The 68,617-nt window shown below is 45.0% G+C and overlaps 7 protein-coding genes across 18 annotated transcripts; 2 read left to right on the top strand and 5 right to left on the bottom strand.

Moving 5' to 3' along the window:
• Positions 1-15,439: 15,439 nt before the first annotated feature.
• On the bottom strand, positions 15,440-26,335 carry sdc2 (syndecan 2). Its single transcript, XM_038277945.1, has 5 exons — positions 25,892-26,335; positions 17,414-17,528; positions 16,601-16,746; positions 16,172-16,295; positions 15,440-16,090 (listed from the first exon to the last, which is right to left on the bottom strand). Exons 1-5 carry the CDS (start codon positions 26,165-26,167, stop codon positions 15,927-15,929), a joined length of 825 nt encoding a protein of 274 aa, XP_038133873.1. The 5' UTR covers positions 26,168-26,335; the 3' UTR covers positions 15,440-15,926.
• Positions 20,118-21,015, bottom strand: LOC119778623. The gene is made up of 2 exons (XM_038277957.1): positions 20,893-21,015; positions 20,118-20,826 (listed from the first exon to the last, which is right to left on the bottom strand). Exon 2 carries the CDS (start codon positions 20,800-20,802, stop codon positions 20,149-20,151), a length of 654 nt encoding a protein of 217 aa, XP_038133885.1. The 5' UTR covers positions 20,803-20,826; positions 20,893-21,015; the 3' UTR covers positions 20,118-20,148.
• Positions 21,066-23,723, bottom strand: LOC119778574. 7 transcript variants are annotated; one of them, XM_038277924.1, is made up of 4 exons: positions 22,411-23,723; positions 22,216-22,304; positions 21,750-21,799; positions 21,505-21,644 (listed from the first exon to the last, which is right to left on the bottom strand). In XM_038277924.1, exons 1-3 carry the CDS (start codon positions 23,196-23,198, stop codon positions 21,777-21,779), a joined length of 900 nt encoding a protein of 299 aa, XP_038133852.1. In that variant the 5' UTR covers positions 23,199-23,723; the 3' UTR covers positions 21,505-21,644; positions 21,750-21,776. The 7 variants fall into 7 exon arrangements, with proteins under 7 accessions (XP_038133838.1, XP_038133852.1, XP_038133824.1 ...); XM_038277910.1 differs by lacking the exons at positions 21,750-21,799; positions 22,216-22,304 and adding an exon at positions 21,066-21,176 and having other exon boundaries at positions 21,439-21,644; positions 22,489-23,685; XM_038277933.1 differs by lacking the exons at positions 21,505-21,644; positions 21,750-21,799 and adding an exon at positions 21,909-21,993 and having other exon boundaries at positions 22,099-22,265; positions 22,489-23,723.
• A 5,449-nt stretch (positions 26,336-31,784) lies between the features above and the next one.
• On the bottom strand, positions 31,785-43,582 carry LOC119778630 (probable thiopurine S-methyltransferase). 5 transcript variants are annotated; one of them, XM_038277979.1, is made up of 9 exons: positions 43,424-43,582; positions 41,976-42,098; positions 41,763-41,855; positions 41,543-41,675; positions 34,439-34,491; positions 34,302-34,376; positions 34,135-34,220; positions 33,313-33,357; positions 31,785-31,941 (listed from the first exon to the last, which is right to left on the bottom strand). In XM_038277979.1, exons 2-9 carry the CDS (start codon positions 42,071-42,073, stop codon positions 31,820-31,822), a joined length of 705 nt encoding a protein of 234 aa, XP_038133907.1. In that variant the 5' UTR covers positions 42,074-42,098; positions 43,424-43,582; the 3' UTR covers positions 31,785-31,819. The 5 variants fall into 5 exon arrangements, with proteins under 5 accessions (XP_038133907.1, XP_038133894.1, XP_038133924.1 ...); XM_038277966.1 differs by having other exon boundaries at positions 43,353-43,571; XM_038277996.1 differs by lacking the exon at positions 41,763-41,855 and having other exon boundaries at positions 41,543-41,726.
• Positions 43,583-46,768: 3,186 nt separating this feature from the next.
• On the top strand, positions 46,769-48,953 carry LOC119778667 (claudin-4). The gene is given in 2 exon segments (XM_038278017.1): positions 46,769-47,937; positions 47,939-48,953. Coding segments are annotated over 2 exon segments (684 nt in total). The 5' UTR covers positions 46,769-47,856; the 3' UTR covers positions 48,542-48,953.
• Positions 48,055-52,579, bottom strand: c19h1orf109 (c19h1orf109 homolog (H. sapiens)). Of its 2 annotated transcripts, XM_038278028.1 has the most exons (5): positions 52,261-52,579; positions 51,926-52,176; positions 50,345-50,524; positions 50,155-50,273; positions 48,055-48,876 (listed from the first exon to the last, which is right to left on the bottom strand). In XM_038278028.1, the coding sequence occupies exons 2-5, from the start codon at positions 52,174-52,176 to the stop codon at positions 48,836-48,838; spliced, it is 591 nt and encodes a 196-aa protein (XP_038133956.1). In that variant the 5' UTR covers positions 52,261-52,579; the 3' UTR covers positions 48,055-48,835. The 2 variants fall into 2 exon arrangements, with proteins under 2 accessions (XP_038133956.1, XP_038133963.1); XM_038278035.1 differs by lacking the exon at positions 52,261-52,579 and having other exon boundaries at positions 51,926-52,191.
• A 54-nt stretch (positions 52,580-52,633) lies between these two features.
• cdca8 (cell division cycle associated 8) lies at positions 52,634-59,043 on the top strand. Its single transcript, XM_038278004.1, has 11 exons — positions 52,634-52,794; positions 52,931-53,045; positions 54,179-54,307; positions 54,418-54,461; positions 54,539-54,611; positions 54,686-54,753; positions 54,830-54,912; positions 54,986-55,084; positions 55,156-55,285; positions 58,598-58,684; positions 58,765-59,043. The coding sequence occupies exons 2-11, from the start codon at positions 52,955-52,957 to the stop codon at positions 58,798-58,800; spliced, it is 840 nt and encodes a 279-aa protein (XP_038133932.1). The 5' UTR covers positions 52,634-52,794; positions 52,931-52,954; the 3' UTR covers positions 58,801-59,043.
• The last annotated feature ends 9,574 nt before the right edge of the window (positions 59,044-68,617 follow it).

Genomic DNA, 68,617 nt, shown 5'->3' on the forward strand with positions numbered 1-68,617 from the left:
ACACCATCTCTCATTCACAAACACCGCCAGACCATGACACATATAATATGGAATAGGGATTATAAAATAGAATTATAAAAATATCTAAACACTGTGGCTATAAGGCATGCAATATAATAGACCTAAATATACAGTAAGATAAAAATGTAGAATGATAATCCCTATGGTCTAATGTAATAAAAAAGTGATAAAAAAAAATAGAAAAACATTTGGGAATAATAAACTCGGCCCAGAGCGGGGACCGAACTCTCAACCTTCAGAACTGTAGACCAGTCACTCTACCCTCTACGCTAACTGCTCGCAACACGTTCCGCACTTCCCAGTTTGCTTATTGACCTATCTAATCCTGACTCATGGGACGCAGAAATGGACTCAGACTGCCACCTAGTGGCTGTAGTAGTCGCATGTTTTTCACGCAATTTGTGAAACACGGGGAGCGTGAATGAAGTGTCCATTTCCAACCAGCGCCCACTGTATTAGAGAACACAAAGACATTTCAGGTATAACTATTTGCGATACTGAACACAAAGTATGTTTGTATGCGGATGATGTTCTTCTAACACTATCTAACCTGGAAGTCAGTCTAAACCACCTTCTGCCCTTACTTAATACATTTGGCACTTATTCAGGGTACAAGTTAAATATACAGAAGACCCAAATTATTTCATTTAATTATCAGCCATCACAAGATATTAAAAAATATACAAGTTCAACTGGCACAATACGTGTATAAAATATTTAGGAGTTAAAATACCCAAAGATTTATCTACCCTATATGAAGACAATTATGTCTCATTAACATCAGAAATTAAGGCAGATTTACAACGCTGATCATTATTGCCTATGAATATGTACAACCGGATAGATATAATAAAAGTGAATCTTTTAACTAGGTTTCTTTACATATTTCAGGCACTTCCTTTTTATGTACCCACCAAGCAATTCAATGATTGGAACAGGATAATTTCGAAATCAGAATCAGAAATACTTTAATAATCCCAGAGGGAAATTACTTTTGTTACACGCTCCAGTTACAGTTTTATATAATATATGCACACATCCAACTATACAATATAATAAAGATAAAAAATAAGAATAAAAAGAGATAAAATATATACACATATAGCTCTTCTGTATATATATGTATGTATATCTATGCATATGTAAAAAATAAATCCAAATAAAGTGAAAATCCAAGTAAAGTGATATGTGGCATGCAAAAATAGTGCATAAATGGAGGGAGGGCGGCTGAATCACTTGAGGGAGATTGATGACCACAGTTAGGAATGATTTACTGTGGCGCTCTGTGGTGCATCTGGGTAGGAGGAGTCTTCTGCTGAAGGAGCTCGTCTGCTGGACCAGTGTGTTTATATGGGGTAAACAAAAAACGAGAGTACAATTTCAGACATTACAATTAAAATAGGACAAGGGTGGATTGGGTCTGCCATGCTTGGAAGACTATTATCGAACAGCTCAGATGCGAGTTCTGATTGGTTGGTGTGATCCTGCATGTGAGCCTAAATGGAAAGAGATAGATCAGTCCTACTGTGAGACACTCCTTCAGTCACTGCTTGGAGATCTATCTCAAATTAAAAAACTTTTAGATGCAGACCAAATCCCTATGTGGCAAAAAGTACCAATGGACATATGGTATAAATTACTTATATGATAAAATTGAAAGAAGTGCCCGCATTCTGCGGTGGCCAGCATACGACACAAATTTTCTACCTGCAAATATACATAAGAGATTCACACATTGGTCACATAATGGCTTAACGGGTCACTGGAAGATTTCAGACAGGAATGTACTAAAAGATTACCAGCAACTTGTGAAAATTTATAATTTGGAAAAACAGGACTTTTTCAGGTACCTCCAGTTAAGACATCACTATGACAGAAATATTAAATTTGTAGGAGGGGAGGACCTGGGCCTAGTCAATATTCTCTTGAATTTATGTAAAGGAAATGCTCCAAAGAAACAGATATCCAGACTATACTCATGTTTACAAATGGGAAGAAATCATCATACAACATACATTAAGGCTAGATGGGAAAAAGAAGGAAAAATATCAATAACTGATAATGACTGGTTTAATATATGTAATGCGGTCATAGTTACTTCCAGCTCAGGTTTATGGCGTGAATTCTCATGGAAGACCATGGTACGATTTTTTATTACACCTACTATTAAGAGCAAACAATGTAAAGACCCTGACAGGGCTCAGTGCTGGAGGAACTGTGGGAGTATGTCAGCGGGACATTTCCATATCTTCTGGGACTGTACCAAGATCGTACCCTACTGGACAGAAGTCATGAGAGAAATTAACACTGTCATGGGCCTGAACTTAGCGTTTGATTTCACTGTATCCTACCTATGTAATCTACCCCAAGGACTGAGGAAATCGGACAGATACCTCCTACTAATATTATTGGCTGGTGTGAAAAAAAGCCATAACCCGCAAATGGTTATGTGCAGATCCTCCTTTCGATACTGGACTGGAAGGATATCATCAAGGAAATCTGCATTATGGAAAGACTGACTTTCTTATTAAGACTGGCTGTCGACAAGTGCGAGAAATACTGGGCTTAATGGGTTCTTTATCTAAACTAGAAGATATTGTAATTTAACACCTACCAAGTTTTTGCCGCTCTCACTCAGTTTTTTACTGGTCTGTATTTCTTGTAGTTTTCTTATTGATACAGTGTTCTTTTGTTTATACTAGATGCTCTGACTGTTTTGTTTGTTATGGGCTGTAATGTTCTGTTTTTTTTTTTTTTTTTTTTTTGTTCATTGCAAAAGAAAAACAATTAAAAATAAAGTTTAAAAAAAAATACTTTCTGGATCTCAATAATATTAATTATTTGAAGGTTCAAGACAATTTTTTTTTTTATTTAACCTTTATTTAACCAGGAAGTCCATTGAGATTGAAATCTCTTTTTCGAGGGAGACCTGGCCAAGACGGCACACCAGTTAAAATACAAACAGAAATACAACATAGACAAAATCTCACATAGAGAAAAAGACAGGTCACAATATACAAAAAGACATAAAAAGGTGGACCACCTTGCCGCTAGATTTTAGTTCCAGAGTTGAAATTGTAAAAATGAACATCTTACCTAGATTTCTTTTTTTATTTCAAGCTCTACCAGTAGAGGTCAGTCAAACTCAATTTACAACATGGGATAGAATAATATCCAGATGTATTTGGGATGGCAAAAGGCCTAGGGTGAGATATAAAACTCTCCAGCTACCCAAAGAAATGGGAGGAATGGCGTTACCAAAGTTAAAACAACCAGGCCTCACAATTAAAATATATTTATTGTTGGTGTAATCCATATTATTATAGTAAATGGAAAGATATAGAAGTTGGATCAGTACAACAGCCTATTCAAAACTTGCTCAGAGACAAAGATAATAATGAAAAAATAAAATTACTCTAGACCTGATAACATACGTTTAATATCTGGTTTAGAAGACTGCATCTGCATAAAATCCAAAAGCATACAACAAAACTAAAATGGGTAGCGTATGATAGCAAATTTACGCTATTAATTATAGATACTGGACAACTAAGGGAGTTACAGACTGGTGTGTTCTGGAAAACAATGGGAGGCTGGAGAGTTTCCAAACTCTGGCACATAAATACCAATTTGATAAACAGGATTTTTTCAGATATCTCCAAATGAGAGACTATTACAGAAAGGAAATATAAACGAGGCCCTCCATGGAAGAGAGTGAAGTGGTCCAAATTATAATTAGAGCATACAAAGACAGTAATAGTAGAATAATAACTGCAATATACAAAGCCCTAATAAACCTTGATAAACATACAACTAACTATGTAAAGGGAAAATGGGAAAGAGAATTTGACTTAGAAATTGAAGATATTGATTGGCTCAACATGTGGAAACTACACCTTACAACTACTGAGTCTCGGACATGGAGGAAATTTGCCTGGAAAATCTAATAGGATTTTTTATTACGCCCAAGTCCAAAAGTAAACAAATGCATAGGCATCAAGAATGTTGGAGATAGTGCGGAGAGATAGATGTCAACCATTCCCATGTTTTTTGGAAGTGTTCAGAACTTTTGGAGTTCAGGGAAATGGTTTGCAGTGTATTATGTGAAACCTGAAATTCTCTGTTTGTTCAATTTTGGTGATTATATTATCCATGAAAACTATCCATGATAACTATTTCATAAAAGTGATGTTGATAGCTGCAAAGAAATGTATAACAAGGAAATGGGGGAAGTCAAACGTGCCATCAAAGGACCAATGGATCACGACGATTGAAGACATATTTCTCATGGAAAGACTAACACACAGACTGAGACTACAAGAACCACAGATGAAAAAAAATGGGAAAAATGGACATTATATAAACAGAAAAACTGAAAGAAGGTGCTACCCAGACATGTTCATGTTGGTTTACTTTGTTTTTTTTATTTGTATGTTTGTTGTATGATCAAAAATAGTAAAATATAAGTGACAAAAAAAATTAGAATTAAAATTAGAAAAATTATCTTTTTAAAAGAAAAAACTCAGCAGCAACAACCTTTTCCTGTTGGCTTCAGGACTGGAAAACAAAACGTTTATTATCAGGCCTGTGGTTGTTTAAAAACAGGACGGGTCTCGCTTTGTTCATTTCCTGTTGTCACCATGTTCCATAATGTTATGGACGGACCTGGAGATGAAAACTGAGGCAAATCCAGAGAGAGAAAAGGGTCCAAACATGGTCTGACACAGTAGTTGTGAAATGCGCACAGGTTTTAGTCACAAACCAAATTGTCTATTTCCACAGAAGCCACTCGGAGAGATTAGCTTCATCTCTGCAGGATTTGGTGGTATGTTGCTTTGTCCCTGTGCCATGAATGTCTGAGGTTCTGACTAAGACAGAGAAAAGGTGACTGTTGCTCTGACTTATGAAAACTTAAACAAAATAGCACCTTATAGAGGAAAAAGAATGAATAATATTATCCAATAGGATAAAATAAAGTCTAGAGTTATGTGTGATTTTAATCTGAATTAGATTTCACTAAATGAAAACTAAGAGAATTTGATTTCTGTTTCCTCCAAAAAATATTAATACACATGTATATCATTAAAACATATGATCAATGAAATCAGCTATTTTTATCCCTTAAGTATTAGAAATAAATGTTACCCTACAGATTACCAAATATATGGGATGTACTTTGGAAAAATGCAACTAAAATGGCAGATTTGCAAAAAATAAATAATAAATTCCTGAGGATTTGAATGGTACATTTTCCCAAGTGAGTGGAAATAACAATTACAATTTTTGGCACATTTAAAACAAGTAGGTTTAAAAGAGAATGAAACCTATAACCTGCTCAATGGATTTAAATGTAGGATGATAAAAAACAAAAAAAACATCCTAACTTTCAGAATTAGGACTGAAATAGCACTTGACCTAAAGTTAGAAATGGTTGATAATGCTTTCTACTGGGACTGGGACATAAAAGGCGATTAGGAGTTCAACCTGAGAACCCAAAAGACCCCCCCCCCCCCCACAGGCTTCAAAGCTTAACTTTGAGGGACAGCAGCAGAATACGCCATAAGATGTTCTGATTCTTAGGTCAGAGGTGAGGAGGTCTTCAGAGAGATCTCCCAGTTATCCCAGCAGAATAGTAACTGGTTCGCTGTTTATTGACTAGTTAAATGAGCTGCGGATAAATAGACTGAAAAGCGGCCATTTTACCATTGACCCAGTTACAGGAGGTTCGGTAAAGATGGGCGGGAGTTAAAGATGTTAAAACTTAGTGCACAGCTGTTTAAATTGGTAATAAAGGGGATTGATATAAGGTTCAAATGTCACAACATCCATCCATCCATCCATTTTCTTACACGCTTGTCCCAAGTGGGGTCACTAGGGGTGCTGGTGTCTATCTCCAGCAGTCAATGGGCGAGAGGCGGGGTCCACCCTGGACAGGTCGCCAGTCCATCGCAGGGCAATACAGAGACACACAGGACTAACAACCAAAATATCACAACAAATAAAGTTTAATGAAACACATTTAAAAAAATTTAATTAAAGTAACCGATTTTGTTTGCTTAACAATAATTGGGTATTTCTTCAAATAAGCAAGAAACTGTGTCATTATTCAAATGCTAAAGTTTAATTTGTTAACCTTAATTCTTTAAGATTTAGATTAAACTTTAAGGGTAAAAAAAACTATTTGTGTAGAGCAAAATAACTTGTATAAAATAAAGTAACCTGATTGAGTTTGCTTTTCAATTATTTGCAATTCATTATATTATTCATTATATTCATTATATTAAGCTGATCTGAAATAAATATGCAAATTTATTTAACATAAGTATTGGTTAATAATTATACAGTGTTAAAGCTACTCAGTTGGAAATAATGATAATAATATAATTCAAAAAAAATGATAACATTAATAATGATGAAAGTGACAGAGGATATAAATAACAGGATTTAATTCCTACATTAAGATGAATGGTGGAGACTTTAATGATCTATTCTCAATGAATCTATAGCTCAGATATATCTGGAGGTTAAATTGACTGAAACTTTGTGGTTTTTCTTCAACAGAACATTTGTTATTTGTTCTGATGAAGAAAAAGGTGGAAAGAAGATAAAACAAGAGAAAAACAGCAAAGATCTATTTAGGTAATTCTTAGCAGCAGAGGACAGAAACGACTGCTAGACTTCTGGATGAAGTTTGAACACCTCAGCCTGACTGTCTGATGTGCGTTTGGGAAAAAACAGCTTTGTTGATGTTTGTTGATGGTTCAGCTTCTTGCACCCCTGGTTTGGTGTTTCTTCACCTCATGAAATGAATGTTTCTGGTTCTTTGATTTTGCTTCGCCTTGGAAACATCGTTCTTGAAATCAGATAGAAAACCTATTTTCTTCTTCCACACATCATGTCTGGTGGAAGCAGCAGAAGGCTGTGCTGCAGCGTCTCCCCTCGTTTACAGCGCTGCAGGTCCTCCCTCCCTCCACTGCTGAGGAGAAGTTTGGATTTCTGCAATTGCAGAAGTGATAAAGGTACCGAACACTAAGGAAGTAAATTTACTGGGTAAATTGGAAATTATGGAATAATTCAATGATTTGTGACAAAGTCCAAAGTTTAAATTTTAATCTAAAGTTCTTTAAGCTACATGAACTTATTTTATCTACTATTGTTTGTGAAAGGGTAAGACAACATCTGATCTTTCCTTCCCTCAGCTCCTTTAATTCAGACTGTTGGTAACTTTGACTCCACATGAGCTCATGACGGGTCGACCCGTTCCTGGACCACAGAACGGACCTGACCTCTGACCTCTGGCCAGACTGGGACCGAAAGGTGACACATTAAAATGACCCATAAGACCTATTTCCCCTTAGAGACGGCTTTACAGAGGGACCAAGGTGCCTGGAGACCCTGATGGAGGACCTTCTCAGCCATCCTTCCATCCTTCAGCAGGAGGAGGTGTGGCTCAAAGTCATCAAAAGAAAGAGATCAGAGCTCAACTGAGCTCATCTGGAAGGAACCAGGAAGAGCTTCAACCAAGCAAATCAGAATAAAGGGGCAGAATAATCCCCTCTGATTGGTTAATTAACACATCAGTAGTCCACCTGATGTGTTGAGGACCAGCTGCTCTGCAGACCACCCATTGAACCACGTTCAAAATGTCGCCTGTATAAGGGACCAACATCAACAGAAAGATGAAGACGCCCACCTGAAGATGTCTGACATCAGTTTTGGCTTTTTGATTTTTTAATCATACAACATGAATGAGAAGGGAAATGTGTTGTGATGTGTTGCATTTTAATCAAAGATTAACATTTTTAGTGTCTAAGTGTTTGATATTACTTTTCTTGATAATAAAAGAAAGTCCAAGTGTTAGATGACCACCTGATGGCTGATGGTCAGTATTGGCAGAGATTTCTGGATTAGAGAATGAACTCTGATGATCGGGTCTCAGCCACCGTTGGGAAAGAGGAGCGCTGAGATTAAATCCTCCAACTTTTCAATGTTTTCTTTGACTGACCCTGATTCTGAAGAGCTGAACTCGTCATCTGCGTGAAACAACTTTATGATTTTAACATTTTGCACAGATATTGATCTTTTTTTTATGAAGCTCAGATTAATAAGTTGACTTACAGTTTGTAGACATGAAGGGGTCTATTGTTTTGACTGATTTGAACTTTTCTCTTTCCAGGGAAACAAAAAGGGTAACTGATAATGATAAGAACTAAAAATGTAAATTTTAAGCAAATAGATATTTTACCATGAAAATATCATCACGGGGAAAAACAGTTAAATGTTTTTACCAACTAAGGTGTGATTCCAGGGCTCTATTTATTTCAACATATTTTAGCTTCATAATCTTTTCCATGATTTTTCCATCTATTATAATCATTTAACATTCTCCACTGGCTGGATTGCAGGTGTACAGTTTTAATTTACATATGTATTTTATTATTATTATTTGTTGTTTATTTTCTTAGTTTTTAGCTTTCTTTACATATATTCACATTTTTATTTTCTTATTTTTTTAACATTCATAGATTTTCCTTTTTTATAAATCGATTACACAACGATAATATCCTTTTATAATCGAAAGGGTGGACTGTCGTCGGAAAATTTAGATTTCTCTTCTATTATATATTAATTTATTCTATTTACTCACAATAAAAGTTTTCACTCAGTCTGTTTCACCTTGAAGGCCGCAACATTCTCTCCAGGATGGTGTTTGTAGAGCAGACGTTGCTTCTTCCATAACAAACCAGATTCTTTCTCAAGGTTTATTCATAACATGTTACAGTTTAACCAAAGTGTCTGTAATTTATTTTGACTCTGACTGTTTTCCATTATTGTCAGTAAGGAGGAACGAACGCTGCCCAGATCAGAACAGGGCAGAATATTGCCATTAGGACTGTATGATGATCTGTTCTCTCTGCAAAGTTATGAATAAATGTGCCGACTGAGTGAAATCCATCGAACTCTGTTTATTTAACTAGGATGAATAGTTGAAAACTTTTTTCCCACGACACAGGAAATATTGCGAACATAGCAACCCCTTAATAACTAGAGAAAATGTTTTAAAAGATTCTAAAAATGTTTTGCTTTATTCTTGAAGGACAAAGAGATTTTTGGAGAAGCTAAACAATTAATTTTTCTTAACAGACCTGAAAATATTGTGCAGATTTCTGCAGAGTTCTGATTCGGAGATGATTAATTCAGTTGCATTCCACACCTTTCAGAATTTCTTTGGTTAAAAACTAGGAGACCTCTTTTTTCATTGTACAGCAACACTGTGTGTAGGTAGGTTACATAAAATCTATGTATGAATATGGTTTTAATGAAATAAAATATGAATATTTTAGAAATACTATTGCAACAGCGTTTTAACATCTCAACAAAGGTAAAAAAAAAAATGAAGCTTTCTCTATTTAAAGTCACATCAGCATCTAAAAGGAAAAAGCTTTCATTGACTTTCACTGCCGGTCATAATGTGCATGAGCTCCAGTGAACACATTGAGTGCTCCAAAGTGCTTCTCTGCATCATTTCTGTGATGGAAGAACTTTTTGAATCATTCATATCTGTGTGAGGGGGGGAGGGGTGTTTTCTATTTCTGTCAAGCTTTCTGTGCTGCAGGTTTCTGTTTCATGAAGCCATCAGCTTTTAATCGTCTTAGGACCATGAAAAAAATTATCTACGCCTGTAGGAGGAGTAAAGATAACAATTTATTATTAAATAGAAAAAATAATAATAATAATAAATAATTAATTTGTTTCTAATGTTCATTTAAGTAAGAGTGGATTTAAATAATTAAATGATCCCAAACAGGAGAACAAAATGGAAAATTATGTATAGTGTTAAAAAGCCTTCGCTGGACATGATGAATGATAAAATAAATCTTCAGTATTGGTTTTTCTTCCTGCTTCAGGACAAAGCGTTCCAGAATTTAAAACAAGATTATGAAACCCTGATGCTCTTTGTTGCTCCTTCCATGGAAAATCCTTGAATTAATCTAACTAAAACTTTAAATAGCTTCATACAAAACTTCGCTGAAAAGAATGACTTGTAGTTTGCACCAAAAAAGACCCTTTTTCTTTAATTTGTCAAAATGCCATGAATCAAGTCAACAGCTTCTGTCTTCACCAAATCAATTCAACTTAGTTTATTCCCATAGTTCCAATTCACTTCCTCTCAGGTCACTGTATAGATCCAGATCAACCAGATAATCCAGTCAGATTGATTCAAAGTTTTCTATCTAAGGAAAACCAGCTGATTGCATCGACTCATTGACTCTTCAGCAATCCCTCACACTAAGCATGCTTGTAGCAACAGTGGAGAGGAAAAACTCCCTTTGAACAGGAAGAAACCTCCAGCAGAACCAGGCTCAGTGTGAGCGGCCATCTGCTGAGGCCCACTGGGGTTCAAGGAGACAGAAGCAGACATAGAAAAAGAAGCATAGATACAAAGAGCAACTGTCAACCAGCTCCACAGGCGGCCCCGTCCAGGAAACACACAGCCAGGCAGACGAGCTCCGAGCCAGCTCCCATGTCAGAGGATGAAGAGAGCACATCCAGTTAGTCACAGTCAGAGAAACAGGACTACACTGGAAAACAGGCCAAGCTCCAACATCTAGAAACAAAGGTGTTGATGGCAGCAGCACATCTAGATATTTCTCTCCAGGATGGAGTCACAGCCAAACAGGAACAGACCAGATGAAGCTACTATGAGAAAAAGCAGAGAGAGCAGAACGTTAGAGATTGAACTAACAGATTCTGCAGAGTGGGAGAATAGAGATAGAATGAAGCAGAATGATGAAAAAGGGGTCCCTATGTCCTCCAGCAGTCTAAGCCTATAGCAGCAGAACTATAGAGATAGCTCAGGATAACCTGAGCCACTCTAACTAGAAGCTTTATCAAAAAGGAAAGTTTTAAGTTGCCCCTGGTGAGAGGCGCAGAGCAGGGGTGGGCATTCTTGTTGCCCCTCATCTTGGTGCCTGTACGCTGGGGTTCACCCCGGTGAGTGAGAGGGTTGCCTCCCTCTGCATACGTGTGGGGGGATGGGTTCTGACTGTTGTTTGCTCTTATGCACCAAACAGCAGTTCAGATTACCCACACTTTTTGGAGTTTTTAGAGGGGGTACTGGAGAGTGGCCCTCCTGGGGACTCCCTTGTTCTTCTGGGGGACTTCAACGCTCATGTGGGCAATGACAGTGAGACCTGGTGAGGCGTGGTTGGAAGGAATGGCCCACCTGACCTGAACTCGAGCGTTGTTCTGTTGTTGGACTTCTGTGCTCGTCATGGATTGTCCATAATGGACACCATGTTCAAGCATGAGGGTGTCCATATGGGCTCTTGGCACCAGGACTCCCTAGGTCGTAGATCAATGACCAACCTTGTTGTTGTATCATCTGATCTGCGGCCGCATGTGTTGGACACTCGGGTGAAGAGAGGGGCGGAGCTCTCCACCGACCACTACCTGGTGGTGAGTTTGCTCCAATGGTGGGGGAGGACGCTGGTCAGACGTGGTAGGACCAAACGTATTGTGAGGGTTTGCTGGAAATGTCTGCAGAGTCCCCCATGAGAAGGAGCTTTAACTCCCATCTCCGGCAGAGCTTTGAACACGTTCCGAGGGAGGTGGTGGACATTGAGTCTGAGTGGACCATGTTCCGTGCCTCTGTTGTTGAGGCTGCTAGTCGGAGCTGTGGCTGCAAAACAGTTAATACCTACAACTCTTTTGAACATTTAACCCTTAGTTCTGTTCCAAATTTCAAGAAGCAAGAAAACCCCCTTTTTTTTTTTTACTTTGTGTCGTCCACCAGGTCCTTACCTGGAGCAATATTTACTCTGCAGTTTCCTAGCATTTTGCTTCAAAGTACGCAGCTCTGCATTAAACCAAGGAGCCAGCTTTCTATTTTTAACAGTTTTCATTTTCAAAGGAGCTGCGTTGTCTAAGGCAATACGCAGAGAACTAGCAACCCCATCAACAACATCATCAACCTGTGAAGGAGAATAAACTAAGCTTTAGCACTCTGCAGCACTGCTCAGCGACACAGAGGAGAGAGAAAGTGAAGCAGATTCTTTAAAATGTATAACTGCACTATCTGATAAAGATCTACTGAAGTGGAACCTTCTTTTAGGGGAGGAGAACTCTGTTAAAGTAATCCTGAAGGTTATTAGAAAGTGTCTCAGTATCTGAGGTGTCAGTTTAGATTCCTGTTGTGTGGACCAGCCTTTAATGACATAAAAACGGTTTAACTGCCATTATGGGAAATCTGAGACTCTGCTATCAAACAAGTTTTCCTTTTTCACTCCCATAATTCATTGCTGAGATAAATAGAAATCTGTTTAAAATGAAGAGAAAATAAAGGTAATAACAGTCAGATGGTCGCCGACTAACGGCAACTGGAGGCTCTGCTTGGATTGGTCACAAAGTTTAGAGCAAACTTTGTTCCTCTTGGCTTATTGTAAATAAATCCAGGTGCATTTCAAAATCCATCTTCCTTGTTGTGTTTGTAAGACTTTATATCAATAAGTTTGCTTTATAAAATGCAATGTTTCAATATAATTATAAATGCTTGCTATACACCATAAATATCTTGTTATAGCTTCTGTTAATAAAACAAATCTTAAAAAAATAAAATAAATGTACATTTGGTTACTGAGGTGAATAAAGAGGTTCTGCTGATGGAAGAAATTTTCAGATGAAAGTCGGAAACATTCGCTGTAATTCTCTGTGGCGCGTTACTTAAACTCTGAGGGGATTATCACCAAGCAGATGAGTAATCCACAGCGGGTTTATGCTCCGGCATAATCCATAATCCCACCGTTACAGAGCGGCGCATTCATTCTGCTTGGGGGGGGGGGGGGGGGGGGGGGGGGGGGGGGAATGCAGACAGAATGTCTCTGATTTTCCACAAATCACAGTTTTTTAATTGTAGTCATGAAAAACAAGCGGCTAGCGAAACACAGCTAGAAGAAGAAGCAGAGCTGCTTACGCTATACACTGTAAAAAAAATAAAGAAAAACAGAATTTTACTGTTTCCACTTTTTTCTGTATTCTTAAAATAGCATTTAATTAGCAGACTGACTTTATAATAATTATGTTCCGGGGATAAACATACATTTACACCATTTAATTGTTTAAAAAATGTCAAACTATTTTATTAATGGAAAATAACCGTATTTTTATTAGAAACTCATTTTCTGTTATTTCATGGGGTTTCCGCGGCGCCCCAGCTGGCAGAAAATAACCGTTTTCTTTTTACAGTGTAGATGAAAATGAGCAGTTTGATTCTTTAGCAGGAGGTGAAAGACCACAGACTGATGCTTCTGCTTAAATATGTCTATAGATCCTGAATGCAGAAGTTCTTTCTGCAGTCAGCAAATCATCTTGCATATCAAGGTTATGATTCTAATTTATTTTAAGAGGCTCCAACAAAACATATGATGTATGAACAATATTTCCAAAAAATAAAGTTTATATTCAAAATCTTAACAGAGACTTAATGATCCGTCTTTATTAATCTCTTGTTGACAAAACAGGAACACGTTAATATTTAATCAGTCATACAGGGACGGCGGTCAGGATCAGTTTCCATCATCAACCACAGCTGAAGGACTCAGCGGTTGCCTTGGAGACGGTTATCGTCAGATTTTAACGACACCAAACAGTCATTGTGAAAACGTTGATGAAAACAAGAACTTACATCTGATTTCCAGCTTAAATCTTTATCTGTGTAAAAAGAGAAAAACCTGTTTGTGAAGCAGCTTTAATCTGGTTGCTTTAAACTGGAGGAAACTGGAATCACCAACTGATCTGGGATCAGTCAGAACTTTGGTTCTCTGGAAAACACGAATACAGACGACTTGTTCGGATCAGATCCGACATTCAGACAATAAGTCCGATTCTTTCTGTGAGATTTTCTAACAAGAGGATCCATTCGGCGCCCTGAGGCTGCGTCAAACACATGATCAGCCAATCAGAGGTCAGGCTTAATGCCCCATGAGGCTGCATCAAACACATGATCAGCCAATCAGAGGTCAGGCTTAATGATGCTGAAGAGTCTCTGAGTAGAAACTGATCAACCAGTAACCTCCTTGGTCCTGAAACTTCATCTTATTTGAAGAGCTGTGTGGTTAGTTACACAGCGCAGGCCGGGCAGGGATTAGATCCACTGGGTGAAAGTCACTGATCAGTCAGATCTAAGTAGCAACAGGAAGCATCATCAGTCAGAGGTTAACTCTAACCCAGACTGAAAGGTCTGCTGCCCTCTGGGAGGAGGCTTCCCAGCATTCAATGCAGGTTCTGCAGCAGCTTCTTCCCCGCCGCCATCAGACTGATGAGAAAACTCTAAATCATCTCACTGATGACACCAGAACTAGTTACTGCAGATTTGCAGCATAGATCTTAATGCTCTGAACTTCCAGATAACTGCGTTTTCCCCGAGTTCTTTACATTTGATCCCTGCTGCACTTTAAAGAATGGAACTGTTATGGAAGCTGTACAAAACTAAATGTTGTTTTGTAAAAACTCTCATAATGTTTTCTACGCTCCTGAACGCTAGAAGCTTCCTATCCTTCTAGAAATGGATCTCCTAGAAGTCCTTTCCACTGCTAGGAGATGCACTACCACCGTGGCTAAAGTATCCTTCATTATTTGACTTATTCTGATCAAGCCAGAATTCAGCTGCACTGGTTCCTGGAGGGGCGGGGCTTTCAATTCTATTCACTTTATTTCTATAGCTCCAATCCACATCATGTCACTTTACAGATCCAGATCAACCAGATCATCCCATCACATTAAAGGTTCAAAGTTTTCTATCTAATGAAAACCAGCTGATTGCATCGACTCATTGACTCTTCAGCAATCCCTCACACTAAGCATGCTTGTAGCGACAGTGGAGAGGAAAAACTCCCTTTGAACAGGAAGAAACCTCCAGCAGAACCAGGCTCAGTGTGAGCGGCCATCTGCTGAGGCCCACTGGGGTTCAAGGAGACAGAAGCAGACATAGAAAAAGAACTTTCTATGTTAGAAACGCTATTGGTAAACCCTAACCAGACAGGTGGCTCTGTCTAGTTAGGTCCAGTTTTTATGTCAACGAATGAAAGAGAGAAGATCCAGTTAGACCCAGTAGAAGCTGAGCCCAGAGCTATAGGAGAGAAACAGGACTGAACACTGAAAAACACACCTTCCATCAGTGTTATCGGTCGTCTGCATGCCTGAATAGAGCCATGCAACGCTGCAGTTACTGTGGAGCATATCCAAAGACGATGCTAAACGCCTCAGAGATGGTGGTTGGTTTCCATAACCCTCACAGACCCGGCGGACCAAAGCTCACTAGTTGAAGGGAGGATCCAGAGCACATCTTCAGCATCTAGCTGCGAGGATCTACTGAGGTCAGAACCTTGAATTCAAACTATAGTCAGTGGAAGAAAAAGGCAGATTTTAGGCCTCAAAGTTTATTCAGTGTTGGATCCAACGACAATGGTCCAATTGAGAGGATTAACAAACACTCTGAGGGTCTCTGGTTCTGAACAGACATGAAGGCACTTTGAAGGTTTCTCTCATTAGTGAACCTGATTCAGACCTAAAGAGACTAAAGTATATGTGAGGTTCTACCAGGACCAGCAGAGGAGAGCAGAGACCTTTTCTTCACTGAGACCTGGTTGGGTCTCAGTGGAGAATGGGTTCTGCTGCTTCCCATCTGGATCAAAACCTTCAGCCTCTCATCCAGAACTGTGCAAAGATCCACCAACAGAGACTCTGTCTTCAGGCTCTGATCCACATTAATAAAAGAACCAAACCGGGCCTGGCGGGTCAGAACAAACGGCAGGAGGAGCATCATGAGGAACATGAAGCGGACATCTTTACTCTCCAGGAGGAGACGGAAGGTCGCCATGGCAACAGGTTGTCACAGAGACCAGACTTTATGCATAAAACTCCTTGGTGGGAGCTTTCTGATAGGCTGCTCCAGAAGCCTTCCTCTCTCCCAAGTCGTAGCTGCCTTCATCCTTCTTCCGCATTCTGTACACCAGCAGGAGGATGAGGAAGATGGCAAACAGGAAGCCGATCACGCCGCCTGCAATAACAGCTGAGAGGGATGGGTCAAAGTTCAAACTGGTGTCATGAACAGAGACTTCACGTGTGGACGGGTCAGAACTCGGACACCAACCTGCCAACACCTCCGTCCTCTGGAAAAGGGTTTCAGTTCGAACTTCAACGGTTTCCAGAGCAGAACCAGGAGATCTGGTGCTACTGGTCAACTGGTTCTGGTCCTCTGTGGCTGGAAGTGGATCCTGTGGGAGGAAGAAATTGAGATGATGAGAAGCAGGCAGGCGGCTCTCAGTCTGCATGTAGAGCAACAACCCATTAATCCACTTTATGGGGAATGAAGGATTTATTTTAGTCATGAGCTCCAAGTGTTTAAATCAGAGGAAATCAGTTGGATCTATTTATTTCCCTCAGAGACGACGATGATGATGATGATGATGATGATGATGATGATGATGATGACGATGATGACGATGATGATGCTCCATCTGATCATCTGTCTCCAAGTCTACAGACGAAGGTTTAGTTCCACCGTGTTCTAAGCTCTAACCTCCGTCTTCGCGGCCTTTCCCTCCACGCCGGGCTCCACGCTTGGAGTGAAGAACTTGGTGGCGTCCTTGGTGGGTTCTGCTGCTCTGGGATCGATATAAACCCTGCTGACCGTCATCGTCTCCTCCAGCTTCTCTTCTTCTCCACCTAAGAGGAAAGAGCAGAGAAACTTTCACCGCGCTGTTTCCACTGATCTGATCCATCTCTGAACAGCCATTAAGACGACATGGAAACATTTCTGGAAGAGAAAACCGCGTCCTAACGACTCTTCAAAGCCTTTGGGATGGAGCTCCAAATCCTTCCTTCATCAGATGTTTCTACAGCTCAAACTGAGGGAACTTCAGCTGAGCAGACATGATGAGGACAGCTGTCTGTGGAACAGGAACATCTGCAGACCTCAGAGACACGATGGTCCAAAGAACCTAATCTGAGGAAGGATAAAAAACTTCCCAGACACCTTCATGATTCAGGAAAGGAAGAAGTTTGGAACCAGCAGGAGAGCCGGAAATCCAAACTGACTGATCGGGATAAAAAGGCCTTGGAGAAAAACCAAAGAACCCCATGACCTCCGTCGGTTCTGCAGCGTTCCTCTGTGGAGAGAGGAGAACCCTGCAGAAGGACAACCAGCCAATCAGGACTGGAAGGCAGAGCAGAGTCCAGACTGGATCCAGTGGGATCCACCAGATGGAAAATGGTCTAAACCGTCTAAACATGGTGGATAAAGGTGCAGCAGAGGCTGTGGAAACATTCTGGATAAACTCCTTCCAGAAAATACCAAGAAACTGAACAAGAAAAGGAGGAAAGGTGTGTTTACCTGAGCCGGAGGCGGAGCTAAAGTCATCATCGTCTTCTGGGTAGAAACCGCCTGATCCGTCATCATCCAGGAACAAGTCGTCTCTCTGAGAGGAGCTGCTGGCTGCTGCCGCCGACTGGAAAAGGTAGAACGTTAAAACCATCTAAGAAACCCACGCATGAAGATCTACGTTCCTCAGCTCAATCAGACTAAAGTCAGGGTTAGGGTTACCAGAGGAAGAACGTTTTAAATTTAGCATCAAGCTTCAGCTAGAAAACAGCAACCAGGATCTAGATCTGCACCCAGAGCTGAACCTTCAGAGGCTCAAAGAGACAGAAACTCAGCGGACCTTCTAGCACCTCACTAGAACTATAGAAAGTAGATCAGACAGCTGATCCAGACGCTGCTGCCTGCGTCCTCACTAGAACTATAGAAAGTAGATCAGACAGCTGATCCAGATGCTGCTGCCTGCGTCCTCACTAGAACTATAGAAAGTAGATCAGACAGCTGATCCAGATGCTGCTGCCTGCGTCCTCACTAGAACTATAGAAAGTAGATCAGACAGCTGATCCAGACGCTGCTGCCTGCGTCCTCACTAGAACTATAGAAAGTAGATCAGACAGCTGATCCAGATGCTGCTGCCTGCGTCCTCACTAGAACTATAGAAAGTAGATCAGACAGCTGATCCAGACGCTGCTGCCTGCGTCCTCACTAGAACTATAGAAAGTAGATCAGACAGCTGATCCAGACGCTGCTGCCTGCGTCCTCACTAGAACTATAGAAAGTAGATCAGACAGCTGATCCAGACGCTGCTGCCTGCGTCCTCACTAGAACTATAGAAAGTAGATCAGACAGCTGATCCAGACGCTGCTGCCTGCGTCCTCACTAGAACTATAGAAAGTAGATCAGACAGCTGATCCAGACGCTGCTGCCTGCGTCCTCACTAGAACTATAGAAAGTAGATCAGACAGCTGATCCAGACGCTGCTGCCTGCGTCCTCACTAGAACTATAGAAAGTAGATCAGACAGCTGATCCAGACGCTGCTGCCTGCGTCCTCACTAGAACTATAGAAAGTAGATCAGACAGCTGATCCAGACGCTGCTGCCTGCGTCCTCACTAGAACTATAGAAAGTAGATCAGACAGCTGATCCAGACGCTGCTGCCTGCGTCCTCACTAGAACTATAGAAAGTAGATCAGACAGCTGATCCAGACGCTGCTGCCTGCGTCCTCACTAGAACTATAGAAAGTAGATCAGACAGCTGATCCAGACGCTGCTGCCTGCGTCCTCACTAGAACTATAGAAAGTAGATCAGACGGCTGATCCAGACGCTGCTGCCTGCGTCCTCACTAGAACTATAGAAAGTAGATCAGACAGCTGATCCAGACGCTGCTGCCTGCGTCCTCACTAGAACTATAGAAAGTAGATCAGACAGCTGATCCAGACGCTGCTGCCTGCGTCCTCACTAGAACTATAGAAAGTAGATCAGACAGCTGATCCAGACGCTGCTGCCTGCGTCCTCACTAGAACTATAGAAAGTAGATCAGACAGCTGATCCAGACGCTGCTGCCTGCGTCCTCACTAGAACTATAGAAAGTAGATCAGACAGCTGATCCAGACGCTGCTGCCTGCGTCCTCACTAGAACTATAGAAAGTAGATCAGACAGCTGATCCAGACGCTGCTGCCTGCGTCCTCACTAGAACTATAGAAAGTAGATCAGACAGCTGATCCAGACGCTGCTGCCTGCGTCCTCACTAGAACTATAGAAAGTAGATCAGACAGCTGATCCAGACGCTGCTGCCTGCGTCCTCACTAGAACTATAGAAAGTAGATCAGACAGCTGATCCAGACGCTGCTGCCTGCGTCCTCACTAGAACTATAGAAAGTAGATCAGACAGCTGATCCAGACGCTGCTGCCTGCGTCCTCACTAGAACTATAGAAAGTAGATCAGACAGCTGATCCAGACGCTGCTGCCTGCGTCCTCACTAGAACTATAGAAAGTAGATCAGACAGCTGATCCAGACGCTGCTGCCTGCGTCCTCACTAGAACTATAGAAAGTAGATCAGACAGCTGATCCAGACGCTGCTGCCTGCGTCCTCACTAGAACTATAGAAAGTAGATCAGACAGCTGATCCAGACGCTGCTGCCTGCGTCCTCACTAGAACTATAGAAAGTAGCTCCTGATTGGCCGCCTGAAAGAAGGAGCTCCTGATTGGCCGCCTGAAAGAAGGAGCTCCTGATTGGCCGCCTGAAAGAAGGAGCTCCTGATTGGCCGCCTGATAGAAGGAGCTCCTGATTGGCCGCCTGAAAGAAGGAGCTCCTGATTGGCCGCCTGATAGAAGGAGCTGAGGTCCATCTTCCTAATGGTGAAAAGCTTTTCCTGGAAGAACCAGGAAGTCTGAAGCTGCAGTTTATTTGACACCAACAGCATCAAACTGATCCAGATGTTAAACAGTCAGATTTAAATGACCAATCAGCTAGCGGCTGATTTGCTCTCAGCTGCAAGGATCCATTGTTGTAGTTCTTTTCCTGAAGGCTGTAGTCCTAAGAGTCCAGAATAAATCTGGTTGGAGGAGGAGGAGGAGGAGGAGGAGGAGGAGGAGGAGGAGGAGGAGGAGGAGGAGGAGGAGGAGGAAGGGCGCTGAGGCAGCAGGTGGCGATCTCTGATCCCATTACCAGAACTAATCCCTGTGGGTCACTCCGGGTCGCACGGTCCAATCGGACCCAGGAGCTGCTGCTTGTTGTGAAAACCTTCAGGCAGCAGAACCTGAATATGGCTCAGAGTTACCAGAACCGGTCCAGAACCAGCTGGCCGTCCTCCATCCTACAGAACCGTCCAGAACCAGCTCGCCGCCCTCCATCCTACAGAACCGGTCCAGAACCAGCTGGCCGTCCTCCATCCTACAGAACCGGTCCAGAACCAGCTGGCGGCCCTCCATCCTACAGAACCGGTCCAGAACCAGCTGGCCGTCCTCCATCCTACAGAACCGGTCCAGAACCAGCTGGCGGTCCTCCATCCTACAGAACCGGTCCAGAACCAGCTGGCCGTCCTCCATCCTACAGAACCGGTCCAGAACCAGCTGGCGGCCCTCCATCCTACAGAACCGGTCCAGAACCAGCTGGCCGCCCTCCATTCTACAGAACCGGTCCAGAACCAGCTGGCCGTCCTCCATCCTACAGAACCGGTCCAGAACCAGCTGGCCGTCCTCCATCCTACAGAACCGGTCCAGAACCAGCTGGCCGTCCTCCATCCTACAGAACCGGTCCAGAACCAGCTCGCCGTCCTCCATCCTACAGAACCGGTCCAGAACCAGCTGGCCGCCCTCCATTCTACAGAACCGGTCCAGAACCAGCTCGCCGTCCTCCATCCTACAGAACCGGTCCAGAACCAGCTGGCCGTCCTCCATTCTACAGAACCGGTCCAGAACCAGCTGGCCGTCCTCCATTTTACAGAACCAGTCCAGAACCAGCTGGCCGTCCTCCATTTTACAGAACCGTCCAGAACCAGCTGGCCGTCCTCCATTCTACAGAACCGGTCCAGAACCAGCTCGCCGCCCTCCATTCTACAGAACCGGTCCAGAACCAGCTGGCCGTCCTCCATCCTACAGAACCGGTCCAGAACCAGCTGGCCGTCCTCCATCCTACAGAACCGGTCCAGAACCAGCTCGCCGTCCTCCATCCTACAGAACCGGTCCAGAACCAGCTGGCGGCCCTCCATTCTACAGAACCGGTCCAGAACCAGCTGGCCGCCCTCCATTCTACAGAACCGGTCCAGAACCAGCTGGCCGCCCTCCATCCTACAGAACCGGTCCAGAACCAGCTGGCGGCCCTCCATCCTACAGAACCGGTCCAGAACCAGCTCGCTGCCCTCCATCCTACAGAACCGGTCCAGAACCAGCTGGCCGTCCTCCATCCTACAGAACCGGTCCAGAACCAGCTCGCCGTGCTCCATCCTACAGAACCGGTCCAGAACCAGCTGGCCGTCCTCCATCCTACAGAACCGGTCCAGAACCAGCTCGCTGCCCTCCATTCTACAGAACCGGTCCAGAACCAGCTGGCCGTCCTCCATTCTACAGAACCGGTCCAGAACCAGCTGGCCGTGCTCCATCCTACAGAACCGGTCCAGAACCAGCTGGCCGTCCTCCATCCTACAGAACCGGTCCAGAACCAGCTGGCCGCCCTCCATCCTACAGAACCGGTCCAGAACCAGCTGGCCGTCCTCCATTCTACAGAACCGGTCCAGAACCAGCTCGCCGCCCTCCATCCTACAGAACCGGTCCAGAACGAGCTGGCCGTCCTCCATTCTACAGAACCGGTCCAGAACCAGCTCGCCGTCCTCCATTTTACAGAACCGTCCAGAACCAGCTGGCCGTCCTCCATTCTACAGAACCGGTCCAGAACCAGCTGGCCGTCCTCCATTTTACAGAACCAGTCCAGAACCAGCTGGCCGTCCTCCATTTTACAGAACCGTCCAGAACCAGCTCGCCGTCCTCCATTTTACAGAACCGGTCCAGAACCAGCTGAGTGTCCTCCATTCTACAGAACCGGTCCAGAACCAGCTCGCCGCCCTCCATTCTACAGAACCGGTCCAGAACCAGCTGGCCGTCCTCCATCCTACAGAACCGGTCCAGAACCAGCTGGCCGTCCTCCATCCTACAGAACCGGTCCAGAACCAGCTCGCCGTCCTCCATCCTACAGAACCGTCCAGAACCAGCTGGCCGCCCTCCATCCTACAGAACCGGTCCAGAACCAGCTGGCGGCCCTCCATTCTACAGAACCGGTCCAGAACCAGCTGGCCGCCCTCCATCCTACAGAACCGGTCCAGAACCAGCTGGCCGCCCTCCATTCTACAGAACCGGTCCAGAACCAGCTGGCGGCCCTCCATTCTACAGAACCGGTCCAGAACCAGCTGGCCGCCCTCCATCCCACAGAACCGGTCCAGAACCAGCTGGCGGCCCTCCATCCTACAGAACCGGTCCAGAACCAGCTCGCTGCCCTCCATCCTACAGAACCGGTCCAGAACCAGCTGGCCGTCCTCCATCCTACAGAACCGGTCCAGAACCAGCTCGCCGCCCTCCATTCTACAGAACCGGTCCAGAACCAGCTGGCCGTCCTCCATTCTACAGAACCGGTCCAGAACCAGCTGGCCGTCCTCCATCCTACAGAACCGGTCCAGAACCAGCTGGCCGTCCTCCATCCTACAGAACCGGTCCAGAACCAGCTGGCCGCCCTCCATCCTACAGAACCGGTCCAGAACCAGCTCGCCGCCCTCCATCCTACAGAACCGGTCCAGAAACAGCTCGCCGTCCTCCATCCTACAGAACCGGTCCAGCACCAGCTCGCCGTCCTCCATTCTACAGAACCGGTCCAGAACCAGCTGGCCGACCTCCATCCTACAGAACCGGTCCAGAACCAGCTGGCCGCCCTCCATTCTACAGAACCGGACCAGAACCAGCTGGCCACCCTCCATCCTACAGAACCGGTCCAGAACCGGCTCGCTGTCCTGCATCATACAGAACTGGTTCTGTAGAACATTTTTGGACCTGTTCTTCAGACAAAGCTGTCGGGTCGGGTCTGGACCAACTTCAGCTGATGATGAAGAGAGTTCTGTTTGGTCTGGTTGGGTCCAGAACCCCTTGCTGGGACCCGGGCCTCCGGCTGCAGCCTTCAGTCGGGCCTCAGTGTGAATATCAATGAGAAGCTGCTGGTTCTGGTCCAAAGCCACCTCAGCGCCTCCCTGAGGGGCCCACTGCTTTACATGCAGCCTGTCCTCAGCGAGCTGTCTGGATCCCCTCCCCCACATGTTGCTGTGACCTCATCCTTCAGATGGAATAAGCTCTGCTCTTCATCATGACTCTTCCTCTGTGTTCAGCTCTCTGCTCCATCTCAGAGTTTCTCTCTTCTGTGGATAAAGGTGGGAGAAGGTCACATGGTCCCATCACCATTTAGCCCCGCCCCCAACATGCCATGGAGCTGTTTGGTGAGTTTCAGTTCAGAGAAAGAAAATTATTCAAATGTAAAAAGGAAAAGGGTTTTTGATCCAAAATCTAGTTTGATCAGGACTTGATCAGTGAGTCCGCTAAACTCTGGTCTCCATCGCCTCTTCCTCCTCGGTCTGCGGCGGTCTGCGGCGGTCCGCTCCGTCCGTCCGTCCCATTGTTAGACCAGATGTTGAAAAGAATGCAGGAATAGAAACCAATGAGTTCAGAAACTAGAAGTTGAACAACATGAAACGTAACTAACAGAACTATAGAAAACAGCTGCCACCATCAGAGCAACCCTAATCTGACCTAATCTAATCAAACTGGATCTAACCTAATCTAACTGGATCTAATCTAACTGGATCTAACCTAACTGGATCTAGTCTAACTGCATCTAACCTAACTGGATCTAACCTAACTGGATCTAGTCTAACTGCATCTAATCTAATCTGACCTAATCTAACTGGATCTAACCTAACTGGATCTAATCTAACTGGATCTAGTCTAACTGGATCTAACCTAACTGGATCTAATCTAACTGGATCTAACCTAACTGGATCTAACCTAACTGGATCTAACCTAACTGGATCTAACCTAACTGGATCTAGTCTAACTGCATCTAATCTAATCTGACCTAATCTAACTGGATCTAACCTAACTGGATCTAATCTAACTGGATCTAGTCTAACTGCATCTAATCTAATCTGACCTAATCTAACTGGATCTAACCTAACTGGATCTAATCTAACTGGATCTAACCTAACTGGATCTAACCTAACCGGATCTAATCTAACTAGATCTAATCTAACTGGACCTAATCTAACTGGATCTAATCTAACTGGATCTAATCTAACTGGATCTAACCTAACTGGATCTAATCTAACTGGATCTAACCTAACTGGATCTAACCTAACTGGATCTAACCTAACTGGATCTAATCTAACTGGATCTAACCTAACTGGATCTAACCTAACCGGATCTAATCTAACTAGATCTAATCTAACTGGATCTAATCTAACTGGATCTAACCTAACTGGATCTAACCTAACTAGATCTAACCTAACCGGATCTAATCTAACTAGATCTAATCTAACTGGATCTAACCTAACTGGATCTAACTTAACTGGATCTAACCTAACTGGATCTAATCTAACTGGATCTAATCTAACTGGATCTAATCTAACTGGATCTAATATAACTGGATCTAACCTAACTGGATCTAATCTAACTGGATCTAATCTAACTGGATCTAACCTAACTGGATCTAATCTAACTGGATCTAATCTAACTGGATCTAACCTAACTGGATCTAATCTAACTGGATCTAACCTAACTGGATCTAACCTAACTGGATCTAATCTAACTGGATCTAACCTAACTGGATCTAATCTAACTGGATCTAACCTAACTGGATCTAATCTAACTGGATCTAACCTAACTGGATCTAGCCTAACTGGATCTAATCTAACTGGATCTAACCTAACTGGATCTAATCTAACTGGATCTAACCTAACTGGATCTAATCTAACTGGATCTAATCTAACTGGATCTAACCTAACTGGATCTAATCTAACTGGATCTAACCTAACTGGATCTAATCTAACTGGATCTACCCTAACTGGATCTAACCTAACTGGATCTAATCTAACTGGATCTAACCTAACTGGATCTAATCTAACTGGATCTAATCTAACTGGATCTAACCTAACTGGATCTAACCTAACTGGATCTAACCTAACTAGATCTAATGGATTGATGGGGAGTGTTGGCCCCCGTGGTCAGAGCAGTGCTCTCTGCTCTGAGAGGGTTACTAGTACCCGGTTCATCTCCACAGACTGCCACTGGGTCCCTGAGCCAGACCTTTAACTCCACCCTGCTCCCTGAGCACCGCACAATGGCAGCCCACTGCTCCCCCAGGGGAGGGCTTAAATGTAGAGAGGGAATTCCTCCAGTGTGAGATCAATAAAGTCAAATTTTTATTATTAACATTACTGATCTAATTTAACTGGATCTATCCAGGTTAAATCCAGGATCTATCCAAAGACCATAATCTAATCCAATCCTGTGGGATTCTTTAAAAGTCTCCAGTACCAGAATATTGAACAGAAAATAATCCCACTGCTGAAGACGATCTGGGTCAGAACCTGGAAGAAGGTCCGCTCCATGGACTCATGGTGACTTCAGGTTCCCTAACCCTTCTAGGGATGGAGATCAGGGAACCCAGAACCACAAACCATCTGAGCTCCTCTCATCCAGAACCTCTAAAGACTCAGCAGCAAGGAGGTCTCTTCTGGATCAGTTCTGGACCATCAGGCTTCATCTACACCTGAGTCTGATCTGCTGCAGCTCCTCTAAAACCACCACAACCAGAACCACCAGAACCACAGGGTAGCTGGCAGAACCCAGGACCTCCCCAGGTCCACCTGGGTCCACCTGCATCACAGCAGGTTCCACAGCAGGAGCAGAGAGCAGCTCCAGGAGGAGGAGGAGGAGGTCAGACACCCCACCCACTCACCGTGGCTCCGCAGCTCAGAACCAGGATCAGCAGAATCCAGCCGCTCCTCATCCTTGCAGCAACAGTCGCTCCAGCTGCTCCTGGTTTCTCAGGAGGAAGATCTCCGCTGATGACTCCTCCTCCTCCTCCTCCTCCTCCTTTCAGCTCCGGAAACTGGAGCAACTTTAGAGAGAAAGGAGCGCGTGGAACCGCAGCCCGAATTTGTACAGAGACAAGTCGGTCGGCGGGAGCGCGCGCTGGAGGGAACGAGCACACGATGACGAGTACGAGCACCATAAAGCGCGCTCGTGCCGCTTTCCAAAGTACCGCGAGATTCGGGAGATCAAACAGCCGCTGATAGTTTCTGGACAAGATCAGGCTGCCTTCATCATCATCATCATCATCATCATCATCATCATCATGATGTCAGAACACTAACAGCCACCAGCCAACATGGCTGCTGTGATTTCTCCACCAGCGCACCGGGCGGGCGGGGTCTGAGCGCTTCACTGATAGGCTGCTTCCTGCAGCGCGCATGCGCAGAGAAACCACTGGTCAGCTGCGGAGCAGTTTGGCCTCAGAACCAAGAACAGAAATAAATCATGCAGCAGATGATGACTCCTCCTCCTCCTCCTCTTTAAAATTAGACTCTGACGGCAGCTCACTGTGTCCCCCTGCTGGTAGCAACACAGGACCTCCCTCCATGTTCTCCTCCCTGCATGTTCTCCCGCCCCCCATGTTCTCCTGCCTCCATGTTCTCCTGTCCCCATGTTCTCCTGCCTCCATGTTCTCCTGCCTCCATGTTCTCCTGTCCCCATGTTCTCCTGTCCCCATGTTCTCCTGTCCCCATGTTCTCCTGCCTCCATGTTCTCCTGTCCCCATGTTCTCCTGCCTCCATGTTCTCCTGTCCCCATGTTCTCCTGCCTCCATGTTCTCCTGTCCCCATGTTCTCCTGCCTCCATGTTCTCCTGCCCCCATGTTCTCCTGCCCCCATGTTCTCCTGTCTCCATGTTCTCCTGCCCCCCATGTTCTCCTGTCCCCATGTTCTCCTGTCCCCATGTTCTTCTGCCTCCATGTTCTCCTGCCTCCATGTTCTCCTGCCTCCATGTTCTCCTGTCCCCATGTTCTCCTGCCTCCATGTTCTCCTGTCCCCATGTTCTCCTGTCCCCATGTTCTCCTGTCCCCATGTTCTCCTGCCTCCATGTTCTCCTGTCCCCATGTTCTCCTGCCTCCATGTTCTCCTGTCCCCATGTTCTCCTGCCTCCATGTTCTCCTGTCCCCATGTTCTCCTGCCCCCATGTTCTCCTGCCCCCATGTTCTCCTGTCTCCATGTTCTCCTGCCCCCCATGTTCTCCTGTCCCCATGTTCTTCTGCCTCCATGTTCTCCTGCCTCCATGTTCTCCTGTCTCCATGTTCTCCTGCCCCCCATGTTCTCCTGTCCCCATGTTCTCCTGCCTCCATGTTCTCCTGTCCCCATGTTCTCCTGCCTCCATGTTCTCCTGCCTCCATGTTCTCCTGCCCCCCATGTTCTCCTGCCTTCATGTTCTCCTGCCCCCCATGTTCTCCTGTCCCCATGTTCTCCTGCCCCCCATGTTCTCCTGTCCCCATGTTCTCCTGCCCCCCATGTTCTCCTGCCCCCCCATGTTCTCCTGCCCTCCATGTTCTCCTGCCTCCATGTTCTCCTGCCTCCATGTTCTCCTGCCTCCATGTTCTCCTGCCTCCATGTTCTCCTGCCCCCCATGTTCTCCTGCCTCCATGTTCTCCTGCCTCCATGTTCTCCTGCCCCCATGTTCTCCTGCCTCCATGTTCTCCTGCCTCCATGTTCTCCTGCCCCCCATGTTCTCCTGCCCCCCATGTTCTCCTGCCTCCATGTTCTCCTGCCTCCATGTTCTCCTGCCCCCCATGTTCTCCTGCCTCCCCATGTTCTCCTGCCCCCCCATGTTCTCCTGCCCTCCATGTTCTCCTGCCTCCATGTTCTCCTGCCCCCCCTTGTTCTCCTGCCCTCCATGTTCTCCTGCCCTCCATGTTCTCCTGCCCTCCATGTTCTCCTGCCCCCCCATGTTCTCCTGCCTCCATGTTCCCCTGCCTCCATGTTCTCCTGACCCCCCATGTTCTCCTGCCTCCATGTTCTCCTGCCTCCATGTTCTCCTGCCCCCCCATGTTCTCCTGCCTCCATGTTCTCCTGCCTCCATGTTCTCCTGCCTCCATGTTCTCCTGCCCCCCCATGTTCTCCTGCCTCCATGTTCTCCTGCCCCCCCATGTTCTCCTGCCCCCCCATGTTCTCCTGCCTCCATGTTCTCCTGCCCCCCCATGTTCTCCTGCCCTCCATGTTCTCCTGCCCCCCCATGTTCTCCTGCCTCCCCATGTTCTCCTGCCCCCCCATGTTCTCCTGCCCCCCCATGTTCTCCTGCCTCCATGTTCTCCTGCCCCCCCATGTTCTCCTGCCCCCCCATGTTCTCCTGCCCCTCCATGTTCTCCTGCCTCCATGTTCTCCTGCCTCCATGTTCTCCTGCCTCCATGTTCTCCTGCCCCCCATGTTCTCCTGCCCTCCATGTTCTCCTGCCTCCATGTTCTCCTGCCCCCCCTTGTTCTCCTGCCCTCCATGTTCTCCTGCCCTCCATGTTCTCCTGCCTCCATGTTCTCCTGCCTCCATGTTCTCCTGCCCCCCATGTTCTCCTGCCCCCCATGTTCTCCTGCCTCCATGTTCTCCTGCCTCCATGTTCTCCTGCCCCCATGTTCTCCTGCCTCCATGTTCTCCTGCCTCCATGTTCTCCTGCCCCCCATGTTCTCCTGCCCCCCATGTTCTCCTGCCTCCATGTTCTCCTGCCTCCATGTTCTCCTGCCCCCCATGTTCTCCTGCCCCCCCATGTTCTCCTGCCCTCCATGTTCTCCTGCCTCCATGTTCTCCTGCCCCCCCTTGTTCTCCTGCCCTCCATGTTCCCCTGCCCTCCATGTTCTCCTGCCTCCATGTTCCCCTGCCTCCATGTTCTCCTGACCCCCCATGTTCTCCTGCCTCCATGTTCTCCTGCCTCCATGTTCTCCTGCCCCCCCATGTTCTCCTGCCTCCATGTTCTCCTGCCTCCATGTTCTCCTGCCTCCATGTTCTCCTGCCTCCATGTTCTCCTGCCTCCATGTTCTCCTGCCCCCCCATGTTCTCCTGCCTCCATGTTCTCCTGCCCCCCCATGTTCTCCTGCCCCCCCATGTTCTCCTGCCTCCATGTTCTCCTGCCCCCCCATGTTCTCCTGCCCTCCATGTTCTCCTGCCCCCCCATGTTCTCCTGCCTCCCCATGTTCTCCTGCCCCCCCATGTTCTCCTGCCCCCCCATGTTCTCCTGCCTCCATGTTCTCCTGCCTCCATGTTCTCCTGCCCCCCCATGTTCTCCTGCCCCTCCATGTTCTCCTGCCCCCCATGTTCTCCTGCCCCCCATGTTCTCCTGCCTCCATGTTCTCCTGCCCCCCCTTGTTCTCCTGCCCTCCATGTTCTCCTGCCCTCCATGTTCTATTGCCTCCATGTTCTCCTGCCTCCATGTTCTCCTGCCCTCCATGTTCTCCTGCCCCCCCATGTTCTCCTGCCTCCATGTTCCCCTGCCTCCATGTTCTCCTGACCCCCCATGTTCTCCTGCCTCCATGTTCTCCTGCCTCCATGTTCTCCTGCCCCCCCATGTTCTCCTGCCTCCATGTTCTCCTGCCCCCCCATGTTCTCCTGCCCCCCCATGTTCTCCTGCCTCCATGTTCTCCTGCCCCCCCATGTTCTCCTGCCCTCCATGTTCTCCTGCCCCCCCATGTTCTCCTGCCTCCCCATGTTCTCCTGCCCCCCCATGTTCTCCTGCCTCCATGTTCTCCTGCCCCCCCATGTTCTCCTGCCCCCCCATGTTCTCCTGCCTCCATGTTCTCCTGCCTCCATGTTCTCCTGCCCCCCCATGTTCTCCTGCCCCTCCATGTTCTCCTGCCCTCCATGTTCTCCTGCCCTCCATGTTCTCCTGCCCCCCCATGTTCTCCTGCCCTCCATGTTCTCCTGCCTCCATGTTCTCCTGCCCCCCCATGTTCTCCTGCCCCCCATGTTCTCCTGCCCCCCATGTTCTCCTGCCCTCCATGTTCTCCTCCCCCCCCCCATGTTCTCCTGCCTCCATGTTCTCCTGCCCTCCATGTTCTTCCTACAAATGATCTAAGAATTAATTTGTTTGCAGGAACAGTTCTTGCATGAGATTCAATCTTTTTTTCCATCTATGAGCATAAAGCTCCATGTTTGTCTCGTCTGTCCAGAGGACGTTGGTTCATGTCTCCCATTTAGTCCACTTTGGCTCAAACGATGATGGATGCTGCGATCGGACGCTGATGTTCCTTCAGCTTGAAGTTTTTCTGGCTTCTTTAGTTTCCATTCCTAGAATCTGTCACCAGTTTTCCTCCTGCAGCTGCGTCCAGGCAGCTGGTCTACAGATGGACTGTAGACCAGCTGCCTGGACGCAGCTGGTCTACAGTCCATCTGTAGCCAGAGGAACATTAGCTGCATAACATGCTGCTCTCTCATGGTCTTTCCTCTTGTCCATGTTGAGTGTGGTACACACCATGTCACCACACCTGTAGTCCATTTATAGACCCACTGACTGGAGACGCCTCCGCTGCTGATTGGTGGACACACCTGATCCCTTTGGTCAGATTATTTTCCGTCTTTTCTGGGGAACCATCATTTTAGTCTAGGCCTATTTCAGGACTTTTTTTATTAATCCAGTCTAGTGAAGCCTGGTTGAAAATCATTGTCTCACTTTTATTTGTTCATTTTCATAGAATTTGTATTTAAACAAAAATCAGGTTTTGTCAGAAAGAAGTTTTTCTTTGGTTAAATGAGGGGAACCACCAAACGTTTCCACTTGTTTCTGAACGACCTGTCCACCTTAATGCAAAATCTGCTGATGTTAGACTAATTTTAAACTTCTTTTTCTCTCGTTTAGCTGATTTCCTCTATTATTTCCTGAGCTGCCAAAGTTGTGGATGTCTGGGAACTAAACATGTCCTGACTTTCAGAAAGTAGTTTGTGTTTATCAACAAAGTTCTTCTGTTTTTCTCTGAAATCCTGAGTCGAACAAAACAAGTTCATAGTTTTTAAATTGATGTTTTGTTTAATGTTATGCAACTTTACCAGATTCATTCCCCTCGCAGTAAATGTGGTAAATATGTTATTTAATCAGGTATTATTCTATCCTGACTGTTTAATATTGTTTTTGAACAGACGCCCCCTACTGGCCGTAAGTTAGAACTAATTAAAGTGTGAAGGAGCTCAAAGCTGCAGCGTTCAGAACGGCCACTTTAAATTTTTAGGTATATAACACTTAATTCTTACTAGTATAATTTAGTTTTTTTACTTTTTGAAATTCAGTTTCTGCTACAAAAATGTAATTTAGAAAATGTATAATTACTGTTCAGTCTAGGATGGATTTTGATCAGGAAGAATCTAAATATATTTTAGTGATCTACAAATGAAACAACAAAAAGTGCTTTGAATAAATGTAAAAACGGCTTGCCATAGCCCACTGCATTTAAAACTTACAGTAAAATCTTCTCCATTTTCCTTTGCAGCTGTAGAGCTGTTTCTCTTTTAAACAGACTCTCCATATTTTTTATAATTTCTTCATTAAATTTCTAGTTGCAGTCGGGTGAAATAGGCACTTCCTGTTGCCTGTTGTCATGGTAACAAGGCCTCTAAGTGGACCTAATACCTTAGAGTTGACTGAACTAATTCACAGCAACTTTTATGAAACTGAAAACTCAGAGTTTCCAACCTGAGGCTAGATTAATTCAGAGCGGAAGATTAAAATCAGACTTTGTTAAACCTGCTTATTGAACCGGAGCCCAGTTCTGAAACTGCTGGCTCTTAATCTGCGGGTTAATCTACTAATAATCCAGATGCTCTAAGGAACCCGGTTAAAAGCCTTTTATTTCAGACTGCAGCACTTATTTTGGAGCCTTGAGGGTGATGAGGTGAACGTTCTCGATCATGGAGTCCAGACCCCAGTTCCTCCATTTGTCGTTCAGGGCTTCCTCAGACTGCAGCAGCTCCACGGTGCAGCTGCTCCCTGAAACACAAACAACCACTTTGAGCAAAGCTGGACTGCAAAAAACCAAAACCTTCCTCCTGGGAGACCAAGCTGTGATCTGGGCTGCCTTGAATCTCAGAGTCTGCGTCGTCCAGGGACCCGGTCTACCCGGACTGGATCCTCCCAGAACCCGGTCTACCCGACTACCCGGACTGGATCACCCCAGGACCCGGTCTACCTGGACTGGATCCTCCCAGGACCCGGGCTACCTGGACTGGATCCTCCCAGGACCCGGGCTACCCGGACTGGATCCTCCCAGGACCCGGTCTACCCGACTACCCGGACTGGATCCCCCCAGGACCCGGTCTACCTGGACTGGATCCCCCCAGGACCCGGTCTACCTGGACTGGATCCTCCCAGGACCCGGGCTACCCGGACTGGATCCTCCCAGGACCCGGTCTACCCGACTACCCGGACTGGATCCCCCCAGGACCCGGTCTACCTGGACTGGATCCTCCCAGGACCCGGGCTACCCGGACTGGATCCTCCCAGGACCTGGTCTACCCAGACTGGATCAAACATTAGCTCCACATTTCTGACTCAAAAACCATTAAAACACTTTTTTTATTCCTTTCAGACGGAACTGATCACAGACTGGATTATATTAAACTGCACTTCCAGTGTTCACCACTGGTCGGCGCCATTTTTCTCTGAGCACGTAGGATACATCGGACCCGTCCTTCAAATCGGGAAAAAGAAAGACACATTTATTGGCCGTATAACAAGGAGTGCTGGAATCCGATCAGACCTCGGCGCCGCGCTATGATGTCATCGAACCAACAAACATCTGGAGGACCAGCTGATGGATTCTCCTCATCAAATCAAGAATAAAGGCTGTAGAAGATCCAAAAACAACTAAAGCTGAGTTCTTTCAAGTTCTTCATGAGAAAAAAGCTGCATTCAGAAGCTGACAGAACCTCCAGAGAACCTCCAGAGAACCTCCAGAGAACCTCCAGAGAACCTCCTGAGAACCTCCTGAGAACCTCCAGAGAACCTCCAGAGAACCTCCTGAGAACCTCCAGAGAACCTCCATCCAGCCCTTCAGCTGGATCATGGTCTGACTTCACGGTGATCCAGGAAGGTCCAGCAGAGAACTTAGACCAACAGGAGGAAGAGGAGAGAACGGCTGCAGCGCTGCTCACAGAAACGATGAAGAACACGACAGAATGAGCAAAGTCAGGAAATGATAGAAGCTGATGAAGAAAACAGGAGATCCGAGGAACCGCAGTGGGTTCTATTAGAACTGAACCGTCCTGGTCCATGAGGTTCTGATCCATCCATCAACCAGCACAGATGATAGCCTTTAGTAAACCTACTGTTAGACCCCCCCCCCCCCCGGCATCTACTCACCGAACAAACCGAGGACCTGTTCATCTGGAACGAAGAACGGAGGACCTGCAAGAGAAGCAGAGAAGGTCACAGCAGGTCCAACATCAGAGCTGCGTTCAAACAGGCGGGTCGAGCCGCGTTCCCATGGAGACAGCGGCTTAGCGTTCACTAAAGCACTGAGGTAAAAATGAGTTTCTAGATGTTTTTAGCTTCAATGTTTGCTAAACATCAACAGAAACAAAGATCTACAGAAAAGGAATTAAAGGAAGGAGAGACTTTCTGTTCTAGATGGGTTCATGTCCTTCAAATTCCAGCTAATTGAACTTCAATCAAGCCCCGCCCCCCTGCCTGTTATGGAGCAGCAACTGTCGCTACCCGATCCGTCCCACCAGCTCATCATCAACCAGATATACATCCGGGTCGCCGTCCATTTTAATCGTTAAAAAGACATTTTTTTTCCTCCCTAAACATAAATATAATGTGTTAAAGGTTAATAATGTGTTTAAAAATGCATTTAAATCCTGTTTTATCGCTGATCTGTACAGGAAAACTCTCCTGGTGGAGTGAAGCTGTTTATTTCTATGTTTTCATGCTGATAGTTCTGCAGGAGGATCACGGCTGGATGCAGCCGCCATCTTCCCGCCAGCTTTGATTGGCAGACAGGAAGATGGCGGCTCTACAGTTTTGGACACTTTTCACCTGAAGCTCACCTTTCTCAACGATCAACAACCTGCCGCCCGCGGAAACGCGCCCAGAACCTCTGGATGCGCTTCCACCAACTCTACGTCTCCCGTAAAACATGTTTGATGTGAATGCAGCAATATTGTCTCCATGGCAACATACCTTCATACAAGTCTGGATTGTACAGGAAGGTGTCCAGCAGGTATCTGCAGTCCGCAGCCATCAGAGAGAGGATCAGAGCCGCATACCTGAGGAGCCCAGGACACCGGTGAGGAGCGGGATACGCTGATGTCACGCTGATGTCACAGCAGACGTCTCACTGAGCTCACCTGTCCCGGTCCTTTGGGTTGATGGCCACCAGAGATCCTCGGTCCCAGATGGCTCCAAACTGACCTGCCACAGAGCTGAAACAGAGCGGCTCAGACGGCAGCAGTCGCCTTCAAGCTGGAAGCAGGAGGAAACTCACCTGGAGAAGCTGAACAGGTCGCACTGATACAGGGAGATGCTCTTCTCCGTGTTCTAGAAAGAATAAAACACCAGATGGGAAAGTGTCCAATCAGCGAGCTCATCAGAACCTCCTGATTGGACCATAAGGACGCTGCTTTAATAAAACCTAATCTGAGGATTAGTCAGGGTTAGGTTTAGGTTGGGGCCACTTCAGAGTCAGATCAGCTCAATCTAAAGAACTCAACACAAACAATCCCGTTTTTAAGTCAGATCTGACAGAAATTCACACGGTCTGACGTCGTGGCGTTTGGTGCTCATCCAGGGATTATGGAGATGATCAGACGCCGCAGGATTCCCTGCAGCTGCGACTGAGATGGAGTCCAGATCTATGTTGGTCGGAGCTACGCAGCGATTCAGACGTTATAAATGGGTCTGACAGGAAGAGAGACGCGCTTATAAAGTAAAACATAAAAATACAAAATAAAATCTGACAATCCAACAGCGAAAGAGTCAGTTTGGAGTCACAAAGCGAGTTTAAAGCAGGCTGGGCATAAAAACAATCAATGAAAAATGTTTTATCCATAATAGGAGTTCAGCAGGAAAGATAAAGTAACGATCCTCTAAGCGTCACGATAACCAGGAAGGACAGAAGGCGTTTCTCTCCTCCAGAGCGCCGCTTCAAGAAGCCGGTTTACTGAAAACTGAAAACAGGAAAACTGAGTTTTCTGTTTCAAAAGGAGTTTCCTCATCCTGTTTCTGTTGCCATAGTAACATCCTCCCATAGCTAACCAGGTCAGCAGCAGGTTTCCTTCAGTAAACTCCTTACAGCCAATCAGGTCGCTTCATTTCCTTATTTATTCTGATTTCTGTCGTAGTTTTCTGCATAAAAATAAAAACTTGGTCAGTTTGACACGAGGTTCTAAAAACAAACATTTAATGTCTGACGAGGATCTTATTAAAGAATGATCGACATTAATTCACAGAGAATTACACATTTATAGGGAGAGGATTATTTAGTTATATTTACAGAACATGAACTACTAAAGTTATTTTTAGATTACACATAAATAGATTCATTAATTCCCCATGGGGAATTAATGAATCCTAACTTCTCCATAACGCACGGCAGCGTAACGCCCAGGAAATGATTGGTCGCCTGATTGGTCACTTGATTGGTCACCTGATTGGTCACCTGATTGGTCACCTGATTGGTCGCCTGATTGGTCAGCCTGATTGGTCGCCTGATTGGTCACCTGATTGGTCAGCCTGCACATTAAGGTGAAGCAAATCGATTACAGAGACTGGATTCGTTCCTTATGTTCCTAACAGAGCACTTCGCTCTCAATCTGCAGGTTTACTAGTGGTTCCTAGAATTTCTAATAGTAGAATGGGAGGCAGATCTTTTAGTTCTCAGGCTCCTCTCCTGTGGAACCAACTACCAGTTTTAGTCCGTGAGGCAGACACCCTGTCTACTTTTAAGGCTAGACTTAAAACTTTCCTTTTTGATAAAGCTTCTAGTTAGAGTGGCTCAGGTTATCCTGAGCTATCCCTATAGTTCTGCTGCTATAGGCTTAGACTGCTGGAGGACATAGGGACCCCTTTTTCATCATTCTGCTTCATTCTATCTCTATTCTCCCACTCTGCAGAATCTGTTAGTTCAATCTCTAACGTTCTGCTCTCTCTGCTTTTTCTCATAGTAGCTTCATCTGGTCTGTTCCTGTTTGGCTGTGACTCCATCCTGGAGAGAAATATCGGCTGTGCTGCTGCCATCAACACCTTTGTTTCTAGATGTTGGAGCTTGGCCTGTTTTCCAGTGTAGTCCTGTTTCTCTGACTGTGACTAACTGGATGTGCTCTCTTCATCCTCTGACATGGGAGCTGGCTCGGAGCTCGTCTGCCTGGCTGTGTGTTTCCTGGACGGGGCCGCCTGTGGAGCTGGTTGCCTTTTGTATCTATGCTTCTTTTTCTATGTCTGCTTCTGTCTCCTTGAACCCCAGTGGGCCTCAGCAGATGGCCGCTCACACTGAGCCTGGTTCTGCTGGAGGTTTCTTCCTGTTCAAAGGGAGTTTTTCCTCTCCAATGTCGCTACAAGCATGCTTAGTGTGAGGGATTGCTGAAGAGTCAATGAGTCGATGCAATCAGCTGGTTTTCCTTAGATAGAAAACTTTGAATCAATCTGACTGGATGATCTGGTGAACTGGATCTATAAAGTGACCTGAGATGACATGATGTGAATTGGAGCTATAGAAATAAACTGAATAGAATGGAATTATTTACACCTGAACTGCCGACAAAAATGAAAACGGTAAAACCAAAGAAATATTGTTAAAGGGAATCAGAAATGTTGATAGTTTTCAGTCTTTATTCATTTTAACAGCAGTTTTCTGAACTCAGAATATTTAGTTTTAGAAAATAAATTCTAACGTTTCTTTCATTTCTCAGGTTCATCAAATCCAAACTCTCTCCTGCTTCTTTATAGAACTGCAATCAGAAGCTTTCGCCTGTTTTAGCGGAGATGATATTTCGTTTTTAACTGGGACTGTTTTCATAGCCTACTATTAATTTTGGTAACCGCCGTATTCTTGCGTTATTTTTTATTTTATTTGGCGCTCCAATCGTGCACACAGACTAGAAAACAAGCACTCAGAAAGAGAGGAGGAGTCTAAGGCAGAAAAATCAGAGAGTGGAGTTAATCAGTGCAGCATAGTTCTATGCGCTGCTCTGTGAAAGGAACAGGAAAGACCAGGCAGCTGCAGCTGAGAGAGGAAAAGATGCCACTGCTGCAGCAACGCTGGATTGGAAATTATAAACATGTTGTTCACATCTCATTATTGGCAGGGACAGGTAGGTCCAAATGTTGGTAGGGACATGTCCCTATGGTCCGTAACCCTATGGTCCGTATGGTCCCTCTGGTCTGTATGGTCCCTCTGGTCTGTATGGTCCCTCTGGTTCGTATGGTCCGTATTGTCCCTCTGGTCCGTATTGTCCCTATCCAACCCAGTCTCATGGGAAAATGTACCCCCACTACGTTGGTCCACACTGCAAAACGTAGTGGAGGTACATTAATGGCCATTTTTTTGTGGTACTGTTACGTTTCTTCTACCTATATGCTTTCTATTGTTTTACGTCCTAGTCACGTGACTTTCAAGATTCCAGCTGGGAGAAGAAAAAAATATATATATATGGCCGACATTCGCTCATTTTTTGTGGAAAGATTAATAACTTGAGTTTGTTTTTGCATTAAAATGAGTTTTGATTACATTTCTAGTGAGAAATGTATAGTTTGTTGCCAGAATATTTACTCAGGGAATGTACATATTCACTTGCTTGTTCGTTTCTTGCAAAGATTTTTTCAAGATAATGTGAAACTGTAACATTTTGGTATAAACATGGCTGAGATTTCTCTAACTTTTAGTGGGAAAATCAATAATTTCAATCAGTTTCTGCATTTAAATGGGTTTTGATTACATTTATAGCGAGAAGTGTAGGGTTTATTTACATAATATTTACTTAGTGAACATAGATAATCACCCGCTTGCTAGTTTTTGCTACGTTTTTCGGATCTCGTCAGGATTATGTGAAATTGCAACGTTTAGGCTGCTACCCATCGCCTAGCATTTAGCTGCCGCCCCGATTCAACATTGAATTCTTTGTGATTTAACTCCATCTGACGGATCAAACCCTCGCCACTGCGTGCGTTGCGTCCGAGGATGATTTTCACATCAATGCATTACGTCGTGGCATACGGGAGAAACTAATTAAACTAGTTAAAAAAAGGATCATGGGTTAAGATCGGATGTGTTTTATTTGGAAATCTACCGGATCCTTTGTGCATTTCACTTCCTGTTTGGTGCAATCTCATTGATGGGTTTTGACCAGATTTTGACCAAAGAGGAACTCAAAAAAAAACAAAAAAACAATTTGAATACACAACCAGCATATCTGGAATCAGTGACAGAGAGCGACTGGGACCAGAAGTTTATTAATTTCTCCCCTTTGATTTCCATTCAAAATGTTCTCGATCCCACCGGGCTGTAGGGAAGGGGCGGGCATACCGCCACCTACTGTTCATGAGTGTGTAGCAACATTGTTTTACATCTATTAAATTCTATTTTTTAATTTTGTATTCTGAAGATAAATAAATAATGCTTTCCTTAATCTATAAATATCTTTTATATTTCCTTTATTTCCCAATAATCCTTTAAGACTCCATTCTTGGCCTGTCCTCTTTTCAATTTCTTCCTTTCAGGTTCATATGTTTTGCAGTTCATCAATACATCTGCATTTTCTATCTCTCCACATCCTTCACATTTATCATTATTTTTCCTCCCTATTAAGTATAAATTGTCATTTAAATAAGTATGACCTACTCTTAATCTGATCATTATTATTTCTTCCCTTCGGTTTCTCTCATTAATATTTCTATTTAATACTGACTTTTGTACTTTATATAACCTTCTTCCTTTTTTATCTTCATTCCACCTTTTTTGCCATTTTTCAATTTCTTTCCTCTTAATAAATGACTTTCCTTCCCCTTTCCCTAAAGGAATTGTAATTGTTATTGCCTCCTCTAATTGCTAATTTGTCTACTACTACTACATTTTCCAACTTTGACCTTTTAAGGTTAGCATATTGACCAAAAGCTGACACCAAAAATAAAGCAATCGATTATGTACAACAATATGCTACATTTAATGAAGACTAATACAGATTTTACTCTCTTATAAGAATTAGTTTTAGGTTTTATAGGGGAGAGTTTGCATCGGCAGTCATCTGGGAATCTTTTATGTATTTACTGGTAAAGAACAACCTCTCAACCCATTTAATGTAAATGTTGCGTCGAACCAGAAAGTTATTTGAAGAGCATAGATGCATAAATATATGCATAGCTTTAACAAGGGCCTCATGAAGGTCTGTTCTGTTATTCTCTTTTGGAGAATATAGACATTGTGCGCATTCATTTCCCTGATAAGCTGGTGAAGATTCTTAGACATCCAGGTCATAATCATTCCAAAAAAAAACAAACAAAAAAACAAACAAACAAAAAAAAAAAAAAATTTGGACTTTGTTTTTCAAGTTTGAAGACTTCCCATTCAGGACGTTTTTCAATTCAAAGTTACAGTAGCCCAACAAATCCTTGTTTTGGCTAGGAAAATATGCAAATTGAACCTGATGCCTGATCCCAATAGCTTGACTCTGAACCGAATTTGATCCCTATTACTTTTTGGCCACATGCACATTATTGAGCTGCCTGGAAAGTTAGCTGGAATGAAAAGTAGACAAATAACAATTACAATTCCTTTAGGGAAAGGGGAAGGAAAATCATTTATTAAGAGGAAAGAAATTGAAAAATGGAAAAAAAAAAAAAAAGGTGGAATGAAGATAAAAAGGAAGAAGGTTATATAAAGTACAAAAGTCAGTATTAAATAGAAATATTAATGAGAGAAACCGAAGGGAAGAAATAATAATGATCAGATTAAGAGTAGGTCATACTTATTTAAATGACAATTTATACTTAATAGGGAGGAAAAATAATGATAAATGTGAAGGATGTGGAGAGATAGAAAATGCAGATGTATTGATGAACTGCAAAACATGAACCTGAAAGGAAGAAATTGAAAAGAGGACAGGCCAAGAATGGAGTCTTAAAGGATTATTGGGAAATAAAGGAAATATAAAAGATATTTATAGATTAAGGAAAGCATTATTTATTTATATTCAGAATACAAAATTAAAAAATAGAATTTAATAGATGTAAAACAATGTTGCTACACACTCATGAACAGTAGGTGGCGGTATGCCCGCCCCTTCCCCTACAGCCCGGTGGGATCGAGAACATTTTGAATGGAAATCAAAGGGGAGAAATTAATAAACTTCTGGTCCCAGTCGCTCTCTGTCATTGATTCCAGATATGCTGGTTGTGTATTTAAATTGTTTTAGGTTTTTTTTAGTTCCTCTTTGGTCAAAATCTGGTCAAAACCCATCAATGAGATCGCACCAAACAGGAAGTTAATTGCACAAAGGATCCGGTAGATTTCCAAATAAAACACATCCGATCTTAACCCATGATCCTTTTTTTAACTAGTTTAATTAGTTTCTCCCGTATGCCACGACGTAATGCATTGATCTGAAAATCAACCTCAGACGCAACGCACGCAGTGGCGAGGGTTTGATCCGTCAGATGGAGTTAAATCACAAAGAATTCAATGTTGAATCGGGGCGGCAGCTAAATGCTAGGCGATGGGTAGCAGCCAAAACGTTGCAATTTCACATAATCCTGACGAGATCCGAAAAACGTAGCAAAAACTAGCAAGCGGGTGATTATCTATGTTCACTAAGTAAATATTATGTAAATAAACCCTACACTTCTTGCTATAAATGTAATCAAAACCCATTTAAATGCAGAAACTGATTGAAATTATTGATTTTCCCACTAAAAGTTAGAGAAATCTCAGCCATGTTTATACCAAAATGTTACAGTTTCACATTATCTTGAAAAAATCTTTGCAAGGAACGAACAAGCAAGTGAATATGTACATTCCCTGAGTAAATATTCTGGCAACAAACTATACATTTCTCACTAGAAATGTAATCAAAACTCATTTTAATGCAAAAACAAACTCAAGTTATTAATCTTTCCACAAAAAAATGAGCGAATGTCGGCCATATATATATTTTTTTTCTTCTCCCAGCTGGAATCTTGAAAGTCACGTGACTAGGACGTAAAACAATAGAAAGCGTATAGGTAGAAGAAACGTAACAGTACCACAAAAAAAAGGCCATTAATGTACCTCCACTACGTTTTGCAGTGTGGACCAACGTAGAGGGGGTACATTTTCCTATGAGACTGGGTTGCCCTATCCCTATGGTCCCTCTGGTCTGTATGGTCCCTATGGTCCCTATGGCCCCTCTGGTCCGTATGGCCCCTATGGTCCCTCTGCAAACCTGCGTCCATGCCGCTTTATATAGTGATGTAGGCGTGAGGGCGTAGATGGTCCATTCCCATTTAAAGTCAGTGACAGCGGGTTAGGGCGATCATGTAGAGACATTAAAACTGTGATGACATCATCCAGAACCAAGATGGCCGTAGTCAGAGGCAGGTGGTGTGTGAGGCTTCCACTAACCTGGAAGAGTTTGGCCCCAGGGATGGAGGGAACACTTTCCTCGTTGTAGGTCAGGTTGTTCTCCTGGAAGAACTGTCTGATGGCCATCTCAGAAATCTCCACGCCAACCACAGAGTGACCCAGATCCGCCAACCTGAGTCGGGTCAGACAAAGCGGCCGACCATCAGAACCAGGAGATTCCCTCCTGCAGACAGGATGAGGAGGAACCAGATGTTCTTACCACTTCATGTCCACAGCTTTGCCACACAGAGGGAAGAAGAAGCGGACGCTGCTCCGACCGTTCACCACCTTATCGTAGTTGTTCTGCAGCATCCTGTCGGAGAGCCGCCGCTGTCAGACCATCAGACCCCGACAGGACAGGAAATGGAACCAAACCCACTGACCAGAGAGCAGCTTTGACCGCCTGGCTCTCCATACTCAACATCAAACCTACTTGTGGACCTCCAGCTGATGGAAGCCAGTCCTATGCTGCTGCCAGCGCTGCTCCCACTCTGACAGCTCCATGGTGCGATTTGCCTGCTGCTCCAACATGCTGCTGAAGTTCCTCTGGGCAAGGCTGCAGCAGGAGCACACAGCCAGTCAGCGTCGTTCAGACAATCACAACTAGAGACACGGTCTGGCCCACAGTGGGATCTCCCCACCCCCACAGAGGGAGCAGCTCACAGACAAAATATCAGAGTGGAACCACTGATCTCTGTTTAGTCACAGGACTGCTGACGGCCACCGTCGGCCATGTTGGTACTCCCCACCCCCACAGAGGGAGCAGCTCACAGACATAATATCAGAGTAGACGCCACATCCATCGCTTTCACCTACGGGAGCTGACGTGATGTGGCGGCGCCATCTTGGGAAGGTCAACAGCTCCGCTCAGTGTGACGTGATGCTGGCACAGAATCAATTTTAATCAACTTTAAATTTCTGAACTAATTTTCACAGTTTTGTTTTTTGCTGAAAATAAACAAATGGTTCATTTTATTATAATATTCTTATATGATTATTAAATATTATTAGTGAAGAGTAATAGAATATTCTGATAGGATGGATGCAAAGCAGCCACTCATACTTTTATTACTATATACAGAAACATATTTATATATCGATGCACAAATATACATCCACATATATCTCAGTATCTCTATATAACTACACTGTAAAAATGTCTATAGCCGTATATTATCTATTCTAAAGATGCACAGTATTTAAATTTGTACACTAAAGCATATTATTTATTTATATTTTATGTGAATTTTATTTTTACCCATGTTTTATATTTATAGTGTTTTATTTATTTCTCTTCAGCTCTTCGGTCAGCTGTGGTTGTTTTTAAGTACTTAAATAAAATTGGATAGAATTTCTAACTCTGTCACTTATTCTATTATTTTTATGCACTTTTTAAAGCTCCGCCATTGTTTGACGACTTCAGCTGCTGGCAGAATTTCCCCACTGTGGGACGAAGGGAGTTTCTATTCTATGTAGTCTATATCTGCTGTTTATTCAGTAATGTCTCCAAAGCTCTGATGCCTTCAGGAAGTTCTCCCTCCAGCCATGACGTCATCAGTCTGTAGATTTAAACTAAAAGATGCTGCAGTGCTGAGCCATCCTTCTGTTCTGCTTAAAGCTGCAGTTTAGGGGAGCAGGTCGACCTCCCCAAGATGGCGTCCCTAATTTCTACGCTGCGACAGTCATTGCAGGGTCTACTCTTAGATGATGTCAGCAGCTGCTCCAGTGCATTGATTCACTCTCTACTGGTTTAACTGGGATCTGGTTTCCCTCTGAGGGCCAAAACCTCCTGGGCGGAAGTGAAGCTCACCTGTGCGCGGCCACGTGACTCAGCAGCAACCAGACCGCACCTGAGACCAACATGTTGGACCGGAAGCTCACCTTTCTAACAGAAACCAGCTGCGGGGGTCCGAAGGAGTCAGTATGAGTCAGAAGGAGTCAGAAGGAGTCCAGCTCACAGCTCCCCGCTTGTCCTGTAGATCAATCTGGACTCTCTGCTGCTGCTTCCTGTCAGGATTGCTCCGCCCACAGCTCCGCCTGGCAGGACTGTAGAGTTTCCAGATCGAGCGGAGCTCCACCGGAAGCGGAAGTAGCTTTTCATTGACTTGATCTAATTTTCTGAAGTGGGACGCTTTCAAGATTTAAAAAATGTAGTTTTATCTTAGCTTCCTCTCTAAATCTCACCTTTCATCAACAAAACTTCCTGTATTCACAAGAAATACAACATCTGAACAAATACCGAGATAAATATAAATGTATTGACGCTGCAACAGCGCCACCTGCTGGTTGGGAGTCAGCGGTGCATCAGGATTTCTTATTTCAAAGGGAAAAAACACGACAGAAAATACCTGCTATGACTGTAATTTAATATGTATTCATGTATATATATATATATATATATATATATATATATATATATATATATATATATATATATATATATATATATATATATATGTGTGTGTGTATAAATATTTAAGTATATAAAAACATATATATTAACATACAGAATGTTTGATGACATGATTACAATTCAAAACGCCAACTTTAGCCTTGGTTCAAGTCTGACTCGACACAAGAGAGACGTTAAAACTAACTAAAGGTTTTCTTATTTTAAATAGTTTTAATGCTACAGGAAGTAGAAATTCTGCTAAAAGATAGATTTTCCTGAGGAGATTAAACAACGTTGAAGCATTTGAAGCAGAATTAGACAGGAACAGCGTTTATTGTTCCTCAGTGGGGAAATGCAGAAGTTTGGCAGTAAGTGGATCTAAAACAATTGTCTTAATTCTACATCATTAGAAATCCTTTAAATTGACCAATGAGGAGAAAGACTGAAGAAACAATTCCTCCTTTATTCAGACCAACTGATCATCTTAAATCTGATGGGTTCTACATTTAAAACAACATTTAACTTGGCTGAAGGTCAATATTAGTCATTTCACTTCCCATTAAGCCTGCTGGGTCACAGTGCATCGTAAGATGTATAATAATTAAGATGTATAATAAAACACATCTGGTCTGTCTGCTCAGATCTAACTTTCAGGCTCTAATTAGTCCTGGAACCAGAAGTTAGGACGGCGAAGCCTCATGCAGGAGGTCTTTATTCAGTCTGTGATGCAAACTCTGATTCATTCTAAAGAAACGCTGCCAGCAGGTTGGACACGATTTAACCCATGAAGAGTAAATGTATAAAAACAATCATTAATATTTATGTTTCATGTTGAAGATGAATTAATGCAAAGAAGCCTATTTGATCTACGGCAGAATATCTCTCACTTTCACAGCCCTGATGCCCATTCATTTAACCTTTTCTAAAGCCTGATCCTTTCTAAGGCCTGATCCTTTCTAAAGCCTGACCCTTTCAAAGGCCTGACACTTTCTAAAGCCTGATCCTTTCAAAGGCCTGATACTTTCTAAAGCCTGACACTTTCTAAGGCCTGATCCTTTCTAAAGCCTGATCCTTTCAAAGCCCTGATCCTTTCAAAGGCCTGATCCTTTCTAAGGCCTGACCCTTTCAAAGCCCTGATCCTTTCAAAGGCCTGATACTTTCTAAGGCCTGATCCTTTCTAAAGCCTGATCCTTTCAAAGCCCTGATCCTTTCAAAGGCCTGATCCTTTCTAAGGCCTGATCCTTTCTAAAGCCTAACCCTTTCAAAGGCCTGATCCTTTCAAAGCCCTGATCCTTTCAAAGCCCTGATCCTTTCTAAGGCCTGATCCTTTCTAAAGCCTGACACTTTCTAAGGCCTGACCCTTTCAAAGGCCTGACACTTTCTAAAGCCTGATCCTTTCAAAGCCCTGATCCTTTCAAAGGCCTGATCCTTTCTAAAGCCTGACCCTTTCAAAGCCCTGATCCTTTCAAAGGCCTGATACTTTCTAAGGCCTGACCCTTTCTAAGGCCTGACACTTTCTAAAGCCTGACACTTTCTAAGGCCTGATCCTTTCTAAGGCCTGACCCTTTCAAAGGCCTGATCCTTTCTAAAGCCTGATCCTTTCAAAGGCCTGACCCTTTCAAAGGCCTGATCCTTTCTAAAGCCTGATCCTTTCAAAGCCCTGATCCTTTCAAAGGCCTGACCCTTTCTAAGGCCTGACACTTTCTAAAGCCTGACACTTTCTAAGGCCTGATCCTTTCTAAGGCCTGACCCTTTCAAAGGCCTGATCCTTTCTAAAGCCTGATCATTTCAAAGGCCTGACCCTTTCAAAGGCCTGATCCTTTCTAAAGCCTGATCCTTTCAAAGGCCTGATCCTTTCTAAAGCCTGATCCTTTCAAAGGCCTGATCCTTTCTAAAGCCTGATCCTTTCAAAGGCCTGATCCTTTCAAAGGCCTGATCCTTTCAAAGGCCTGATCCTTTCTAAAGCCTGATCCTTTCTAAAGCCTGATCCTTTCAAAGGCCTGACCCTTTCAAAGGCCTGACCCTTTCAAAGGCCTGATCCTTTCTAAGGCCTGATCCTTTCAAAGGCCTGATACTTTCTAAAGCCTGACACTTTCTAAAGCCTGACACTTTCTAAGGCCTGATCTTTTCTAAAGCCTGATCATTTCAAAGGCCTGATACTTTCTAAGGCCTGATCCTTTCAAAGCCCTGATCCTTTCAAAGGCCTGACCCTTTCTAAGGCCTGACCCTTTCTAAGGCCTGATCCTTTCAAAGGCCTGACCCTTTCTAAGGCCTGATCCTTTCAAAGGCCTGATCCTTTCTAAGGCCTGACCCTTTCTAAGGCCTGACACTTTCTAAAGCCTGATCCTTTCTAAGGCCTGATCCTTTCAAAGGTCTGATCCTTTCTAAAGCCTGACCCTTTTTAAGGCCTGACACTTTCTAAAGCCTGATCCTTTCAAAGGCCTGATACTTTCTAAGGCCTGACGCTTTCAAAGGCCTGATCCTTTCTAAAGCCTGACCCTTTCTAAGGCCTGATCCTTTCTAAGGCATGATCCTTTCTAAGGCCTGATACTCCTTAAACACCGATCCTTTCTAAAAACCTTACCATTACAAAGGCCTGGCCCTAATTAACACCTTAGTCCTTGTCCTAAATTCTCACTTTGCAACAAATTGTCCTCAGTTTGCCGGTTAAACAACTAGAGAGCGCCTCACTCAGGAACAAACTCGGGTGTCAGTTTCAGGTCAGAGTACGTTTTCTTTGCTGAATCAGAACATGGAGGAGGAGGAGGAGGAGGAGGAGGAGAGAAAAACAAAAGCTCCTCCCCCCAACTTGCTTTCAGTGACAATAAAGAAATAACACAATTTTCTGGTAGGGAGAATATCAAAAAATGTTCCTGGAGAAACAAACATTCCCCAAAAGGTCTCCATCAGCCTCCTGTCCATGTTGTCATGGCCGTTGTCATGGCCACTGTTACCAAGGAGTTTGCAGGCAATCGGAGAAAGGAAACCTGAGCAGCGAACCTGGACGTTGCCATCTTTAATTCATGGAGGGGATGAGACGTGTTTAATGTGTTTATCAGCAGGTTCTGGTTGATATTTTCAGACAGAACCCCGTTAGAGCCCTCAGTGAAGCTAGCCCAACCCCCCCACCCCTCACCCCCCGAGACGTCTGTCCTTCCATCCATCAATCACATTTATCCATCCGTCCGTCCGTCTGTCCTTGCATCCAAAGGACTCTCTGACCCAGATCCGGACCGCCCTGATCTCTTATTTAAGGCTTTCGGAGAACCCGTCTGACCCATTTGGGCTGGCGTGGGGGAGGAGCAGCTCAGCATTTGAAGTGGCGTTCAAATGCCGCTCTTTGTTCATCAGGAGACACTTCAGTCTGCAGCCGGTTCTTCTCATTAGCAAAGAAGCTGGAAATATTTTCTACAGGAACGCCCCATAGTTGAATTGGGACCCTGAAGCGGGTTTAAAGAGGTTATCCAGAAGGAGAGCGCAGCAGCAACCTGCTTTCACTGGATCCACTCAGAGCAACATCAGAAGCCTGGGATCAGGTTCCGTCGGTAAGTCTACACCAAACCAGGAGACTGACACTGGGGACACCTGCAGGTCCACAGCAGACTGCGCTCAGTTCTGATCAGGTCGGCTGGGCTGATGTCCTGCAGCCTACTGCAGGTTTCTGCTCGGCTCCTCTGGGATGCATGGAGTCCAGGTCAGCAAAGATCATGAGGAGAAAGCAACTCTGATCCTGTGAGGAAAACCTGAGGACCTGAATCCCTGCATTGATATTGGGAAGAAGAATATGGCTGCCAACATGGTCCCATTTGGAGCATAGGAGGAACATCCAGAACCAGAGACCAGTTCACCCAGAGACCAGTTCACCCAGAGACCAGTTCACCCAGAGACCAGTGCAGAACCCTCTGCAGAAGATCCTGCTGTCATGGTGAACACGGGAATGCAGCTGATCAGCTTCACCTGCGCTGTGACTGGCTGGATCATGGCCATCGCTGTCACGGCGCTACCCGCAGTGGAAGGTGTCCGCTTTCATCGGCAGCAACATCCTGACCTCGGAGATAAAGTGGGAGGGCATCTGGATGAACTGCATCTACCAGACCACAGGTCACATGCAGTGCAAGACCTACGACTCAATGCTGGCGCTGCCGCCAGACATCCAGGCTGCACGCGCCCTCATGTGCATTGCCATCTTCATGGGCTGGCTCTCCTGCACAGTGTCCTGCTGCGGCATGAAGTGCACCACCTGTGCCGGCGACGACCGCCGCGCCAAGGCCGGCATAGCGCTTGCAGGTGGAATCCTCTTTATCCTGACAGGCCTGTGCATCCTGATCCCCGTCTCCTGGACCGCCAACACTGTTATCCAAGACTTCCACAACCCCAATGTTCCCATCATGCACAAACGGGAGCTGGGCCAGGCCATCTACCTGGGCTGGGCAGCGGCCGTCATCCTGATGATCAGCGGCGCCGTCCTCAGCAGCACCTGCCCCTTCATGGAGAAGGGCGGCCGCTACCGCCGGGGATACATGGGCCGAAGCTTTGCTAACTCGCCTGCACCCGATCCCCCGAAGCCCATCGCCTCCAACAACCTGCCCCTGAAGGAGTACGTGTAGGACAGGAGGAGGAGCAGGAGGACTGGGAGGAGGGCTGAGAGGAGAACATGGAGGAGGAGTGGACTCCCTGCCATCAGACTGAAGTACTAATGCAGCGGACATATTTGTGTTGAGTTGCTCAGAGTTCTTACTAGCATCCCTGACTTGTTAGCGTGTGCTGTGACGGGTCTGTGGAATAAAGAGTTAATGAAGTTTCTGTTTCCACTAAACTGTTTCTATCCAGTAGCAGATCTGAGGTCAGATGGAGGTCTTTGGTACTGATAACATATCTGCTCCCAGCCTGAACACCAGTCTTCACTGGGACTCCATGAAGAAGGACAGTCTGCAGAGTGTGTCTGGAAGGGAAAAGGAGAGATCAGACCGTCCTGTGGAAGCGCTGCTCACACAAGTACAGTACAGCAGTGGCTCCCAGCCCCGGTCCATAGAGATCCCTGTTCCTCATGGATCTCTGTTCCTCAGAGACCCCTGTTCCTCAGGGATCCCTGTTCCTCATGGATCTCTGTTCCTCAGGGACCCCTGTTCCTCAGGGATCCCTGTTCCTCATGGATCTCTGTTCCTCAGGGATCTCTGTTCCTCAGGGATCCCTGTTCCTCAGGGATCTCTGTTCCTCAGGGATCCCTGTTCCTCATGGATCTCTGTTCCTCAGAGATCTCTGTTCCTCAGGGATCCCTGTTCCTCAGAGATCACTGTTCCTCAGAGACCCCTGTTCCTCAGGGATCCCTGTTCCTCATGGATCTCTGTTCCTCAGGGATCTCTGTTCCTCAGGGATCCCTGTTCCTCATGGATCTCTGTTCCTCAGAGATCTCTGTTCCTCAGGGATCCCTGTTCCTCAGAGATCCCTGTTCCTCAGAGACCCCTGTTCCTCAGGGATCCCTGTTCCTCATGGATCTCTGTTCCTCAGGGATCTCTGTTCCATAGAGATCCCTGTTCCTCATGGATCTCTGTTCCTCAGAGATCACTGTTCCTCAGGGATCCCTGTTCCTCAGAGATCCCTGTTCCTCAGAGACCCCTGTTCCTCAGGGATCCCTGTTCCTCAGGGATCCCTGTTCCTCAGAGATCCCTGTTCCTCAGAGACCCCTGTTCCTAAGGGATCCCTTTTCCTCATGGATCTCTGTTCCTCAGGGATCTCTGTTCCTCAGGGATCCCTGTTCCTCATGGATCTCTGTTCCTCAGAGATCTCTGTTCCTCAGGGATCCCTGTTCCTCAGAGATCCCTGTTCCTCAGAGACCCCTGTTCCTCAGGGATCCCTGTTCCATAGAGATCCCTGTTCCTCATGGATCTCTGTTCCTCAGGGATCCCTGTTCCTCATGGATCTCTGTTCCTCAGGGATCTCTGTTCCTCGGGGGTCCCTGAGGACCTTACGGACCCGGGGGTCCCTGAGGACCAGGGCTGGGAGCCACTGCCGTAGGGGTTAAAATGCCCCCTGGTCCAGTTGCGACTCATAGAACCAGGACTGGACCAGAGTTGTTCTGATGCTACAGATCATCTAATGTGTTCTGCTAAAGTGATGGTCAGCTGATGGCAGATAGTCAGATTACTGCCAGGTCAGTGATGATGTCATAGGTCAATGATGATGTCATCAGCCAGAGCTGGCAGGTTTGTGGTCGTCTCACCTGTGATTCGTTGCTCTGAATCGGGAGATTCCAGAGTTTTCCATCTCTGTGGGAAACCCTCCACCTGTGAGAGATCCTCCAGTCTCAGCGTCTGCAGCAGAATCTTCCTCTGCAAAAATCTGACAGCGAGTTCAGGAAAACCACGGACCCTGTCACCACGGCAACATGTAGCAGCCAACAGGAAGGATACTGCTGCCGGTAGTAACGCTCAGCGTCCTGCAGCCACTCCAACATGTCAGCAGCTGAGGGGACGACAGATGGGCGCCGGCTCAGTGCTGCTAGATCCAAAGTGTCTGCAGCATCTTCGTACAGCAGCAGAACCGCAGACGCCTGGTTGCTGATGGAGTCTCTGACAGACTGCAGATCAGACCTGAAGGAGAAGAAAACAGCGTGTGTTATCCAACAGGGATTCAGCCTGACTGGGTCTCTAACCAATAAAGAGCCTATTTAAAGTCTGCTTTGCTAGCTGCTAACACAAGTCTCTCCTCTTTAGGAGGAATCAGAGCCATGTGGCTAAATCTACAATCCTTCCTCTGATAAATGATCAGGAACCGAACTGAGAAAAATCTAAATACTTTCAGGTGATCCAGAAAAATCTGATCAGAATTATCCAGGTTTCCTTCTTTCTTTTCCAAGAATTTAGAAACGGCGTAGAAAAAGGTTTCAGGACTCGATTTTAATCTATTCTGTTAGAAAATCCAATCATAGCATCAGTGTTTTGTTTTTAATGTGTGTCTGTGAACATCAGTGAGGTTTGAGCTGCTGTCTCTTTAAAGTGTCTTTACTGTCCAATAAGGACAATAAAGACTTGAATGATTATTATCTTAGGATCTCTGAAGGTCACATGGGGGGAGTGATGGCCTAGACCAGGGGTCTTCAATGTTTTACAGGCCAATGACCCCCAAACTTATGGTGAGATGGAGCGGGGACCCCCTAAATATATATTGTATGAAATAATGTTCTATCAAACTGGTCCTATAGTCACTCTATTACAGATGGAGTACTGTAATGAAAGTAATCCCTCCCTGGGATTATTAAAGTATTTCTGATTCCTGGGACAGGTGTTGTGAATGAAACGGTGCCCAGCTTGAAAGAGCTCCTGTGTGTCGTATTGAGATTGGATCCCAGTTTTCTTTTTTTCAAAAGAAATTCCTCTAATTTTTAAACCTGAATGCACCGTTTTTTTTTTTTTCTAATTCAGATTTTATAGAAAAATTTAATTTTAAGTAAAATTAAGTCAAAAATATATAAAATTCCAAAATTATGGAATCCTGGCCCCCATGTACATTTGGTCTAGAACCGCCACTGGCACTGATGACTGAAAGACATCTTCTGCCTCCACTTATCTGTTTACTACAGTGTGTTGAATTCATGTTAATGTGGATTTAAAGACATTTTAATTAGTGGGAAAAATTGCAGGGTGAATATTAAAAAAAAGTCTAATAAACCAAAACTTTCGCGACCCCCATGCAGTACCTCTGGGGACCCCCTAGGGGTCTTGGACCCCCTGTTGAAGACCTCTGGCCTAGAGATTAGAGCTCTCTGGGCACCTCACCATGGCAGCCCACTGCTCCCCAAAGGGAGGGGCTAAATACAGAGAGGGAATTTCTCCACTGTGGTAAATAAGGGAATTAACTTTTTTTTTTTTTTTTTATATCTTCAGGGGATTTTGTTTTCCTGTTTACTTGTTGCCATTACCCAACATGGCCACTATGTGTCAGCAACGTTCTGCCAGTGGGTCTGTGGTGTTCGTGTCCTGAGCTCCACTTACATCCTGCCTCTGAGTCTCTGCAGCAGGAGGTCTGCCTCCTGCACTAACTGGAACCGCAGCCGCTCCTGGAGATCCGGAAACACCCTGAGCGGCGTGTCGGAGAGCCGAACCCGAGCCAGACCTCCCATCTGCTCCCCGAGGTTCCCTAAAGACTCTGCCAGGGAGTCGCACTCCTGCAGGATGCTCCCCCACACCCCCTGCTGCTCCTGCAAAAGGAGGAAGCTCCTCCTGAGCGCCCCCTGCAGGGACATCTGTGCGAACCGCAGTGAGAGGTTACGGTCACTTCACGCGCCCACAGCAACAAACACTAAATGTCACAGATTTGTTCAAATTACCTGAACTTTATTCACGCTCCGTCAGAGTTGAACCTTCATCAAATCCGAGGCTTCTACTTTCCTCCTTCCGACCACCTAAGCTAGCTGCGGCATGCTAAGCTAGCTGCGGCATGCTAAGCTAGCCCGGCTCCTCTGAAGCGTTTCCGGTCTGCTGATGTCAACAAGCAGCGGTGATGCCTTCACGTTGCCCGGAAAAGTGGAAAGTCTGCGATTTAACATCAATTTTTGTTCTTTTCTTATCAAACTTACATTTCTTTATTGTAGTATTTTTTTAAATGAAATGATTTAGGGCTTCAAAATCAACCTGAATTCATTCTAATAAGAGAAAAAACGATACAATAGTTGGCGTTCATAGTTACACACTAATGCAGCATAAGGTTAACCAATAGAGAGAGGCGTTTCTGATCATGCGGGAAAACCGAACGTGTTGATTGGTCAACGTGATGCTTAAGCCCCTCCCACCACTGAGATTTGAAACGCGCATAGAAAGCAGACGGAGGGCGGCAGCGAAGCAGAAGAAACGTTAAAGTTCAGGTAATAATAAGCGGCGCCATGTTTAATAGTTAATGTTTGGATTAGATTTGTTTTTATCTCAGCTGTTGATCGATAATGAGTCTCAAACAGCACAGCTGCTGCCGTTAAATCCTCCATATTGGCCCCTGTGCTGCAGACATTTGGCCCCTGAGCTGCAGACATGGCTCCCACCAAGAGAACCACCAAGCTGCAGAGCAACAACCCGAAGAAAGCCAAGCTGGAGGCTTTTCTGGACGACTTTGACAGCGATGGTAGGTTTCCAGTTCAAGAAGCTAAACTAGGAAATGCATGTAGATAATCGATCCTAGATCAGAGAAGATTGAACATGTTTTTTAATTCCTTCTACCTGTTAGTCAGAAAGTTATAGCAGCAGATTTTCCTCCTCAGGGAAAAATTAAAGATCATGTTGTTTTTAAAAAACTAACCTGGTTCTCAGATTAACCAGAATCCTGTCTGTTATGCAGCAGCTCTAATATTTTTGTCTTTCTGCTCATTTTCCATCATATTTCCTTAATGATGATTAAAGGTGGAAAAACATTTTTAATCAGTTTTAATTTACAGAGTGAAATTAATTAATTGCTTTTTAACTGGAAACCAGATTTGACTAAATGATCAATAAAATCCTTTTAGAGTTAAACTGTTGACTAAAGGAACAGATGAGAACAGAATCATATATTAATTGTTTTTATGCGTTATTTAGGTTTTTATTGTGTAGTTTTGTTTAAAACTCAGATATTTTCTGATGTTTCTTCCAAACCTGCTTCTATAGAAGCCTGAACGTCAATTATGACATTTTATTTTTCACTGAATTTACTAAAGATTAGAAAGCAGCAAAGAATAAAATACTGCCTTTAATATTTGCTGTAAACAAGTTAGTTTTATTTCTACAACTGACAGCAGATCTATGACTGTAGATCTGTGCTTTAAGCTTTGCCTTTAGAACATCAGTTATTCAACATGTTGCATTTAATGCAATTAAACAGCAGTTATGGAAACAAACCATCCGAGCGTGTTGTTCAGACTCCCTACGGTGGCCCTGAAGGCTCATCTGGGCTGATGTGGGAACGTCTGAGCTGCTGCAGCCTGAATCGTCCCAGTGGACCTGAGCTGGTGATGCTGGTTGTGCTTCAGTTTTTCAGGTGATGGAGGAACAGCGAGGACGCAGGTTCCCCGCTCAGACCTTTACCATTAAAAACTGCCATCATTTTAACCATTTTAACGTGACGCCACGGCTTCTTTAAGGGATGAACTACAGCTGAGCCGCTTCCTCTGCTCCATCCTGCTCTTCCTGCTCACATGCAGCTAAATGCAGGAGAAAAGTAGCGCTGGTTTATCGGAGCGGGTGGGCGGAGCCGCGGTTTTTCTGACGCTTCTGTTTTTGCAGTGAAGACCCGGCTGGTCCAGATGAAGGAGAAACTCATCCAGCAGCTGAAGGACGTGGACAACAGCTACAACGTTGATCTGCTGAAGCTGCCCAAGGCGGTGAGGAAGATGCCGTGGATGGAGTTCTACAGTAAGTCCCGCCCACCTGAAGATGCTCCGTTTGAAGGACAGATGTAGAAATGTTAGCGGCGACTAGAACTGCTTCCCTTTTAGACCAATGGGCTTTTCTGTTTCTGTCAGCTGACCTGGACAACCTGAAGGATCCAGAGGTAGATGATGCCAAGGTGAGCATGTTCTTCATCTCTGCTTCTGGGCTGAATGTCTGGCTGCGTGTTCACCTGCAGCCGTGTCTCCTGAGCAGAGTGAAGAGGAGACAGCCACCATGGAGAACGTTCTGGAAAAGGCCACCGCCGTCCTCAAATCGGTGAAAAAAAGTCAGTCCACCAGCTCTGAGGTTCTGACCTGCTGATAAGTTCTACTGCTGACCCTGTTCTGGTTCCACCTGCAGCCTCCAGGAAGAAAGGCGGCGCCAAGTCCAGCACTGATGATGAGAACATTCTGAGCTCCTCCAGGAAGGTATGCAGAGAATCGGCAGGAAGCGGCGGCCTTTAAATGAACTGAGCGCCATTAACCCTTTCCTGTTTGGATCCAGGGCCGAGGAGCCAGAAAACCTCCGTCTACAGCAAAGAGGACCAAAGCTGCGACCATCAGCAAACAGAGCACCACCATCAGAAGGTGAGCGCGGCGGAGGCTCCTCCCCTCCCCAGACGTCGCCTCTCAGAGCCACTGACCCTCCGTCTGTTTTCAGATCCAGCAGGAAACCTCTGGTGACGCCCGCCAGGAACCTACTGGACTCGTCTCTCTTGATGGGACCGACTCCTCTCATCACGCCACGCTTCGACCCCAGGTAAGGCTCACCTGGACAGGAAGTAGTCTGCTGTCTTCAGGCTGCCAACCTCTTTGCGTCTGTATCCTCAGACTCCCAAAGACCCCCGCCATCAGAGTCCCCCGCCACAAAGAGAGGGTCTACAGCATCTCTGTGAATGGCTCCCCCATCGCCGCAGGAAGCCAGGACATCATCATCAACGTCCCAGTGGGGAACGGAGAGGTGGGGGTCGACCAATCGGCAGAAAGTCTGTTTATAAATCAATGAGTTTAGTGAACGGAGCCTAAAGCATGGCAGCAGCTGGAGGGGGCGGAGCCTGTCTGTGTTGTTTCCCCCAGAAAATGTAGAAATTTACTTCCTGCAGGTGGAGGTAGCATGCAGCTAACTTTAGTCTTTGTTCCATCACTACTTCAGTCCTGATGATGGAAGGAGGTGAGCTGGACCAGAGGTGGACATTTGATCATGAAGACATGAGATCATTTTAGGTTCATGATGTTTCATCCTTTAATTCAACCAATCAGAGAGTCTGATGCTACATTCACATCAAACGCCATCAGAGAAGCTTCTGCTGCTTCATCTCTGATCCTCATTAATGTCAGACGTCCAGTAAAGTGAGTCCAGATGCTTCTGCTGCTCCTGTGTTCGATGCCAGAGAGCAGCTTTGCTATATTAGCTGTGATCAGCGGGTAGAAAGTAGTTAGAATCTATGTTGAAGTGAGAAAGTCCTCCTGAAAACATGGTCTGTGCAGTCAGTTCATCCAGATTACCATCCTGCCTTCAAAGATTATTTCTCTGTGGGAGCCGCTCAGACCCCCACATACCGGCGCTGCGCTGTCACTGGGAATCCCCAGCAGCAGCTGCCTCAGGCCCGCTCGCCTCTCCAGGGTTTTCCCCTCCTGTTGGTGGCGGCTGGAAGTAGATGTTAGCGTTTTTCAGGTCTGTGCTACAAACTGCAGGCAGCAGGATAATAAAAGCCAACATATTCTGCCGGCAGGTTTCTACATTTGAAGTTAATTTAGGCGTTAATAAACTGTTTCAGAGGAGTGATCATAGCGCTCTGCATCAGCAGTGCTGCGTCTGACTCCCTGCCAGCTCCCAGATCAGCTTCTCTCATTGGTTGATGTCCAGCAGCTAAAACTCCTGCAGCTGCTGCTTGTGAAATTTTTCACAATTCAGCAAAGTTTCTGAGGCAAAGTCAGGATCTACAATTTGTAATTTCTCATAAAAGGCAGTTGGCATTGCTAGCTAACAGCATGTTCACCACTGCTGCCAACCCTCTTCCTTTAGGTTTCCCAGTCTGTAAATCGTCCTGCAGCCCTGTTTCAGTTAAAGGAATAGTACACCCAAAACATGATTAGCCTTCATTTTCTACTCACCCCCATGCTGAACAACACTCTGGAGTACTTTTTTGATATCTCAAATGCATCTGGAGATCTGGGAGGCTTCTTGCTGTCTGCTGACATTCAAATAATGGAGGTCTATGGCGCCCGAGGCAGAAAGGTCCATAAAAGTCCACAAAAAACGTGTCAATATTCCTCCATACTGCTCGTCCAATGTATTCCAAGTGTCCTGAGTGGGTAGCGTCCAGAATTTACTCGAAACTAAGTCATTTAGAATGTTTTTAGAGCATAAACAGTAGTGTATAGGATTTCCTAAAAGCGCATTCACGAGTCTACGGAAACCGCGGCAGACCAAACCAGATGAAAGTGCGCATTCAGCGTCTGCTCTGCCAATAATGCAAGCGTAGAAGAAGAAATGTGCTGTTTACCTGTGCAAAGAAAGAAACAACGAAAGAAAAATGTCTGAGGACTTCAGTGTTGAGGAAGAGCATGAGTTCTTTGCCGAGCTGAATGCGCTGGTTTGGTCTGCCGGCTTCCGTAGACTCGTGAACGCGCTTTCAGGAAATCCTATACACTACTGTTTATGCTCTAAAAACATTCTAAATGACTTCGTTTCGAGTTAATTCTGGATGCTACCCACTCAGGACACTTGGAATACATTGGACGAGCAGTATGGAGGAATATTGACACGTTTTTTGTGGACTTTTATGGACCTTTTTGCCTCGGGCGCCATAGACCTCCATTATTTGAATGTCAGCAGACAGCAAGAAGCCTCCCAGATCTCCAGATGCATTTGAGATATCAAAAAAGTACTCCAGAGTGTTGTTCAGCATGGGGGTGAGTAGAAAATGAAGGCTAATCATGTTTTGGGTGTACTATTCCTTTAAACCCAGTCATTGCTGCGTTGCTGATAATCACTCATAGTGATGGATGGAGGAGACGCCCTAACCGCTCTAAGACATAACACGACCCGCTGGGTGTTATGTGGGGTAATAACTCAGAATGCATCCAATTCCACAGGTACATTTTCTTCCACTATAGACGTGTTAGAAGTCATTGGAAAGCTTAGATTCTCCACAATTCAACCATCAAGATCATTTTATGGACACAGTGAGCATTAAAGCACAATTAACACAGATGTAAACAAAATGTAAACAAACAAAGCTACATCCCTTTGAAGGCGTCCAGAAGCCATTTTATAAATCCAGTCTTTATTGTTTATACTCCATTCTTCCATAAACATCCGCAGATTAACATGAATCACATTAGTAATAAGAATATTCCATGATTCAAAATCGCCCATAATGTCCGGTTGTTGACATCAACAAAGTTAGCTGGTCATAGCTTATTCTCAGCATCTTGCTAATATTTATTTCTAATACTTATTTCCTCGGTCGTTAGCCGCCATGTTTGGTCTGGATCTTTACGTCGTCTTCATATCTACAAGACACACGTGTCTGTATATTTTTATGATGCGATTTGAGCGAGATAGTCCCTGATATCTGACTTCCTGTTAGCCAGTGACGCGTGATATGACACGTTATTATTCTCTGCTGGTATTGGTTCAGACCATGTGGGCTGTTGGGCTTTCTAGCCAATGAAATAAGGTTTCCAATGAGCCCAAATGTGTGTAGTTTATTTAAAGGGGAACTGCATTACAGGCTTGTTAGGAACACAGCCACCAGCAGGTGGCAGCGCGTCGCTCCAAACCACAGCCCTGGGATTTTTGTAGCTAGAGGTCTGAAATTTTCTGGATTTGTGGATCACATGATGTAGAACAAAGTTAATACAATAAGACCTGCCTTTTCTCAATCATGTCTTTATTACTGCTCTTCAAAAAAGACTCATTTTCAAGAATAAAACAAAACAACTTTGAGTCATGTTAGAACTGATGCAGCTCAGTCTGTGTTCTACTCACCCAGTTTGAATTTCTATATTCAGAAACCAGAGGGTGTTAGCTTTCTGTTGCTCATGTAATCTGGGCTTATAGTTCCTAAGTTATTTGGTTATGCAGAATAGGCCAGACTTTCCCAGAAGGAGGTGGGTTTGAAGAGGCTAGAATTCCTGTTCCTCCATTTTCTCCTTGCTCCTGCTCTGCATCCCCTGCGCCTCCTTTCCTACTCAGCTGGAACTTGTAGAAGTAGTTTGAAGTCATTTTGAATGAGATGTTCTGATCTGACCTCTGACCCTGCAGAGCGTCCAGCTGCTGGCCAGTGAGATGGACTCTGTGGACCTCAGTCTTCTGGACGAGACGGCCTTGAGGAGCATCCGGCTGCTGCAGGTGGGTCCGCTTTCTGTCCCCGTCTGTCCGCAGCGCCTCTCCGCCCCTTTAAGCTTTTTCTTCTTCTGTGTTTCGTACAGAACCGCCTGACTGCGCTCTGCGGCTCTTCGGAGTGACGAAGCCAGATGTTACTAGAGAACCTGCTGTGGCGACCAGGACGGAACAGAACCAAGCTGGTTATTCCCAGAACCTGAACCCGTGGGCCTGGATCGCCGTCTCAGCGGCTTCTGTCCTTTTTTATTTTTTTTTACGAACTTTAAGTTTATTCTGATCTTGGAACTTTTGTCTACAGAACTTCTTTGTCTTTGTTGAAACCAGATTGTTCTTGTTGTCTGAATAAATCCAGCGTGGTTCTGTCAGGTTCGACCCGTTGTTCCTCATCATGTTCTGTTGTGAGGAAAGTGGAACCCAGAACTCTGGAGATCCACTCAGACCTTTAGTTTAGCTGAAGTTAAACATTCAGAACCTCTGGAAAAGTTCTGCACCAGCGGAGTAGAAACCTCCTCGATGTCGTTCTGTTCAACATTCATTATTGCTCCTGATGTTTCTGTTCTTCAACTGAAATCCCAGGATTCAGTTTGTCGGAACTTCAGACGGTATAGTGACCCAATCAGAACCGGGGGCGGAGCTTCCATACGATCCGCTGCTCCGCTCGGCTACCTTCCTGTCAAAATTTACGACCTTCCAGTGGAAAAGCTGATTTATTTGAACATTTTTTACACGGCAGCAAAAGAATATAAAACATCAACTATGACGAATCAAAAGTTTAAAGTGTTTTATTGCTGCAGCATCAAGGTTGAACTACTTTAAATTCTTTCAATCACCTCCTGTCCTGTCCTATTTTTCACCTGGGCCAGGTGCGGCGGCGTCTCCGTGCGGCGGCGTCTCCGTGCTGAGTTCGTGCTGTCTGGTTAGTCTGAATCATCAGCGACGGGAACATGATGTCATCCAGCAAGCTGGAAACATCTGGTATCCATGGTTACTGGCTTTCTGGAATGAGGCGGTCCTCAGACAGAACTCTGGTTCTGGGTTACAGGCCTCTGAGGACCTGGAAGCGTTTATCCTCCATCATTCTAAGCATTAGCTTTCTACTGGCTACGTAAATGGAGTCTGGAGAACCCCGTTTCTGTCAGATCTGGTTCTGGGCGGTTCTTGGATGGAAGTCCATCATGGACCCGGTCGGCCTGAGGAGTTCTGGAGGACTGCAGCTGCGTCGTTGCTCCTGTGTCCCCGCCCCGCTCTCAGTGACGGCCCGTCAATTATCAGACCACTGCTGGTGTTGCCATGGTTACTGAAGCAGCTAGTCTGGGGGGTACCGAGTCCTGTTTGACATCTGCTTTTCAAAAACCCGGTTCTGAATGACGCCAAAGGTCAAACTTATCGAAGGGTCATAGAATGCAGGGTTTCCATTGTCATGGATGAATAACGATGCTTCAGTTTGTGAAATCGACGCAAATCTCACTATTCTAAACTTCCACCATAAAACGTATGAATCCAAACGAAGCAATGAGTTGACGTAAACTTGGGGATGTTGCCTTATTTGGTTCTGGGCTGGACTTTTGTCACGCGCTGAAATTGACATCCAGACCAGCCCACTGGTTCACGGCCCAGGAACATGAATAATGTCGATGGAAGACACCAGTTTGCTGTTTATTCTACAGTTTGGTTCTACAAGAATTACAGAGCAGGAAGTTTCTCTATTGAAGATGAACCAGAGGAGGAAATGCATCGTTCCAGGCTGACCGGAGAAAAGGGAACATTTTCAGTCTTCCCAAGGGTCCAAAGACTCGACAGGCATTGATTATTTCTGTCAATCAGAAGATCCCTGCAGAGTTTGATGCTCAGATGTTCATTTTACTGAAGACAGCTTTCAGAACCTTGGACAGTTTAAAGCAGGATTTGCTAAACTTGTTTTCCTGAAACGAGGGAGGGGCTGTTCCACCGTACGGCCGTCACAACTAGGCTTGTCCCGATCCGATCCACGTATCGGATCGGGACGCCGATATTGGCAAAAAAATGCGTATCGGCAAAGCATGTAAAATGCCGATCCAGACTGCCGATTCAGTTTTTAAAAAAAAATCCGGTCCGTATTTTCCAGTTTCGCCGATTGAAACAATCCATTCCACTATTTTGCGCCAGTGTTCCCCTGTTTTGCATTTTTATTAAAACTTACAGTAATACTTGCACCTTTAACTGTTTACGGTTTTACTGTTCACTGTGCAACTTCAGATTGCTATTCATAATTTTGTCCAGTTTGTGTTGATCTCTTAATAAACAGGTAAGTTTGTTGTTACCAATCATTGTGTTTTATTCAATCTCACCTAATTTAGCTGGCTAGATGTTATCAAGAGTACTAAAACCCTTTTCAACATGAGTCTTACAACTAAGGCTAAATACTTTAACTTAAACTTAAATACATGCTCGGATAGGCTGGTATCGGCCAGTATCGGTATCGGATCGGAAGTCCAAAAACAATATCGGTATCGGATCGGAAGTGCAAAAACCTGGATCGGGACATCTCTAGTCACAACCGCAGCTGGGAGGATGATTCTGTCGCTAAGCTGTTAATAGCAATGCTAGCAGATCTATGGTGACCAGGTTTGGGTTTCTGAAAGGGGGCTGGGCTGCTGACTGGACCGGACCGGGCATTCAAACCAGTAAGGATTGACGGATGCAGCAGGGGGCCACAGCCACCGGGTCGGGTTCGGTCCCTCCATCCCCGCTGGCTCCCAGCCCCCCGCCCCCCTCCGCTGGCGTTCCCGTTGCTGACGGCTCAGTTCTGCTGCGCTGTAGGCGACCAAAATCCCGGACGATTTTCAAATTCCACCCGGACATTTTTTTTAGGTATGAAAGTAGGACTGAGTCTTTGCTCAGCAGCTTGGCTCGTTGTAAACCGACCAATCAGAGCACAGCTCATCTAAATATTCATGATCAAACCATAAAAGGAAGAAAAGCTGTGGTTTGCTTTTAACCAGGCTGCATTAGGGCTCATAGAACAGCTAATTGGCTATTTTCAGACCAACCAATGTTACCCTATCAGAGACCTGAAGGACCAGATTCATCATTCTATCACCCCTTTAATCCATCCATCTTCCCTCACGGGGGGTGGGCGGTGCAGGCGCCTATCTCCATCTGAGGGGGAGAAACTTATTAAAGTTACCATTTTTTAGATTAAAATTAGGGACAGTTGCTACATTTGATTGATGCTTTTTAGCCTCATGTTTCTGCTTCATGTTCAGCTTCTACATGTTAGAGTTTAACCCAACATGAGGGGGGCTGGTGTTTAGCAGCTGGTTAGGGATTCACACTAAATGTCAATCAGGCTGCAGTTCAGCCTGTGAGCAGCAGATGGCAGCATGTGACCATGTCTGATGGAGTCTAGTCCAGAGATCAGGGTTAGAGCACATGTTCAATAAATTTAAGTCAGAAAAACCAGCTTGTTCTGATTTTAAATTTATCAATAATTATAAGTTTCTGTTTATTTCAAAAGGTCAACGTTCTGCTAACATTTGTGTTTTCCTTCTGGAATGCTGGAAAACTAACCTTTGCATTTGGCTTTTGATTCAAAGGCTCAAAGCTTCACTAATGTTCATTTGAAACACTAAAATAAACCTTTAATTTAATTCTTATTTCAGTTTAAAATGAGTTTATAGTTATCAGAGCGTTTGCTTCTGGGAGCCACTGCAGAATTCTGCTCTGGATAAAAAGGATGATTCTTAAGGTTTGAGGTTATTGATTACCTTTTCTAAGTCATGATCAGCAGAACATTGAGGTCCAAATAGTGCAGAACCGAGTCCTGCAGCCATTGATGATGGGTCCAGTTCCAACATGCCGAGAGTTCAGCCTCTTAGAGGAGCTGGAAGCTCCAGTTTCTGTCAAACCCAGAAGAATCTGAGCTGTTTTGGGCCATTGTGCGGCGCCCGGGGAGCAGCGGGCTGCCATTGTGCGGCGCCCGGGGAGCAGCGGGCTGCCATTGTGCGGCGCCCGGGGAGCAGCAGGCTGCCATTGTGCGGCGCCCGGGGAGCAGCGTGGGGTTAAGGGTCTTGCTCAGGGACCCAGAGTGCAGCTGTGAGGATCCAACCGGGTACTGCATCCTTCTCAGAGCACAGAGCGCTGCTCTAACCACTTGGCCATCACTCCCCATATAATTATTCACATTATATTCCAACTCTTGGAAAAGTCGGAGGCAGATCTTCACGGTTCTGCAAATCTGACCTAAAAGTCTTGTTGCATCCAGGGATTTACGGACAGCAGCAGCCTGATGCTGGATAGATGTTTTCTTAACTTTCTGCTTCTGAATGCAGACAAAACAGAAGTTATAGTCTTTGGACCAGAGTCTCTGAAAAAGAAGCTGATTAGTCAGTCACTTCATTTGGATTAAACTGATTTCAGATAATAAAGTAAAAAATCTTGGTGTTGTTTTTGATCAGGACCTGTCATTTAAATCCCAGATCAAAGAGGTTTCTAGAATTTCCTTCTTTCATCTGAGGAATATTGCTAAAATGAGCAATCTCCTGTCCAGGGGTGATGCTGAGAAACTAGTCCATGCATTTGTTACTTCAAGGCTGGACTATTGTAATTCTTTACTATCAGGAAGTCCACAAACTGTAGTTAAAAGCCTTCAGCTGATCTAAAATGCTGCAGCCAGAGTTCTAATGAAAATGAAAAAGAGAGATCATATCTCTCCTATCCTGGCTTCTCTTCATTGGCTTCCTGTTAAATCCAGAATAGAATTTAAAAGAAGAGTCAATGAGTCGATGCAATCAGCTGGTTTTCCTTAGATAGAAAACTTTGAATCAATCTGACTGGATGATCTGGTTGATCTGGATCTATAAAGTGACCTGAGATGTGAATTGGCGCTATAGAAATAAACTGAATAGATTTGCTGTTCCTGAGCTCTGAGGAGCAGAACTTCTGTTTCTCTCATTTTCTTTTCGATATTCAGTTTACTGCTGAATGTTCTGATCAAATAAATATTTAATGGTCTGTACTTATTCGGCTCTCAGTCCCACACTGATGGTGGCAAACTACCAGCCACAGCTGCCCTGGCGCTGCCTGACAGAAACCAGGCTGCCGGGCCTTGAACCAGCAACCTTCCGATTGCAGGGCGAAGTAGACGCCACTAAAGTTAAGGCAGGTTATTGAAGCTGATGAAGAACTGGGTGAGATGAGGAAGATCTGGTTTGGACTTCAGGCCTCTCCTTTGTCCAAGTTCTTTCTGAAGTTCTCTGTTGTGGATTTTTAGGTTTAGACTCCCTGATTCTGGAGGTTAACCTCCCACCCTCCCCCCCTCCATGCAGAAACAGGAAGCAGCTCTGGGCTCATTCATTCCCTCCATCAGAGAGAAGCCATCATAGAATGAGCTGCAGCATCACTGAGGAGCCTTGGAGGAATAATTAGATGCTGTTTGCTCAGCTCCCAGCCTGCAGCAGGCCGCCGTCTTCTCTGCACTTTCCAATTGATGTTTGGTTTACAGCCCCTTCGTATAAAGCAGACCTTCAATAAACTATATCACCCTATTTGTGAAAGTAATCCAGCCCAGTGCGGTCCTCAATTAGGTCTAAATGACACAGCAAATTGGAAAATTAGGTGGAGAGGGAGGGATAATTTGCTTTAAAACTGACTCAAAGCAATTCATTATGAGACAAAGATTCTTTCTGTGTCCTCCAACAGAAAATCTCACTTTGACTCCAGACTTATTAATGTTCACCTTGTCTTCGTCTCTTTCCTGCTGAAAATTCCACATTAACCAAAGTTTTTATAAACAGATCGGCCCGCTAACAATCAGCATCTGGCTCCTTCCCTCTGGCATAAAAATCTGACTCTGTCGCTAGCAGCTGCATGTCTGGTGACCCGCGGGGTTAGCGTCGATGTCAGTGCGCCAGAAATCAGGAAAGTAAACAATGGACGGCGATATGAAAGGAATCCAGGGTGCAGTGAGCTTTATTGTTTCTCTCTATTATCTGAATCCGTCTCACCAGAGCTGCTCCGTGTTTATCGTGTTTCGGCTCGTCGGATCATAAGCGTCGGCGCAGTGTGTTGACGTCCACATGAAGCGTTCAACGTTTTCATTTAGCGGGTCAACCCAGGTCTGGTGTTCCCACAGCACGCCCACCTAAGCCGAGGAGATTTTAACGCAAGTCGCTTACCGAGTCATTTGACATTAGTGAGCTGTTCCCACTAGCACTAAAAGCCCAAACTGGTTTTCAGCCAGTGAAGAAGGGATATTATGCTACGTTCACATCTGAGCCATGATTGAAGCAGCAGAAACAGTTGGTTTTCATGTCAAGTCAATGATTAATGCACATCAAGATGCGTCAAAAGGTCCTGTAGAGCTTGTAGAGCAAGAACTTCTGAGCATCTGAGGTGCGTGAAGCGCTTCACAAGCAGCAGATGGTGGAGTTGGAAAATTGAAATTCTGTTGCTTGACCACTTCCACCAATGAGAGAAGCTGATCTGGGAGCTGGCAGGGAGTCAGACGCAGCACTGCTGATGCAGAGCGCTATGATCACTCCTCTGAAACAGTTTATTAACGCCTAAATTAACTTCAAATGTAGAAACCTGCCGGCAGAATATGTTGGCTTTTATTATCCTGCTGCCTGCAGTTTGTAGCACAGACCTGAAAAACGCTAACATCTACTTCCAGCCGCCACCAACAGGAGGGGAAAACCCTGGAGAGGCGAGCGGGCCTGAGGCAGCTGCTGCTGGGGATTCCCAGTGACAGCGCAGCGCCGGTATGTGGGGGTCTGAGCGGCTCCCACAGAGAAATAATCTTTGAAGGCAGGATGGTAATCTGGATGAACTGACTGCACAGACCATGTTTTCAGGAGGACTTTCTCACTTCAACATAGATTCTAACTACTTTCTACCCGCTGATCACAGCTAATATAGCAAAGCTGCTCTCTGGCATCGAACACAGGAGCAGCAGAAGCTTCTGGACTCACTTTACTGGACGTTTGACCTTAATGTGGATCAGAGATGAAGCATCACAAATTCAATTCTATTCAGTTTATTTCTATAGCTCCAATTCAAATCATGTCTCAAAGTTTTCTATCTAAGGAAAAGCAGCTGATTGCATCGACTTATTGACTCTTCAGCAATCCCTCACACTAAGCATGCTTGGGTTTTGGTTAGCGCTGATCTGAACAGGCAGAGTCTGCAGGAATAAATTATTCCTGAGGGAAAAATGTTCAACCAAATCACAAAATCTGGAGAGAAAACAAACCGTATTTAAAAAGGAGCCAAAGCTGAAGATATTGGGACATGAAGGTACAGGAACGGTTTCCAAGTTGGAATCCTCCAATGTTTTTCCTGAAACTGTTGCTGTTGTGGATCAGAGCTCATGACCTTTAACCTCTTGTGTCACCTGGAGTCTGCTAGTCTCCAGGAAGCTGCTAAGAAAGGATCCTATTCTTTATGTTCGCCTCACTCCTTCACAGAAAACCTGTTGATAGAAATCCCAAATTAATGCTTTTCCATCTTAACACTCCTGGCTGCTGGACATGATGTCCCCTCCACCTGGAACCCTGACAGAGTCCAGCCTTGCAGAGAAAGCCTGTGATTCGCAGCCTCAGCGCTCCTCCTGGACGTCTGTCAGCAACCATCTCAGAGTTTATTCAAACTGAAGCTACGTTTGCTTCAACACAGATTAAGGCTGCTACGCTGCTGATGAATCTCTCTTTAGGAGAAGTGACGGCTGCTGCGCTCTGTCGGCCGTAAAACACGTTTTCCAGCAGAACCCTGAAGAATAAAACCCAGTGGAACAAAGTTCAGTTAATTTGTCTTGTTGGAAGTGGAGATCTGATGTGATTTAAATTGACTGAGGACTCTGTGCTGCGATTCGGCACCAGAACGAATCCATTTGAGAGCGAGCTGGGTGTGTAGGGTACCAGCCTCGCCGCTCCTGTAGATTTATTGTTCTCTGCAGGATGAAAACTCAGACGCTCATTTTACTTCTTCTGAAGTAATCAATCCAAACGCAGTAAGATGGTCTCTGTTTTAAATTGCTTTGGATAACAGAGGAGGGAAAATGGACCGGATCAGCCGCAAAGACCTAAAGCTGAATATCGGTTCCACTAAATGAATCTGTCAGGTAGAAATCCACTTTAGTTCTTCTCTGGAAGCTCCAACATGTGACCAGAATTTCTGCAGGACTCTGGGTCCGGTTTAGGTCCCGTACAGGTGCTGGTCATAAAATTAGAATATCATGAAAAAGTAGATTGATTTCAGTAATTCCATTTAAAAAGTGAAACTTGTATATTATATTCATACATTACATACAAACTCATATATTTCAGATGTTTATTTTGTTTAATTTTGATGATTACAAATGACAACAAATGAAAATCTCAAATTCATCATATCAGAAAATTAAAATATTACTGAAGACCAATAAAAACAAAGGATTTATAGAAATGTTGGCCAACTGAAAAGTATGAACATGAAAAGTATGCGCATGTACAGCACTCAGTATTTAGTTGGGCCTCCTTTGGCCTGTATTACTGCAGCAATGCGGCGTGGCATGGAGTCGATCAGTCTGTGGCACTGCTCAGGTGTTATGATAGCCCAGGTTGCTCTAATAGTGGCTTTTAGCTCTTCTGAATTGTTGGGTCTGGTGTATTGCATCTTCTTCTTCACAATACCCCATAGATTTTCTATGGGGTTAAGGTCAGGAGAGTTTGCTGGCCAATTAAGAACAGGGATACCATGGTCCTTCAACCAGGTACTGGTAGCTTTGGCACTGTGTGCAGGTGCCAAGTCCTGTTGGAAAATGAAATCTGCATCTCCAAAAAGTTGGTCAGCTGCAGGAAGCATGAAGTGCTCTAAAACTTCCTGGTATGTGGCTGCGTTGACCCTGGACCTCAGAAAACACAATGGACCAACACCAGCAGATGACATGGCACCCCAAACCATCACTGACTGTGGAAACTTTACACTGGACTTCAAGCAACGTGGATGAAGTGCCTCTCTTCTTTTCCTCTAGACTCTGGGACCTTGATTTCCAAAGGAAATGCAAAATTTACTTTCATCAGAGAACATGACTTTGGACCACTCACCAGCAGTCCAGTCCTGTTTCTCTTTAGCCCAGGCAAGACGCTTTTGACGCTGTCTGTGGTTCAAGAGTGGCTTGACACAAGGAATGCGACAGCAGAAACCCATGTCTTTCATACGTCTGTGTGTGGTGGTTCTTGAAGCACTCACTCCAGCTGCAGTCCACTCTTTGTGAATCTCCCCCACATTTTTGAATGGGTTTTGTTTCACAATCCTCTCCAGGGTGCGGTTATCTCTCTTGCTTGTACACTTTTTTCGACCACATCTTTTCCTTCCCTTCGCCTCTCTATTAATGTGCTTGGACACTGAGCTCTGTGAACAGCCAGCCTCTTTAGCGATGACCTTTTGTGTCTTGCCCTCCTTGTGCAAGGTGTCGATGGTCGTCTTTTGGACAACTGTCAAGTCAGCAGTCTTCCCCATGATTGTGTAGCCTATAGAACTAGACTGAAAGACCATTTAAAGGCTTTTGCAGGTGGTTTGAGTTAATTAGCTGATTAGAGTGTGGCACCAGGGGCCATCAATTTTGAACCTTTTCACAATATTCTAATTTTCTGATATGATGAATTTGAGATTTTCATTTGTTGTCATTTGTAATCATCAAAATTAAACAAAATAAACATCTGAAATATATGAGTTTGTATGTAATGTATGAATATAATATACAAGTTTCACTTTTTAAATGGAATTACTGAAATCAATCTACTTTTTCATGATATTCTAATTTTATGACCAGCACCTGTATAACAGAGATCCTTCTGGGACAGGGAGCCACAGGGGGGCAAAGGATCTGTGAAGAATCTGACAGGATTAGTGCAGACGGCGCTCTAAAGGACTCTGGTTTAGAGACACTGAGGACCATAAGGAGCAGGAAGACCTAAACTG

The sequence above is a fragment of the Cyprinodon tularosa genome, unplaced genomic scaffold, assembly GCF_016077235.1.
Source record: "Cyprinodon tularosa strain WSP-4 unplaced genomic scaffold, ASM1607723v1 ctg1011, whole genome shotgun sequence".
In the NCBI taxonomy this organism is placed as follows: domain Eukaryota; kingdom Metazoa; phylum Chordata; class Actinopteri; order Cyprinodontiformes; family Cyprinodontidae; genus Cyprinodon; species Cyprinodon tularosa.

Excerpts from the sequence above, each read along its gene's own strand:
- LOC119778574 (XM_038277891.1), bottom strand. The coding sequence starts at position 23,198 with ATGTGGGGGAGGGGATCCAGACAGCTCGCTGAGGACAGGCTGCATGTA. Across the intron at positions 22,305-22,410 it reads GACGGCCAGCTGGTTCTGGA|CTGGTTCTGGACCGGTTCTG; the intron begins CCGGTTCTGTAG and ends GAGGGCGGCCAG. Across the intron at positions 21,994-22,098 it reads GGCGGCCAGCTGGTTCTGGA|CTGGTTCTGGACCGGTTCTG; the intron begins CGGTTCTGTAGG and ends GAGGACGGCCAG.
- cdca8 (XM_038278004.1), top strand. The coding sequence starts at position 52,955 with ATGGCTCCCACCAAGAGAACCACCAAGCTGCAGAGCAACAACCCGAAG. Across the intron at positions 54,308-54,417 it reads GCCGTGGATGGAGTTCTACA|CTGACCTGGACAACCTGAAG; the intron begins GTAAGTCCCGCC and ends TGTTTCTGTCAG. Across the intron at positions 58,685-58,764 it reads GGAGCATCCGGCTGCTGCAG|AACCGCCTGACTGCGCTCTG; the intron begins GTGGGTCCGCTT and ends TGTTTCGTACAG.
- LOC119778623 (XM_038277957.1), bottom strand. The coding sequence starts at position 20,802 with ATGGAGGACGGCCAGCTGGTTCTGGACCGGTTCTGTAGGATGGAGGAC.
- c19h1orf109 (XM_038278028.1), bottom strand. The coding sequence starts at position 52,176 with ATGTCCCTGCAGGGGGCGCTCAGGAGGAGCTTCCTCCTTTTGCAGGAG. Across the intron at positions 50,525-51,925 it reads CAGAGACTCAGAGGCAGGAT|GTCTGATCTGCAGTCTGTCA; the intron begins GTAAGTGGAGCT and ends CTTCTCCTTCAG. Across the intron at positions 48,877-50,154 it reads TTCAGAGCAACGAATCACAG|ACACACTCTGCAGACTGTCC; the intron begins GTGAGACGACCA and ends TTTCCCTTCCAG.
- LOC119778630 (XM_038277966.1), bottom strand. The coding sequence starts at position 43,405 with ATGTTGGTCTCAGGTGCGGTCTGGTTGCTGCTGAGTCACGTGGCCGCG. Across the intron at positions 41,676-41,762 it reads AAAGCTGTGGACATGAAGTG|GTTGGCGGATCTGGGTCACT; the intron begins GTAAGAACATCT and ends GACCCGACTCAG. Across the intron at positions 34,492-41,542 it reads CTGGGGCCAAACTCTTCCAG|AACACGGAGAAGAGCATCTC; the intron begins GTTAGTGGAAGC and ends TATTCTTTCTAG.
- sdc2 (XM_038277945.1), bottom strand. The coding sequence starts at position 26,167 with ATGGTGCTCGTACTCGTCATCGTGTGCTCGTTCCCTCCAGCGCGCGCT. Across the intron at positions 17,529-25,891 it reads TTCTGAGCTGCGGAGCCACG|TCGGCGGCAGCAGCCAGCAG; the intron begins GTGAGTGGGTGG and ends TACCTTTTCCAG. Across the intron at positions 16,091-16,171 it reads GAGGACGGAGGTGTTGGCAG|CTGTTATTGCAGGCGGCGTG; the intron begins GTTGGTGTCCGA and ends CATCCCTCTCAG.